At 47.2% G+C, this 60,948-nt stretch overlaps 2 protein-coding genes across 2 annotated transcripts; both read left to right on the plus strand.

The window, feature by feature from the left end:
* Positions 1-51,809: 51,809 nt before the first annotated feature.
* LOC128821830 (serine/threonine-protein kinase PAK 3-like) lies at positions 51,810-54,452 on the plus strand. The gene is made up of 5 exons (XM_054003165.1): positions 51,810-51,920; positions 52,294-52,459; positions 52,766-52,829; positions 53,537-53,585; positions 54,336-54,452. Exons 1-5 carry the CDS (start codon positions 51,852-51,854, stop codon positions 54,450-54,452), a joined length of 465 nt encoding a protein of 154 aa, XP_053859140.1. The 5' UTR covers positions 51,810-51,851.
* A 147-nt stretch (positions 54,453-54,599) lies between these two features.
* On the plus strand, positions 54,600-60,341 carry LOC128822357 (serine/threonine-protein kinase PAK 3-like). Its single transcript, XM_054004053.1, has 6 exons — positions 54,600-54,613; positions 55,077-55,194; positions 56,040-56,139; positions 56,581-56,777; positions 58,435-58,572; positions 59,946-60,341. The coding sequence occupies exons 1-6, from the start codon at positions 54,600-54,602 to the stop codon at positions 60,036-60,038; spliced, it is 660 nt and encodes a 219-aa protein (XP_053860028.1). The 3' UTR covers positions 60,039-60,341.
* The last annotated feature ends 607 nt before the right edge of the window (positions 60,342-60,948 follow it).

Below are 60,948 nucleotides of genomic sequence, written 5' to 3' on the forward strand. Positions count from 1 at the left end.
AAATAGGTGTTAACAGCTATCTGACTTTTAGGTAACTACAGTTCTTTACCACAAAAGAATGTCCTTGTACACAGGAGCACCGGCAAACATGCACAAGGAAATGAGGAGGAAGGAGGTGCCATTCCTTTAAAAAGCCCACAACAACGTGCAGAGATCAGACCTGCCTGTTTGCAGTACCCTTGAAGTCATCTCCAAAAGTCACACCCCAGGCTTAACATTTGGCTATTTCAGGTCTTTCAGAAGCTGTCCTCCTCACAATGCACTTCACTGTTTTACACCTTTAAACTGCATTTCTTCCCAAGTTTTTCAAATGTTAGTACCAGATATCGGACCCCTGGAATCCTAATTCTTATCATTCCATACTACAGTTACAAACTGTACTTCCCTGCTTAGATGAAGACATACTCCATGACCACAGAACTTGAGCTTCTACAGATTCACAAATATTTTTACATGCTACAACATATTTAGAAACGTAACAGAAAGATCTTCTGATATAGATACTCCATGAAAATACGAACTGCCAAACATTTTGGTCCAATTCAGTAGATTACAGTTGTTCTGCTAAGCAGTGTCTTAAATAAGACCTACTGAAACAAAGTTTATAGCTCATAATCAAGACCATGTAATTAAGAATTCAATTCAGAATTTACAGAAAACAATGTGATTAACAGGAGTTAGAAACTGTTTAGGCTGTCAAAATCTACAGTTCTTACAGCAGTGTCATAAGTTAGTAAATTAATTTAGATGTTAAAGAATTTTCTTTCTTTCTCCTGTATTGACAAGTAAATCTATCTTTTGGTTTCTCTGTTTTTACCAGCCATTAGATGATTTGCAGTGGATACTTGCTCCCATGCTGATCAACTGTTCTACTTGACTCAAAAAGCCTCTCCCTGAAGAAATCATCAGAGCAGTCGCACCAGTTTCACTGTGCCTATAATCAACTGAGAAGTAAAACAAAAAAATCCAGCAAACCCCGTAGAAATGTTATTTCTTCATCTAAATATAGTACAAATATTGCTTTCAAATTCCAGCCCAAAGAGAATTTGTTTCCTCACTTTATCTCTGCAGTCACTTCATGTGAATTCCACACTCTTTTAGAAACACACTTCTGTCAATACTTGAAAACAACATCATCAACTAACTAAACAACTCATTAATTCTGCTAGCCCTATCCATTTTTTCAGTAGGCATCAGAATGTAAAGGTAACAACATTTGAAACTGGAGATAAAAGCAGCCATAAAAATCAAAGTAAATTTGAGGTTGCTTTTTTCTTATGTAATAGCACATGAAACTTACCACTGACATTTTCAGTTAAAATAAGATTTAACACCTGAGCAAACAAATCAGTATCTTTATGCAACCAGATGTCAGAAAGACAGGAATCCATTTCTTTTACTATCCACGGTTCAAGGCAATTCACATCTTTTTCAGTCTGAAGATAAAAAACAATACTGAAAGATTAGTCTCTTTCAAGAGTTGTCTTCATTCTCATACATTACCCACAAAGAATTTGAATGGTAATTTTTCCCAGCAGCAACCAGAAATCCAGCACTCAGGTATCAATGCATTGATTTTGTCAGATGCAAGTACTAACACAATGGCAGTCGAGCCATTTGATCTGAGGAAAAGCTGTGTACAACCACCCTAACTGAAGAGCACACTTCAGCTACAGCAGTTCACCCCAATCAAGTAATCTTTAAAATAGGTTAATATCCCCAAAGACTCTACAGAACTACCTGTAGAAAACAGATTTTAAATGGCTAGTAATACAACACAAATATAAATGTCTCTTCCAACTAAAGAAAAAACTTACCACTTGATTAAATACTGTGTCACCACCATCATCCAACCATTTGTACTCCTCATTTGCCCTTGGAACCGATTTTTGTCTCCGAGATGTCCTTTTGTTACTGTTGCCTTGAGCTGAACACCACTCAGCAAGAGTGTACTTCTGTTTCTCTTCTAGAATGCAAAATATTCCCCAAGAAAGTTTGAGTCATCTTTATTATCCATTGTTTTCTACTAAAAAAGACAGTTCCAGCAGGTCCAAGTTTTACCTATTCAACCTCTCTTATTTAATCTAGAATGCTACTACCAGTCCAACATAAATGACATGTTTAAGGGTACCCAAAGTGCACACTGCAAACAAGGGCTATAAGAACGAGGTAAAACCCACCACTTTGGTGTTGAACCCCCCCAAGCCTCCATTATTTCAAACTACTGCATTCAAAGGGTCTTCCTTAAGTAATCACCTTCCACACAATCTCAGCCCAGATCTTTTTCCAGAAATGGAATGCTGAAGACAAGCGAGACAGTCCCTGCACATAACAACTTATTTTTCTACACAAGTGGAAGAAACATTCGAAAACACCAGTCTCTTAACTGAACTTTTCTGCCCCCAGTGATCAGAGATGAGCACTGTGATAAATATCCAGTTAGGACTGTATGTTATAGCTTTGGGGTTTGCATTTTTTTTTTTTTTTTTTTTTTTAATTTCTTTAAATAATCACTGGGATCATTACTTTCAGGTGCCAGGAAAACTTCTGAAGCAGTATCTACTTAATCAACTGAAAACCAATGATGTTTAGCTCAAGAGTGTTAACACAAAAAATACATCCATGCCTGAAGAAAGCAGTGAAAAATGTTACTAAAGGCAACAACTTGTCCATTTAGTGCAAGACTGTACAAAATCCTGCCTGCTTTAATAGCTGCACTTTAATTTGCACCCAAAGGTACAGAGCATCCTATGCTTCTTTAGTATTCATGTGGGCACAGCCCCCAGTTCTCTATAACTCTACAGCGTAATAATTAGAAAACAGATGACATTTATCAACTGAAAGAAAAAAGAATGCAACCACCAAATCAAAGTGATTTTTTTTCATTAATTGCATAAACTATTTCAGTAATGTAAAAGAGCTTAAAAATACTTGCTGTCATCTAATCACATCTCATTTAATCTCCTGACTTTGGAATTTTAACAGAAAAGAATCCTGTTAATTCTTTGTTCAATTAATCAACGATTCTCATGGCCAACCCTTACAATTAACAAGTCCACCGACCTTGCTGCTTCTCTTCTTTGTACTTCACCATCTCTTTGTTTGTATACCCAGTGCTTCGTAAAATGTCCTCCAGAAACAACTCTTTAACTTCAAAAGGCCTCCCTTGGACTAAAATAGAAAAAAATCCATAAAAGGTTATATATTCACTAGCTTCACTTACAGCATTCATTTTTTCAAAAACTATCTTCACTGGAGTTTATTTTTCTCAGAATTATACAAAACAAAACATTTCCAAAGTAAAATGCCACCTTGTTTCTCCTCAACCTCTTCAATTTTATCAAGTGTTACAGCAGGAGATGTTCATAAGACTGACAGTTATTAATTTGTTTTTAATGAGAAAAAGAGAACAGCCGTTTTTGTTTAGGGTTACAAACAAGAACTCGCCATGTAAGTCTGCCACCTGGATTTAAAATTTCATTAATTAATAAGCAATTAATACAGCTTTTTGCAAGGTTCCACACGGAGACAGTACATCTTTGCACTGAACTACTTTCTTTTGATCAGAAGTATGTGAGAAGGGAGCCTTATCTCCATGTCCTCAACTTATTCAGCAAAGCTGAGCTTTCTTTACTGAATACTTCTTGACAGATGAGACATCCCAGTGGCCTCTCCCTTCTCATAATTTATCCTGATTTCTTTTTCAACATGACTGTTTTCTAGACCTTATCTGTGGACATTAAAGGATGCTTTTTGCATGAAGAATTCAAATCTCTGCATTTTGATTTCTTGTCCCTTAAGCTGACTCAGGATCACTCCGGATTTTCCTTCAGAAGGAGCAATCCACAATTCACACACTTTTAGAAGCTGTCACAGAGGAAGCCTTCCAACACTGAGCACAAGCTCTGTGTACTACAGCAATCCACAGCTACAAAATGTTGGTTTCTGTGGTCAGGATTTTGTCAGTCATAATGCTGAAGGAGAATCAAACCTTTTACATTACATTAACAGACAAAGACTCTTCTTTTAGTTCTTAAATTCTCAAAAAAAGGAAAAAAAAACCAAAAAAAAAAGGGGGGAAACCATCTTTTCAATTGTTATTGGCCTGTTACATAACCAGCACAAGCACTGTGGTAAACTGGAGAGATTGCCATCAGAATTTCCAACACAAATTGACTGATCTGAAAGAACAGGAAGCTGCAAAAAGAGTAAACTAGAAAGCCACACAACAATCACAACTGAGGCTCTTGCTTGCAAAAAAAATTCAGAAAACATGAAAGCATGTGTAATTTCCAGATTCCTGTCTCCAATAAGTTGCAAGTCTTATTTTACTAGGCAGAAATTCAAAACTGGGAACTAAACACTTCCATCTGTAAAAAAAAAAAAACCTAGGAAAAAGAGGTTTCCTCTCACAAACATTTGTTAAAATAAACCAGTAAGCAATCCCACTTCCTAAAACTGTTGAGATTTTTTTAAAAAAGGCTGACATGCAGAGAGTCTACCTGATTGTCAAATAAAGCATTTCTCTTAAAAGCTACTTTACATTAAGTAAAGTAATGTAAGCTTAACAGCTTACATTAAACTTGGACATTATTGTTGAAAAAGTAAGAGGATTGCAAGGTGCCAGAGCAGGTCGCCCATGCAGAAAAACCTTCAAGCCAGGAGCGTGGGGAAAAAAAACACAAACCCACAAAAACCCCCCATCTCCCACACATTTATATTTTGCCTCTACTAAAGATCAGTCACATGAAGTTAAAACAGCAATAATGGTAACTTTTCTTTGCATTTGAATGTAATCTAACTGCAGGTAACTGAGTCTGAACACAAACGAAGAGAAACTGGATGCCTTTTTTGAATATTCACCTAGATGAAGGGCTACTAATTTTCTTTAAATCAAAGAATCATGTCATTCTTTTTTCATGTGAAACCCAATCTGCCTGAGCCTGTATTTCTGAACTGAACAGCTACAGTTAGCTGTGTTTCATCCAGTAACCAGTAACAACCTTCACCAAGCCTGAAGAGTGAGATTCTACTGGAATGTATTCATATGTATCACACTCATGTAGCTCCTAAGTCCTGTATCAGCATGAAGACAGCACTTCAATAACCTCTTCCTACTTCTTCAATTAACAGTGGAGGGGGGCAGGATGTACCTGCATGTACAGAACTCCCAGTGACTAAAACACTTCACTCTGAACGAGGTGCAAATAGTCAAGAAACAAGAAACCTGAATACACAAAGAACAAGGATTCCTGGAACTCTCAGTGTATTCAGCACCTGCCTTTACTCAGAATAGTTTGCTACAGTTTACTAAGATCTCTGAGTCTCAGGGCAGGTATACTCAGATTTAAGAGTTAAGATCAAGACTTACTATGTATTACTGGGCAGCTTCCAAAATACCTAATAAAGAGATTTGTATCTACAGCAGCACCAGAAAGAATTAGTTTTAAATGATGCTGGTTTTGCAGCACATCTCTCAGCTTTATTAGCAAGAAGTCGCTGAACCTATCCCTCTCATGTACTTCATCCTGCAACAAAAGGAAAAAAAAAGAGATAAAAAGCCATCATAGATTCAGGATCACAACTTCTGACAAAAACAAACTTTTCTAAAAAAATAAAATACATGATCTGGTGGCACATTACAGAGGCCTTAAAATGTGTAAGTCTAGTTTAAGTAATAGGGTTTTATTTCAAAACTATCCATAAGGGAAAAAAAAAACCACTTCAAAAAGTTTTTATCAGCACTGAGTGCGTTGCCATGCTGAAGCTGTACGCACCTTAACTTTAGAGGCTAAAGTGAATATCTGAGACCTCTCTGATTTTGTATTTGAAGCCAAATTTCAAGAAAACGCCACAAACCACAAATCCTACAAATCTTATTTTCATAAATTCTCACTTCACCACTGATGAGCATTTAAAGAAATGGATGACACCACATAATCAGAAAAAACAGACAGATTGCTTAGACAAGTCAAAGCCACACAAAGCCTATAAATTAAGGCACCTAACTGATTCATCATCTTTGTCATTCTTCTGTTTTGATTTCTATTATGAATGAAGGAAACAAGGACTCAAAATACAAGGCTTGTAGGCTGACATCAAGAATGCATAGATCATTCTCATGCCTTTTTAACTTTGATAAACAGGCAGGCACCTAAACTTATCTTTTAATCTTCAGGACTTCAATCTTGCCATAAGCATTCTAGTTCCCCTTCCTTATTAAATTCCACAATAGGAATATTAGCATACTCATAAATGAACACATCTGAATCATTTGTTAGCCATTAGACTCCACATTATCTAGAAAACTCGGGGCAAACAAATGGACTGAAAACCTGGTAATGCTAAAACAAATGATAACAGGAATTCTGAGACAATCACATTGAACCACATCCATGTAAGCCTCCCTAAGGATTTGCTGCTGACAGGGGAAGTTCAGAAAAATTTACACTTCTGTCTTTCTCCACTCCTCCTGATTCCACAAGTAATCATTGCCATGAAAATAAACTATTTTTACAGGAATAAACACAAACACGCAGAAAAACACCAAACTCCACAAAACAATCATGCTACTCTAAGGACTCAGAAAGTCTCTAAAGCTGATTCATCTTCTACCAAACAAAAACACCTAAAGTGCTCAGCAAATCTAAATAAAACAAATGAGGACCTCATTTTCCAAGGCTATACATATTGCCCCACCCCACATGAAAGACCACAGGATGCTCACCACAATAACATGGGTCACGGTGGAGAGGGTGCTGTCTCCTGCCATCAGCGTGCCAAGGAGCATGTCATTAGTGCAGAATGTTACCAGTGTCTTTGGAGAAACCCTATGGAACACATCACACAGACAGCTCAGGGGCTTTGCACCATTTAAAGGCAGCTAGCTTTCCAGGGATCAAAAATTAAAGCAGCTGCTGACCACAAGAGGAATTACACTTCTCTCCCCAAAAGACTCCTGCATACCACTTGTTTTTAACCGGTGCCTTTTCCCACACATTTCCTAACAATTTGTAGTGCTTGCGCCCCAAAACTTTGGACAACAGATTAATTGAAAGAATAAGATTCAGATTTTAATAAATAAGGAAGTAAAAGAGAAGCATGAAGAAATTCTGCATGCTCTCACTGCTCTTCTTGAACTGCTGCCTCTGTTGTGCAGGTTTTCCTCTGCTGTTCCCCACTGTCCCAGAGGCACTGCCACCATCACAGATGGGCTCAGCCTCGGCCACAGGCAGGTCTGTCTTGGCTGGCACCGGCTCTGTCACACACGGGAGAGGCTTCTGGCACCTCCTCACAGAAGCCTCCCCACAGCTCCCAAAGCCTTGCCTTGAGGACACAATACAGTACAGCTGACTATATCACAAAGTCATCTGCTTCATCCTCTGCTCCTTCAGAAGCTCAAACTACTGAAATGTTACAATTCTATACTGAGAGAAGCTGTCCCAATAAAAACAGCAATTGTCACTACTCCCTCTGGTACTGCCATCCTAAAAGAAAACCTTAAAAATTATACTTCTGTCTTACTATAAACACCTCTAAACATCTCCATTCCAGATTTTTTTTTTTTGTCCACAGCTCAAAATATTGTTATTTCTCCCTTTTAGTGTTTCTCTGCAGCAATTGTATTGATTCCTCTCAAGCTGGATTTTCTGCACTGCTTCCAGCAATTCTTCCATTTTCACCTGACTTTGCTCTTCTTCTGCCAGCATAGTACTTCCATATATTAATCACCCAGCTTATTTGTGATACATCTTCACCAGCTCTTCTAATCTCTTTATATCCTTGTGAGCTTTCGTACACACATTTGAATTCTTACTGCGGCTTTGTTGTTCAAGCGCATTCATTTTCATCAGCTGTGTGTTATCTTTGTTCACTCAAGCAACACAACCTTTTGCCATCTTCTGGTCACTCATATCCCAACTGCTGGCCCTTCCCTGAAATGTCATTTGGCTACACGGTGCAAAGATGTAAAAACCCCACACAATCCATTCATGCTCTGCTTTACAGACAAATTCATCAAGTGATACTGAAATCTCTACTTTTACTTCACTTCATGTTTTAAACACGGAAGCTGAAGAAGAGTAAATTTAGCCCAAACTAGACTAATAAATAATGCTCATCTCCATCAGTCACTTTCCAATTTTGTTGTTTTCCCTTTTATGACTCCTATCAACTCACACTACATAACATTTCTTACAGCATGCTGGTCTTCACACCTACCTTCAAAGCTTGCGGAACTTTTGGATTCACACTTGTTACAAGTAGAGAGGGGGGAAAAAAATAAAAATAAAAAAGAAAGTGTAGACTTGATCTGAAAATCAGACAAGGATTTCCATGCATACACTCCGCAGAAGAAGTCAACAGAAAATACCTGAGATTCAGTTCTACAAGACAACCTACTACATGAAACTGCAAAACACATCAAGAAAGCCATCCTTTTCCCTCTTACTTATTCCTTACCTGCAGTAACATATCCCACCTGGGAGGCTGCAACCCAAACACACTGCAGTTTACCTGTGCACAAGATTCACAAGACCAACACAAGATCAACTGGCACTCAGAAATACCATTAGTACCTGCTTTCTAACCGGATCTGGTAACCAATTGTCTGGCCAATCTTCTCTCTTCTTTCTGCTGCCACTCTTTCAGCCACAGCAACAGCTGCTAAACGTCTGGGCTGAGTACAGAACACACGACAGGCAGTTCCATTCTTGTAGCAGTCATCAAGGATAAATTGAGGGATCTGTAAAGAAGTGGTTCCAATTTACTTTTTGAGACAGTCACAGCTTTGTTAGCACAGGGAAACAATTTAACTGCATCTCAGTATTACACATTGCAAAAGACTTTTCATTAGGATTATCATGGCAAGCATACCTGAAGTAGTGGAAAATAAATTTCTACGTATAAACTCTTTAGGCTTTTTTTAAAGAAAAAACTTGCAGTGTCTCCCTCCTGCTTCAGAGAAATCTAAAATAAAACTCCGGTAGATAATCGCTCATTTTAACACAAAAAACGCTCTGGGTACTAAGAACAGAACTACCTTAGAAGAAAAAGGCCTATACAAACATCACAGCTACTTTCCCTTCAATATTTTGTATTATTTTAATGAAAAAATTGTATCTACCAGAAAATTGTGAGGAATCATTTATGCTTTTAGTACCTATCAACTGGCTTAGTGTTTCAAAAGCAAGAAAGTGAATTGGAACAAGATTTTCAATCATACAGGAAAAGAAAAGCCTTACAATAGCATCAAAATATCCCGTATCACAAATATTACACAATTGTCATAAATACTGTTCTAGTTTTTATTTAATTGAAGAAACATACTTGCGTAGTTTTTCCTGATCCAGTCTCTCCTATGATCAAAACAATTTTATTGTCCTTTATTGTTTGGACAATTTCTTCCTGTTTTTCAAGAACTGGTAGTGACTGCCTGAAGGAATCAAACTCTGATTCCCCTCTTTTCACTGGGACCTGGGGGATACCATCATTAAGTCGAAAAGTTATCTTGTTTACTTCTTTGTTTTCTGTGAAGACAAGGTAAAAGTTTATTTATGCAGATACAGAGGAAGGTCACAGAAAAACACTGCTCAAAAACTGTACTGAAAAATTAACATTGCTGACTTTTGATGCATCCCTGTGGGTAAAGTGACAAACCCATCACACATTTAGAAGTCATATTTATAGCAACATGTCCTCCTGCAGTGCTTGAAATAAATATCTTTCAAAACAGTTACTACTTTCATAGGTATTTTGAACAAAACCAGACTCTTCCAGAGCATTGCTCCAAGTCAAAAAAGCCCACAAAGAGCAAAAGGAGAAACAGAAACTAAACCAGAGAACACAGCCCGGTGTATTTTGGTGGCCCTTGTATCTGCGCCCACATTTCACACCTGCAGTTCTCCCTAGAAATACACACTTCCAGGGGTAAGCCTTGAAGCTATTCCACGCCTTTGCCTGAAATCATACTAATGCAAGCATGCTGTATCAAGAGTCCTGGCCCCCACACAGCAGTGTGATGTGTTACAAAGCAGTGCATAAGTAGCCAACAAACGGCCACATCTTCTGAGGCAGCTACTTCACATCCATCATTGCAAGTGCTACTCTCTAATTCCTTGAGAATTATTTTCCAGAAGAATGAAAAGCTTGCTGTAAAGTCAATTATACATATGTAATGTCATTCACAGATTCATATACTAAATTTCAAGCTCTGTTGTACCAAGACAAACACAGACTAAGAGATCGGGAGAACTAAAAATACATTCTTGAGATGCGGAGAAAGGCAAATATTACACTGCTCATTAACTTATCCCTTACATTCCTAAGACATTGCATTTCAGTCCTTGCATTATAGCTTCCCTCTGTTCATTAAACAATCCTATTAAACAACTGAAACAATTGGAAAGAACAGCAAAGGAAGCACTTCAAGAACAGACACCACCTATCAGAACCATGCCATTAAACAAGGCATATTGGTACAAGTGTTTTCTGTTCACTACACCCATCTCTGCACACAGAAACACACTGTAACTCTTCCACTTGTAGCTGTTAAAGCAATAATCTAGATTAAAACCTTTCTTTTTTTTAAAAAAAAACCCAACATTTTATCAGAAGTTTGTCTTTCAGTGAACTCTTCCATATTCAAGAAATCAAGAAGTCTGGACAGTAGTCTCTTAAGGACCAAATCTATTTTGTAGAGATGAAGAAATAAAAATTCAAATTCTTCACTTATCAAGGACATTAATTTCTACAAGCAGAACAGACAACTTCATTTTCTCATATGGGTGTTCTTACAGCAGCAGGGGAACACTGACTCTTCAATCCCACCTCACAGAATTTTTATGGAGCCACATTTCAAAATGTGCTTCCAAAAAGGTTTGGCTGGAACTGCCTCAAAGATTCTAAAGTAACACAACACAAGGTGGACATCACCATGTGCATGATATGACTTCCCAAGTTCCTCACAGAAGCAGTCATAAAAGACCTTAAAAGTAAGGAAAATTAATGTGTTTGCAAGAAGGTGTCTGTTAGGACACGAGAGGGGACAGAACACAAAGAGGTTTCTTTTGTCTTTGGGCTGCAGGTGGTTTTTCCAAGTGGTGGCGATGGACAAGTCCAAAGCAGAACACACGCCCAACGTACCAGATTCAACAGCACAGGCATTTCCTCGCTCTGTCCTTGGCAGGAGTTCCGTGCCTTCCTTATTTGTGACGGGAAAGCGCTGAATCAGACTCCGAACAGCGTGTTTCGTACGGAGAGCCAAGCCACAAGTCATGCCTGCGTGTGCCTCTGATACATCCTTCTTCCTTACAGTCAGGTAGCGATTGGCTCCTTTTCTGTCGGCGGGAGAAGAAAACATACTTTAGGAAAAAGGAACCTACTCTAGGTTGACTTTGATCTGTCAAGGTAGGAGATGCTATGCAAAATCTTTGGGAAAAAAAAAACAGAAATCACAGTGAGAAGCTTTTTTAATGGAGCCATTAAATCCACAAAGTATAAAAGCAAGCTGTCCCAAAAGGCATGTCACAAGCTTTTCCAAGCATGCATACAGCAACGAACACAGATGCTCATTTCTCTTTTACACTTTTTTCTCTAATACTATTCCTTGCAACACAGTTGAGTATGTTGAAAACATCAGTCAGGTTATCATTAGTCTTGAAATTCTATTGGTCTGCACCAAAAACCTGAAAATTGTACCCTGACTCACCCTTTGCTTTTAGATACCAGTCCAAGAGACTGACAGAGACGGTGAACAAATGCTCTTTCAGTACTAGTGAAGCTAGAAGGAAATTCCATCTCTAGAATGATAAATAATAATGAGAAAACAGTAACAATGCAACAGGCACTAATCTTGACAACTCAGTGTTACAGAACCACAGAATTGCTAGGATTGGAAGGGAGACCAGCCAGTGCAACCCCCTGCAGGGTCACCTGGAGCAGCTGACAGAGGAACACATCTAGGGTTTGGGATGTCTCCAGAGGGGCAAACTCAGCGCTTTCCCTGGGCAGCAGTTTCAGTGATCTGCCACTCTCAAAGGAAAGAGGTTCTCCCTCATGTTCAGGTGGAACTTCTTGTGTTTTAAGTTATGGCCACTGCTCCTTGTCCTGCCACCAGAAATTCTGCACCGCCTTCCTGGGACTCATCTTGAAGATCTTCGTATGCATTAGTGAGATCCCCTCTCGGTCTCCTCTAGGCTTAACAGGACCAACTCCCACACCTCTCCTGATAAGAGATGCTCCAGACCTCTCATCTCATCTCGGTGGTCTCTGCCGGACCCCTGCAGTGGCTCCCTGTCTCTGTGCTGGGGAGCCCAGAGCCGGACACAGCACCCCAGCCGTGCCTCACTAGGGCCGGGCAGAGGGGCAGGATCCCCTCCCTGACCCGCTGCCAGCGCCCTCCCAACAGCCGCAGGCTGCCCCCGGGCCGGGCTGTGCCGCGCACCCGCCTCGTCCCCGCTCCGGAACCGCTCCAGGGCGAGCTGCACCGCCATTTCCACCACCTCGTCCACGCCGACCTCCCTGAGGGCCTCGGCCCGGGCGCGCCCCGCGGCGCCGGCAGCCCAGTCCCCCGCAGCCCCGCCGGGCTGCCGCCGCAGAACCCGCCTGTGTCGCGACATGGCCCCGACACGGCCCCACACGGCCCCACACGGATCGGGGGCCGCAGCTGCTCGGCCCGAGGGGCGGCGCTGGCGGCGGGCGGGGCCTGCGTGGAGTCACCCACAGCCCCGTCGGCCCGAAGGGAAGGAAATTGGCTCTTTTCCCGACGGTAGGGCCAAGCCTGCCTAGTACCGAGGTATGTGTATGGCTGTGGCCAAAACGTGGCACTGGTGCCCTGTCCGGTCATAAATCACGTGCTTTAATTCATGGTATTAAACGTAGCTGTGGCGAGGGTCATCTCGGCCCTCGGCCTCCTCACTCTGTAAAGTGTTACTTGCCCTTGGTTTTGGATCGTCTTTTCCTGCTGTCCTTTGACTCCACGCTGAGGACACGAGGTAGAAACTAAACCCAATCCTCTTGGGCTTGACACAGGGCTCGGGATTGAAGGCTGCTGCTTTGGAAACATCATCGGTCAGAAGGAGAGTACTTGGAAGAAGAACAAACTACTCCTCCGTTTGAACAAACATCCTCAGTTGTAAACTGAAGTGAGCAATTAAATAAATAGAAGATAAACACTCACTGTCTGATGCAGCTGACTGAAAAACAGCTCTTAAGCGACCTCTACCAAAGCTTTTACAAGACTAACTTCAGCATAATTCTGCACTGAGAGATCACACTGGAGCGGAACAATTGATCTGTTCTAAGGTTATTTTTAAATTTTTTTTCAGTTTTCAGTTCAGCTATCTGACTGTGTATCTTCAATCAAAGTACATAATGCTAGGTCCTCATAGCTGTTCCTGTGACATTCAGTACTGCCACCGCAAAGCAGATCACAGTTATTATGGAAAATTAAACACTTCAGCTGAATAAGATGAGCATTCCTCTTATCATCCTTGGTATCAAGAGTAAAAAATGAGAGTTCATAACTAATTTGAAAGAGTCACATCAGAAATCTTTAATTATGAACCCAGATCTCTTAACAGTTTTTGCCTCTTAACAGCATCATCTTGCCTTCCTATAGACAAAAAGCTCCATGATTCTGAAAAATGATTCCTCAGGTTCAATTCTGCTCTCAGTTTGCAATCCTGTAAATACAGCAGGGCAGAGAGATAACTAACTGTTGGGTTAAGTCTCATCTACATGGCTGAGACTGGCGTCAAGCCTGAGTGCATCCTGCATAACAAATTCCTTAATACATGCCCTTCTTCTTTCACTGCTTTTTTGACTGTCCAATGCTATTAGAAGGGTGAAAAAAGAGGAGAGTGTGGTCAGGCATGCACTGCCTGCTGCAGCCCTGCTAAATACTGAGTTGCAGTCTGCACTCAGAATATGAATAAGCAAAGCATTGTGCTTACCCAGGCTCTTAGACATGGAGGTTTTATTCTTTATACGTATTCTCTTAATAAAAATCACTAGCTGTGGTTTTTCATATTAAAAATAACAATCTGTAAGGATTTAAAAATTCCGTTTTCATGATTGGCCTCAGAAATACCTTCTGGCTAATGTTGACTCAAAACAAATAACCCCTGGAATAAGAATGATTTCCTCGTATTAACGTATGTCCAAATACCCATGTATTTTTTATAAGAGGAATTAAGAAGCAGCACAGTTTTATGCAAAAATACATCTGCACGTTTAAATACAATTAGGTATTCTTATTTTACCCTCCCTAGAGGCACTTCTGCTGACTTCTTTTCAGTTTGCAGAACATTTTCTCTCTTGTAAACACTCTTATGTTCCACAAAAGATGCCAGTTCTATCAGAAAAAGAACTGCAAAGGAAGTTAGTGAAACAGTATTATCCATTCTGTACTGTGTTAGATTGTGTCAGGTTTGGCTGCAAAATAATTAGTCTTTCTGTTTTTTGTTTGTTTGGGATTTTTTAAAGATTTTAAGTGCTGTAAGACTTCTTAGCTGTTGAAATATGATGCAAGGATCACTGGTGAGCCAATTCTTCAAGACCAAGTTAATGAAAGAGCACAAGATTTATTTCTCTTTTCAGTTCCTTGATTATTAAAAAAGAAAAAAAAAAAAAAAAAAGGAATTCCAGTATGTAGGGGTTTAAGCATTATAGTAAATTTGTAAGCAGACAGCTGTTGGCTGCTGTGATCATTAATGTTGCCATGAAGTAAGTTATGTATTTATACACATTTAGGGAAGTAAGACTGATGTCTAATTCTGTTGAGAGATATTTGTTTAATAAATTAACTGCAGTGAAAATGGGCATTTCTTGCTCTACTGCACACTCCTGGATACACTGATCCATTGATAGTTCCCCAGACCTTTGGCTGCTGATGCGGGTGATTGCCTCTGCCCCATTTCTGGAACCTCTCCTATCATCTACTGACACATCATTCCTTACTTCTCTGTCTTTTCCACTTCCCTTACTTCAGTTCTTATTGATTTTTGAGACATCAAGGAAAAAGCCTTTTGATCAGTTCTGTCCTTGTAAAACAACCTCTCTCAGGTGCTCACTTGCCACAGTGCAGAACTTGGTCTTTGTCTCTACAAATCCATTTCCCACATCACTGCTGAACTGAACTGAGCCGCAACCCTTCAGTGCCCTCAAGGCATCCAGAGAGTTCAGCAACGACTCCAGGACGAAGGCTGGGAAGAGCGTGATTCCCAACAGGGTCAGATATGCCCCAGGTCTTCCCACAGCTTTCTCCACTACTCCTCACTCCTAAATTGAGAAACTCTAGTTTCCAGGGTGAGCAAATGACAGAGGACAGGAGGGAGAGTTGAATGATCCTGTGCTAGCAGATCTTTCTGTGTCTACAACATGTTATCAAGGCAGCATGAAAACTGCAGGGATCCCATGTCTTGTGAGCTTAGGAGAAGACTGAAGGCAGAAGGATTTCATCCCCGTCATTCATGTGCTTGTGTCTTTGCTGAAACGGGAACTGATGTGCTCCCTAGGGAGATTAATTTATCCAGAATGTAATTTCCTACTAGAATACTGTTTCACTGAAATATTTTGATGAAAATAAAACCTATGTTGCAGAAATTTTCTGGAGCACAGAACAGATTTACCTATCGCAGTCATCAGTAGCTTGCAGCAAAAGGTTTTGAGGTTACTTCCTAGTCACAGTCTACAAAAAGACCATTTATCTTGACATGTGCCCCCACTTTTTTTGACCAAAGTGGTATTTTGTTAACAGAAATACAGCTTCAAATAGCATACTTTGGCAAAAAAATAGTGGGACTATTCAATATCTTTGCTTACATGTATATATAAGAAATGAGGAAATGAACTTCTAACTTTCTGTATCCAAAATGTGGATCCTTATGTAAGATCCAGGAATAGGAACCTGTCTGAGTAGGAGAGCAGTTTAGGATATTTTTGGAAAAAGGGGCAAATCTGTTCTCATTTCTACTAATCATCATCATGACAAAAAAGTACACTTTTCAGAACAGTTTTACAAGGTGGTTAAGCATTTATAAAGGTGAAAAATTATTAAGAAGCTTCTCAAAAGAGGCATTAATATTCTATCTAAAAACTAATATTCTCTCTAATGTATTTTTATTCCTCGATTAAAAAAAAAATCTTTTGAATATACTGTTGTAAGAGTTTTCAAACAGCTCTACTTGCTAAGAATTCCACAGCAAAGGCTGCACAAGACTTATATTTCTAGATGGAGCTTTAAATCATAGATCTGTGATGAGAAGTGGATCTAAACAAACTAATGTGAAGAGGGTAATACACTGACTTCAGACACAAGATTTTGATGAGAATTTAACCTAGCAATTTTCTAGCTAAACCATTACTCTGTTAGCAGCAGATGCAGTTTGCTGCACACAGTGATGTTTTATATAACATTAATTTGAACTCACATTATATGTCTGTTACTTAAAATCTTCAAAATCTTAAAAATCTTTTTACAATGAAGGTTAGTAAACAAAGATAGTCTTTATCTGAAGCCAACTGAAACATGGTATAATCTCTCCTTTGACACCATCAGGCATTGCTTTTAATCATAGTGTACATAAAAATCTTCAGTCTGAATACCTAAGCAGTGGCAGCAATTAGAATACCTAACTCTCCCATCTATCTTACAGCAACATCAAAAAATATGTGTTTTGTAAGTTGCATTATAGAAAATAAATTATGTTTTTAATTTCATTTCCCTAAAAAAAAAAAAAAAAAAAAAAAAAAAAAAAAAAAAAAAAAAAGTATGTTTACATAGGAAATTACTTCTATTTAGCCCTTATATTACCTGGGCATGCTTTATATAGGCTAGGCACAGATTCAGATCTGAGCATACCTGCATCTTAGTAGCTTGGTATACGTGTGCAGAGTCACGTTATGTGAGTGCCTGGTGGCCAAGCCATCTCCACCCTGGTCCCATGTCCCAGCCTGCCCTTTGTTGTCCCAGGGAAGTGTCTGATACCCTGGGCTGATCTGGCTGCCATGGCTGGGTGGTCCTGGCTGCCAGGCCCTGCTCTGACTTCCCAGGCAGCCCCTGCAACTTCTGGCTCCCCAGCCCCTCGAGATTGTCATTGTAATACTGATACAAAAACCATGGATTGGGATCTGACCTGAGCTGCAGAGATTCAGGTGATGAGAAATTATAAGTTAAATTGTATTATAAATTCCCTACCGTGCTAGTTACAGATTGTACTATGTTGACTCTGCTTGTAGAAATCCTGTGCCATTCTAATAATAAATTCTCTTCTGTATCAATCATAACATCCTGTTAAGAAAACAAAGTTTGAATTGTACCTATGGTTTAGTGCTATCCTCACTCTGCCAATATCCCCAAGAGAACCCATCTGTGCTGGGTGACAGTGTCACTCGGATAACCCTGACATGTCTATTAACCGAGAACCTCTTGGAGCAACAGGGAACTTTTTAGCAAGTGTGTGAAAAGGGCTGGATGTAGTATTTAGGAAATTGAAAGAGATGGTATTCTGGACAGTTGGGCTCTGGATGCTGAGAAAATTCTGCATTGCACACCCTGGCTACCTTGCTCAAAGGAATATTATTAAATTAAAACTTCTGCTTGCAAATTAACTTACTGTTTTATTAGTGGGTTTTGAAAGAGATTAATTGAAAATGCTAGGGCTGAATGTTATCTAGAAGGAAGTTCTTACCTTTTTTTGGTCAGTTGATTTTGGTCATTTGGCATCTTTTTATGCAGTGACTTCAGCTGTTTTCTACTGCAAAACCACTTCTAGGTAAATTTGGAGAGGTTTACAGTGCTTTTCTTTTTCTATTGTTCAACATCTGATTTGAGGTAGACTTGACTTTCAGAGATCAGAAGAACTTAGGTGTCCTGTTGATTTGGTGAAAACTCTGAAAAGTCCGGCATCTCTGGAAATCAGGTGTCTCCTGCTCATCTTTCAGAGATGTCTGATTTTAGGTATATCAATGTTGGAGATTAAGTGCAGCTAGTAGTGCTACAGCATTGTTATTAACGTTGGCATTGACTGTCTTGTATATGCTTATTTGAATTTAGAAATCAGGGCATTATGGAAAAATTTATATTGTGCATTATAAATTATATTGAAAAACGAAAGATTTATTTAACTTGCATAAGAAGAGAAATACCCAACGGATTGACAGTTAAAGCCCCCAGTCTTAAACAGAAAATATACAAACTTTTTTAAAATTTCTTTTGAGAAATATCAAATCTATTTTGCTACTCACAGCAGTACAGAACTCTCACTCCTTGCCCTCCTTCCTTGTTCTCTTCACAACTTTCTAGGCACCACATACCCCTCACACCAGGGATGCTTCAGGCGGAATTGTACTTTCTGCTGCACAGCATAGTTTGTCTTTTAAATGTGGGGGTTTTGCCATCTGCAATTCACATTCTTTGCTTTGTTATCAGGGGAAGTCAGAAACCACTGCACCAGGTTTTCTTGGGACTGGTACAAATACAAAAAAGTTAACTACAGCTGATGCCCAGAAGGAAAAGATAGCAGGAAAAATTCAATTCAACCAAACCAAAAATTGTTCAAAATGAGCAGGGAGAAGATAAGGAATGGGTGAATTTCTGATCCAGAAAGAAAGCTAGTGTGTGCAGCATGCATCTAAGATGAGAACAAAAGATAAAGTGTTATCTAGATTAGACTAGAAGTGGGAGATTAATTTAAAAATTGTGAGAACTGGCCAACTGTGAGGCTTAGTTTAAAAATTGTGAGAACTGGCCAACTGTGAGGCTTAAGCAAATAGCATCTGAAAGGATAGGTGCAATATTTTCTGCTTTAAATGCCTTGGAAGAGTATGGAAGTGTGTTGGCTCCATACTACAGTGCCCTGGTCATCCAGCAAGAACTAATGTGAGCGATGTAATTTGGAAATCTGCAGAGACTGAGACCATATGAGACCAGTGAGTGTATGCATGCTTAACTTGCAAGCAGTTTCAGTTAATAAAATGCCAGAGGAACTCTTTACCTTGTAATGACTTACGTAATCAAGGTACAATAAATATTAACAATTAGAACTGTTGCCATCAGTTAATGTACTTTAAAGGCACTGTGCAACAAGTGTGATAACTTTGCTGGATTTATATATTCATTAATCCCTGACAGCAACAAGGAAGATCAAGATGTTTTGTGGCATGAACTGGATATCTTCAAAGACTTCATTAATAGGAAAGGAATAATACCTGATGCTATGAGGGAAACTCATATGTCCTTAATAACAAGGTCTCTTTTTTTCAAACACAGAATTTGGTTAGGAAAAAACTTAGTTCACCCAAATTAATCACGTGACATGATGGAGTAAGAAACATAATGTGTTATGTAAACTGAAATGCTGTTGTAGACTGTTTCAGAATAGCTGTTTCCAATTAGAGAGAAAACAGATTGGTGCTGGTGCTGTATCACTTCTTTTCACAGGGGACATGAGGCTATAATGAGCCAAGCAAGATCCTGCACAGCATGGCAGCAAAGACATTTCCTCACCGTGGCCTTGGCACTCCAGGGCACCCCAAAAAGGGCCGAGGAGTCCTGTGTGTAACCAGGAGGGATGACTGACATCACTGTGGGTCCCAGCATTCCCCAGTCCCTTGCTGGCCATTCAGTACACACTGGGGATGCTGGGCATGGGTGGAACATGGGGATAGGGTGCACACAATTAAAGGGGGGCCCCAAAGTGGAAGGAGTGGAAGCCAAAATTGCTGGGTGGAGACCCCCAAAACAGAGGTGCGATATCCCAAAATGGAAGGAAGAACCCACAAAATTGGAGCAACACCCCAAAAAAAACACATGAAGCTGTTCTCTCCCTCCATTGTTTACCAACAAGAACTATCTACCAACTCTAATTTCAGCAAATAATTTCAAGTGTTTTAGCTGAAAGTCATTCTGAGCAAACTTTGTAGAAGTGATCACAGAATCACAGAGTGTTCTGTGTTGGAAGGGATCCACCGAGTCCAATTCTGAAGGGAATGGCTTGCTGGCAGGGTCAGCACCAAAGACACCCACACCAACTTAAGGAAGAAGTGTCATTTCCTGTAGGGCAAAGCAGCAAAGAAGTACAGAAGGATAAGCTAAGCAATGCACCCGATTATTGCTACAAAAGATTGCCTGTAGGGATGAAGAAAGACACATCACCAGTTACCCTAATACTTGACCATTGTCCTGACACACACGTCAGCTGGGGATGCCCTGTCACACCAAAGGATTGGAGAAGCACTCCCAGTAACGGGGAATTCCTATGTGGTTCGCCCACCCTCAGGCCAGGCTGCCAACTTTGCTGTGAGAAGGCCCAGATTTTATACTGTTGAATAAACAAGCTACCATAACTTCTAGTGCGGGCACATCTGGTTTCATCCTCCTCTTGGGCAGGGCTCAGGGAGGAACCAAGGGAGTTTGCTTTGACCGTCTACCTTCAAACACAGCCAGATGGAGATGTGATAAATGAAGATGATTTGTGCTAATAATTGTAACTATATTGATATTTTAGAAAATATTTGTTAAAAAGTAATAGGGGAAAGTGATATGTCATTAGCATCACAAAACAGATGTTCGCAGATGTTCATAAGATCCAGGATAGAGTATTGAGATATTTTAGCACAAACGGCCTTGGGAAGGACAAAGTTGGGAAAACCTCCAAGAGTGGAATCGACATTGAGACAAATAAAAGTCCAGGCAACTTCTTCTTAGGCAAGAACAGCCTTGAAGACAAAGCAGTTGATATAATTCCAGATAGAGAACCCAAAACAGGAACATAATGCTTACACCATGTAACACCAAGCTCCATGTGCATGCGCAACCTGCCAGGTTATTCAGAGGACAGCCAGGAAGACCATCGGCCTTCATCCAAGAAGATCCCTGAAGAGTCCAGAAGACCCCCCAGCAACAACGGGAACATGCGCTGTGTAATATGGTGACGTAGACTTCAAGAATCAAAACTGGGAGGAGATTTACAGGAACTATTGATGAATATGTATTAGCATACAGTATAAAAGTTGTGCTTGGATTCTTTTGCCTTTTGTACGTGCGGCAGGGTGAGAGGTCCTCCCTGTCCCCCGGTTGGTTTTGCTTATGCTTTATCAGAACCACTGCCAAATTTCTCTTAGTAACTACTTCATTATATTTGACGTTATTATTATTTTATATTTTTTATACCTCCATTAAAATTGCTGCTAAAGTTTAAATCTTGCAGTTTTTTGAACTTGACATATGGCACCTCATTCATGACACCAGGAAGAGGCACGCAGGGCCGGGCTGCTGCCTCCTGCAGCTACAAGGGCCTCCTGGCAGCCTGCCTCTGCCGAGGCTCAGGCTGCTCCGGGCTCTGCTGGGGCTCTGCTGCGGCTCCAGCCCGGGCAAGGCCGGGCCCGCTCTCACCTCACAGTCGCTGACAGCTCTGCACCGCAGGAGACCTTTCAGAGCACCCTCTCTGATCTTGCTGCTTTCTCAGCTGAGCAAGGCTCTCCTCCAGCCAAAGACATTGCACTTAGGGATACAAATCCAAGTGGCAAGCGCCCAAGTGCTCTGGAGTCACAGCTGAAGGCCTGCATCAGCACAGGATGGTTTGGCTTCCCCACTCCCCCTTTGGTTTTTCCTGCAGATGCCATTGCCATTTCTGCCTCAACTAGAAGTGCCCCAGATGTGCCAAAAGGGACCAGTGGGCTGTATTCCAAAGGCAGTGTGGTCTGGAGAGGATGAATGAAGAAGAGCCTTCTCCACTTACAAACCATACCAAAGAAGCCATAAGCGTGTCTTAGCACCAATCAAAACCACCTGGCAATTCAGAAGGAAATGTTGAGTTTTCTGAAGGGGTCAGAAGGAGGGGAATCTTCCAAATGAGTTGATGCTTCAGAAACTTTATTTAATTCCAATCCTACTCTATAAACCTATACTACAAAACTACTCAACAATCCTACTCTAGAGTCCTACTCTACAATCCTACTCTAACTTGGTTATGGAGATAATATCTTGATTGTTACATTCTTGTCTTCTTCTTCTCCTTCTTCGCTGAGTTGATGAGTGGTACCAGGGTGGACGCTGGCTTGGCTGATGTCACAAATGGATGCTATCCACAGGAAAAAAAAAAAAACAACAAAGAACAGTGAACCATGACTTTCCAAGCTCAGTGCTTCACAGACTCAATCAGGATTCCTCTGGTACTTAGAAAGACCCAGAAAGAGGAGTGACGGGGACATCTGCTCCCCTGATATACTGTGCTGGACCTTGCCATCACAGGCAAACCTGGCCCAGAATCCCACTTATCCCTTTATTCTGGTTTCTCCATCTAGCTGGGATTTTTGCCCTGCCAGTGCTCTAGAAATGGTGCTTTCTGTCCCTGGGGTTTCTTCCTTTCAGGAAACTCCAATGACCCACATAGGTCCCTGTCTTTGAGAGACAGGCACCGTGCTAATTTCCACAGGGAGACAGAGCAGTGTCTACCTTTCCATGCCCTGCCCCTCCTGTGCTGGATGGCACCTTCCTTCCCAGCAGGGCCAGCCGAGTGGCGCTGGCTGCTGCAGTTCCCTCTCTGCCACACAGGCTGGCAGTAAGCCTGGGCCAGTTCCCCTCTGCCTGAGCGTGCCAGGCAGCAGATGGGGCTGGGACAAGTCCCTCTCAGCTGCCCCTGTCTGCGTGCCAGAAACCTCTAAGGGTGGGGTGGGGGGCAGAAACCAGGGCCCCTCAGAGGCTCACAGTGAGCCCCCCACAGCCCCTCCTGCCCACAGCCAAATCTCTCCAGACTGCTCTGCCAGGACTGGCTTCCTTGGGTTCCAGAAACAGCCAGAAAACAGAGCACTTGTCCTCTCAGGAAATGCAGAGAGAGGTGGAGTTATTCAGCTTTGTGAAGAACAGGCCCCAGGGAGACTTTATTGCCACTTTCCAAGACTTCAGAGTGGCTTTGAAGAAAATGGGGGACATCTTTTTTATCAGGGCCAGTTAACAATAGAATGCGGGCAAATATTTTTAAACAAAATGGGGATCAAGAGTAGGTCTAAGGAAGAACTTGTTTACTCGGAGCATGGTGCAACACCAGCACAGCTTGTCCCAAGAGCTTGTAGGTGCCCCATGCCTGCAGGTATTCCAGGTCAGGTGGGAAAGGGCTCTGAGCAACCTGATCTCTTTGAAGATGTCCCTGCTCATTGCAGGACACTTGGACCAGATGACCTTCACAGGGCCCTGCCAGCCCAGCCCAGTCTAGGATTCTTCACTGTTTTCATTTGAACAGCACCAGGAGTGGAGGTCGGGAGGAAGGAAGCTCATCTGATGCCTTGGACCTCACTGGAGGAGGAGCCCATCCCTCAGACACTCTTTCACCTGCAGCCCCTTTGCATTTTACCTGCAGGAGCTCCTTGGCTGACCAGCGCCGTGCCTCGTCTGTCTGCAGGCAGCAGCTCAGGAAGTCACGCAGGCAAGGCGAGAATCGGTTGGGCTGCCGCAGCTTTGGTGTCCCTCGTATGGCTATCAGGAGTTGAGGCTGGGGAAAAAGGAAACATAAGGCTCCAGCTGCTTCTTTCCCATCTGTAAGTGCTCTCTCAGATCCCATTGTTTAAGCTCCACTCTGCAGAAACTGCCCTGGAGAGACCCAGAGATGACTTTCCTTTACCAACCAAAAACCCAAACCCTGATGCAGCCACAGCTTTTCCAGCATTCAGCAGATCTTGCCTTGGCAGCTGATTTCATTGACTGACCTAGTTAGTGGGAACTACATCAGCAAAAGCATGTTTTGCTTCTCTGAGGATTTGCACCAGCCTGACAGGCTATTTGGAAGGGGGAGTTTGTTCTATCCATACTATTTCCAAGGATTATTACATGAAAGGAATCTTTGCAGTGCTTGTTGGTCCCTTTAGCACAGCTTCCATGAAACAAAAATCATCAAGTTTTTTTTTTTTTTTCTCCTCTTGAAAAAAATGCAGATGCAGAATCCATCTAAAATAGACTGAAATAACAATGGAAGGAGGCCTGGGAGTCTCCATGAAAATGCCCACCACAATAGTCACAGCTCTGTGCTGGTGGCACTGAAAAAGATGGTGACCAAAGAGACTTTGTTACTTTCTTCTTCAACCCAGAGGAAAAATTCCTTCGCTTTTCCCACACCCCCAGAGGTCACAAAGAGGGTTTTATCCTGTCTCTCTGCAGCTGTGCTCAGCCACTGGACATGGTGGGGAGCTGGAGTCCTCACTGTCCTTAGAACTGTGCAAGCCAGGGGTGGCCCTGCTCCTGTGGTAAAGGAACACAGCACCGGCGTCAACCGCCCACGTTGGATCCCAGCCCCGGGCACCTGGCTGCAAGCTCATCAACTTGTTAAAGTACCCAGAAACAGCCAAGAGTTTAGTGTACAATTCTAACTGCAGTTGGAGAAAAACACATCCTAAACTTATCCAGGCCACCCACACGCAAGACTGAACAATGTACGGATGATTTGAAAGCCTGAAAGTTTTGAAGACCCACAGGATTGGGAAAAGATGCTACAGTTTGGAGGAAAATTGATGTGCTGTGGTAAATGAAGGGAAAAGCAAGCAGAACTTGCTTGGGCATTGCTTTGGTGGTTTTTCCTCCTTTTTCTTTTTATTCTTTTTATTCTTTTTCTTTTTTTCTTTCTTTTTTTTTCCCTTTTCCTTTTTTTCTTTTTATTTTCTCTTCCTTTTCCTCTTCCTTTCCATTTTTCTCTTACTTTTTCTTTTTTTCTTTTCCCTTTTCTCTTCCTCTTCCTTTTCCATTTTCTTTTTTTCTTTTTTCTTTTTCTTTAAAATTGAAACTAGGAAGATTCAATCTCCATTTTGAAGGATATTTATCACACATCCAACCATTCCACTGAAAAATTCCTTTTCTTCAGAGACAGAGCTCCAACATTGTTCAAAAAGCAAGTGAAAAATGTCAGGCATGGCTGGAGGCCAAAATGGCAGGTTTCTGAACTGGTTAGGTTTCTGAACTGGTTACCTTCCTCTTCCCTTCTGATGCAACCAAATCGACAGCAGATGCTGATGTGCTGCAGGGACATTTTCAGAAGGGGACCTTGGTGGAAGTGGTGCCAGCAGATGGCAATGGGATTTTGTCCAATGGCACACTGACCATGGGACAGGTGAGAAAGACAAGCGGGATCAGTGAGTATTTGCACCTTACCGAAACAGGAGTTTCATTCCAGTAAGGAACTTCTCCTTCCGCCATTTCGATGCCCATGATTCCAAAAGACCATATGTCCACTTTGGGGCCACATGGTTGACCTGTCACCACTTCAGGCGCCATCCACCCAGAAATGCTGGCCACTGAGCTCCGTCGACTCTGCTCAGGGCTGAGCTGAACAAACAGGCCAGAGTCAGCTGGGGAGAAAAAAACAAACCATGAAAGCCAGCTCAAGTTAGGAAATCAAGCAAAAGAATTCCCCACTCTCAGTCTAAGAATGTGCTGTTGAGTCTCTTGGAGAACTGTCCACGCTCTGTTTCCTCAGGGCTTTAGACAAGGAAATATGGAATTGGCCACCTCAAAAAAAACCCTCATTTTTAGACTACCTCCAGCCTTTTATTTTTCTGAAGCTTTAGATTTGCAGCTCCCTCCCTCTGGAAGGGACACACACAGAGCAACGCCACTCTTGACTCCTTGTTCCTTGTCATACTTCTGTGCATGTTGCAACTGTGCCCACAGTTTGTGGCAGGGTTCCCTGCAATGCCACCAGCACCATTTTTGGGGAGCTGGCAGTCACTCAAAGCAGCCCCACAGCCCACATCCCTGGAATGCTGCACCTGACCAAGAATACACTGACCCAGCTTGACAGAGCCGTCGGTTCTGAGAAGGATGTTGCTGCTCTTCACATCTCGGTGGATCACGAGGTTCGAGTGAAGAAAATCCAGGCCTTGCAGGCACTGAAAGAGAAAACAGAAACAGGAGGGCAAAAATTAGTGATGTGATTTTGTCGCTGTCCAGCAGGACGGGAACAGAGAACTCCAGATCAGAAGGCAAAGAAAATGAGCTCTGATTTATTTCAAATATACCGCTCTATAGATAGAGGACATCGAGAAGACTAATTTCATTGGTCTTAGAGTAAAAACATGTCACACCATTGGTGTGCAGTGAATGATGCACAGTGGCAGAGCATATCTATAAACAATGTGAATAACAAGATAGATTAGAGAATTATTTACATTCTTTCCCAACTGTTTCCCAGGCTCTTGCCTGGTTAGAAAACCTTTCTCTTTCTCTCTGACTGAGATGAGAATATCCACATTTCCCCCTTTTTGTTTAAAGAAGGAGGCAGTGCCCGTCATCTTCCTGCGGGGCCCCTTGCAGGAAAGAGGACAAACACAGCTCCGAGGTTTATCAGTTGACAATCGAAACCCCCATCAAACATCAGCTCAGTTCAGTCAAAGAGATTTCCACTTATTCTTACATTATAACTTGCTATCAACTTAACTACTAATTTCAAGAAACCCATCACCAACTCCAAAGCATTGTTAGTCTGCGTGTTACACAGGCAGCCTAACTCGTCAACAGTCTGTTTCTGGAAACTAAACAAGTGTTCACTCTCCGCTTGTGGAGGGACCAGCTGGCTGATGGTCGATGTCTTGGTCTTCGTCTGAAGACCGTGATGGGTGGTCAGCACCATGGTCACTGTCTGAAGACCGTCTCCTGACCACCTTCTGTTTCTGCTGTCGCAGGTCAGGGCACACACACTTCGCAGGTATCCATCGTACCCCGGTACCTGTGGAGACACATGCATACCCGCGGCCCCAAGTGATGAGGTCGCACGGGCCTTCCCACTTGTTTGTGGCAAGGTCCCGCACCCAGACCTTTGCTCGGGGCAAATGCGCCTCACCCGCTGGATGCAATGAAAGAAAATGATTCAGGATAACAGGAATCTCTGAATTTTTCGGCACTGTCAAATGGTTGATTGTATATAAAGCTTTCTCCAACCTACTGTGTGGGGTCTCTCCGGGCATTCCCCCTTTTTGTTTTTCCAGAACGCGCTTTAGAGTACCATGAGCGCGTTCAACAATGGCTTGACCAGTTGGTGAATGTGGAATGCCAAACTTGTGAGAGATTCCCCACAAGCGTAAAAACTGACGCGTCTTCTGTGAGACATAGGCAGGGCCATTGTCAGTCTTCACACTTGAAGGTATTCCCAAAACTGCAAAAGCCATTCTCCAATGGGCAATCACATCACGACCCTTCTCCCCGGTGTGAGCAGATGCCCACATGGAGGAGGAGAAGGTGTCAACAGACACGTGCACATACTTGAGTCGACCAAACTCGGCAATGTGAGTGACATCCGTTTGCCAAAGCTGCAAGGCCTTTAGGCCTCTGGGGTTCACCCCCGCCGGTAAAGGCGCAGCAAACCCATGACAGTCAGCACAAGAACTGACAATGTCACGAGCTTCGGTTGACGTCAGATCGAATTGCTTCTGCAGAGTATGTGCACTTTGATGAAAGAAATCATGTGATGCCTTGGCTTGCGCAGTTCTGTCAGGCTGAGGCGCCACCCATGCCGGGTTGGCTAACCTGTCAGCCCTGGCGTTACCCTCTGTGATAAAACCTGGTAAAGTGGTGTGACTCCGAATGTGCAGGATGTAGTACGGATGAACCCGGGCCTGAATTGCGCACCACAAAGCTCTCAACAATTGAAACAAAACTGCATTGTTGACCTCTTTCAGCAGTGAGCAGTCCAACCGCTGGGTTATGTCTGCAACATAAGCAGAGTCAGTGACCAAGTTCAAAGGCATCTGAGAAAATCTCTGAAATGCCATTGCAACAGCTTTCAGTTCAACCAATTGAGCTGAACCGGACACGTGGCCTTCCAACACTTGCCATCCAGACTCATCCTTCCAGGTCACAATGGCCTTTCCCGTTTTCCCCGAACCGTCGGTAAAGACAGTGGGTCCCCGCACTGGCACTCGACTGTTTTTTGGTCTTAAGGACAGATTGGTTGTTTTCGCCAGTTGCAGTAATTTATGACTGGGCAGATGGTAAACAATTTGCCCTGGAAAATTTTGCAGCGCACTTTGCAAGGAAGCACTGTTAATGAAATACCATTCAAAAGTGCTCCGCTCCACTGGAAGAACGATCCTCGCGGGATCAGCTGCCATCAGCTGCAAAAACCGATAACGGCATTTGATTATCAACTGGGCAAATAAATCAAGCAGCAAAGATGCCGTCTTTTTCAATTGATGGGGTAAAAAGACCCATTCCAAGATGTGCAAAGGATCAGGCCATTTGTCATTCCATTGGCCAATGACACCTGTGGGATGACTGTCTGGACAGGTAATGAAAACAGTGATATCAATGGAAGGGTCTACCCTATAAACTTGACGAGCAGACAAAGCCTGTTGGACCTCCTCCAACGCTTGTCGCGCTTCAGGAGTCAATTTCCGAGGTGAATTCAAATCTGGGTCCCCCTTTAAAAGGTTGAACAGAGGGAACATCTGCTCTGTGGTCAGTCCCAAATAGGGACGTAACCAATTGACGACCCCAAGCAATTTCTGAGCATCATTCAGGGTCGTGATAGACTTTGGGAATTGCACCTCTTGATGCTGAATAGTTCGTTCAAGAATTTTGACTCCTAGGTACTTCCAAGGAGGATGGCTTTGAACCTTTTCCGGAGCCACTTGCAGTCCATATGAATGCAAGGCGGCGAACAACTGAGGCTTTACCTTCAGCAGTTCCTCCTGAGTGGGTGCCGCCACCAGGATGTCATCCATATAATGATAACAATACACGTCAGGGAACTGCTCGCGGACTCCAGGCAAGGCCTGAGCCACATACCACTGACAAATAGTCGGACTGTTCTTGCAGCCCTGTTGCAAAATTTTCCATTGATATCTCCGTACAGACTCAGCATTGTTGATGGCAGGCACGGTAAAGGCAAACTTTGGCCTGTCATCAGGATGTAACGGGATGGTAAAGAAACAATCCTTCAGATCAACAATTAAGATTTTCCAACCCGCGGGGAGCGTGGTAGGTGAGGGCATACCAGGCTGCAATGCCCCCATACTCTCCATGACTGCATTAACCTTCCGGAGGTCCTGTAACAGCCTCCACTTCCCTGACTTTTTCTTAATAACAAAAACAGGAGTGTTCCAGGGACTGGTAGAAGGTTCAATGTGTCCCTGGTGAAGCTGATCTTGAACTAAATCATGAAAGGCGACTAACTTTTCATGTGGTAGGGGCCACTGGTTCTCCCAGACAGGTCTGGTCACCAGCCACCGTAAAGGCAGCATAGGATATTCTGCGCCCTTCTGCGCAGTGGCCCCTAGCAAAAACCCGTCCCAATCCGTACCCCCCAGGCTGCCAGCACATCCCGCCCCCAAAGAGTGATTGGAGATGCAGTAACATAGGGCCGAACCTTAGCGGTCTGCCCTTCTGGATTTTTGATCAACACGGCCTGCCGACTCAGAAATGTCTGTGCCGCACCCCCCAACCCTTCAAGGGCTGCTCCCACAGAGTCCAAAGGCCACTTAGGAGGCCACACAGAAGAGGAGATGACTGTCACGTCGGCTCCGGTGTCGATCAAACCTTGCAGCTGAATCGAAGGCGGACTGGCACCTGGTAGAATCACGGAACACGTCATTTGCGGGCGGTCGGCAGAAATGACAGCAGACCAGAAGATCTGCAGTGGTCCAGTGGATCCAAAACCACCATTCCCGCGCGTCCGTTGATCTGCCCTGGGAACACATGACTGGAAAGGCACAAGTTGAGCAATGCGGGTCCCTGCCGGAATAACGACAGGGGGGGAGGGCGTGGAAACCATGGCACAAATTTGGCCCGTAAAATCAGAATCAATGACACCCGGGTGCACAAAGATTCCCAAAAGGGTAGCACTAGATCGTGCCACCAACAATGCACTCAATCCATGGCCTAAAGGCCCGAATGCATTCAGAGGAACCTTATGCACCTTACTAGAATTTAAGATGACTGCTGCTGCGGTGTGTACATCCACCCCGGCAGAGCCACGGGTGCTGGCACTGAGTTGGCTGAGACACCCTGTACTGGTGCCGTGCCCTGGGGGACCACTTGTGTCAGCGCGCAGTTCCCCTGTGCGCTCTTGCCCCCGTTTCCCGAGCCCGTCAAACGCTTACCATTAGCATGGTAAGCGGACTTGCATTTGTTTGCGAAATGGCCTGGTTTCCCACACCTGGAACACAAAAGGTTAGAGTCTGTCCCTTTCCCCACTTTTGCCCCCTGTACCTGCTTGCCCTTCTTTTTTCCCTTCTTGCGTCGACCAGTCCCAGAGGATGGCATGCCTGCCTGCAAGGTTGCTGCCAGGACAGACATCTTATGGTCCACCGTACCAACCTTGGAACAAGCTTCGACCATGTCTGTCAACGATGGGTCACCTGGCAACGCATTTATCATTTTCCTGCAGTCTTCATTTGCATTCTCCCTTGCCAAAGTCTTGCACAAGACCTGCCTTAAATTTTCATCCTCGATCTGCTTTTCCAAAGCAGCTGCAAGCCTTTCAACAAATGGCAAGAACAATTCCTTGGCTCCCTGTACTATTTTCACATATCGTTGCCTAGGAGCGGCCGTCTCCATAGTTTTCATCAATGCAGCAAAGCCCACCTTCTGGGCCTGCTCAAGGATGATGGGGTGCCAAGTAGCCTGAACATCAGGATTGGCAAAGGCATTCTGCCCCATGAGCGCATCCAGCCCCACACAGAATCCAGGGTCTGTCTGAGGGTAATACGCGTTCTCAATCGCAACCCTCTCGGCCAACCTCCTCCAGTTGTTCATAAAGACGTCAAACTGCACAGGTTGAAACAACACAGAGGCCAGATGTTTAATATCATAGGGAGCCAGCAGGTCAGTGTTTATCACTCTTAGAACCTGCATCAATGGAGCGGAGCCCAACCCATATTTTGCCACCTTATCCTGCAAATCCTGCACAACCTTCCAGGCTATCACCTCGTGCCTATCCTGCTGCCCTTAATTCGGGACTGCTTTGTGCACGGGAAGGACCTGAAGCTTAGATTGTGATGATGCCTCTTCGCCCTCATCCCTTTGTGCCACCTCCGGAGAGGCCAGAGGAACCAACTGACCAGTAGCTACGGTCTCTTTCCCCTGGAGCTGCGGGTTCAAGACCCGCCCCCCAGGTTTCCCCACCCGCTCTAGCAGATCCCAGTCACCAGCCTCCAAAGCCCGTTGTCTGACCGCCTCCCAGAAGCGGCGGGGGTTTATCGGCCGCACAGACACTCGACAGGGAGGCAGCGTCCACAGCTCTCTCTGAGACGCCTGTTCCCCCCGGCGGTGCCGACGTTCCGACATTCGGTCACGCCCCCTCGGCGGAGCGGGGCAGGAGAGATCCTCACTGTCACTGCCAGCCCCCTGGGAGGAGGGCAAGCAGGACAGCCTGCGATCCGCACGGGCAGGCGGGCTGACGGGAGGCAGTGAGGCCGGCGAAGCGGCTGTTGACCGCAAGACAGAAGAACTGGACGCAGCTTCCGAGCCCGCAGCCCCCGAGAAGGAGGGGGCAGCCGCCGGTGGCGGGGCGGGGAGCGGAGCCGCGACCGGCACCTCGGTGGATCGTCCAATCGCAGGCGGCGGCACGAAGGGATCAGCCGGAGCCCGCGACACTGCAGCTGGAGCGGCGGGCGAAAGGAGGGACAGAGGCGATGCTGTCGCCGCCACAGCGGGCGGGGCAGCGGGCGAAGCGACGAGCCCCGCGGCCGGCCGGGGTGGCGCCCTGGCAGATGGGGCGGGGGCTGATCCCTCCCCCGACACAGAAGTCCGTCCCCCAGAGGGCCGACCCGAAGACGTCATGGAGGTGCCACCCAGCACATGCTGCTGCCCGACTGGCGCCGGCACCGTGAAAGAAATCAAGTCAGCCGGTGTATCCGGCGCGCCATGGGGCAGGCCAGGAGGCAACTGCGCTCGCCCCGTCGGCAGAACCGGGCCCCCCCCAGGCGGCGGGGGGCGTGCCAGCGGGTGGGTCAAAGAGTCCATCCCCGATCCCGGCGGTGCTTGGGGGCGGGACCCAGACATCTGCGCAGGCGCCATAGTCAACAGAGGAGGAGCCGGGGGGCTGCACCCCCCGCTGCGTCACGTGCCGCGGGCCGCACCGCCCCTCCCCCCACCTGCAGTCCGGAAAGGGGGCCAGCAATGGCTGAACCAACGGAGCCGTCTGCTCCAAGCCCGGACGGGCTCCAGGCTGTCGCGGCGAAGGCGGGACAGCCCCCAACAAGCCCTGCAGTGTCGGATGTACCGAAGCCGATGGTTGCGACAAAGGCACCCCCACCTCCACCTGAAAGGTGGTCGAAGCCATCGGCACCGCGCCCACAGTAGAACGCGCTTGCGCAGTCGGCTGTGGCACAGACTGCTGCGCAATCAGCGGCCGATCTGTCGGCAAAGATCTCGGCTGAACGTAGTCACGGGGACGGGAATACTCGGGCTTAGCAGGAGTTCCCGGCGACATGTAGAGTCCGCGGGGCGTCCCATCGTCTCTCACAGACCCACTCTGCGCCGTGCCGGGCCCGGGCACCGCCCCGCCCGCCTGCCGCCCACTGATTCCCGAGACACCGCTGCATATCGAAACGGTATCTTCAGTTCCCGAGAACCCCCATTCGGAGTCACTGCTCCTGGGGGACTTACGAGGCAAGGCCCTATAAATGCATCCCCAGATCGCAAACAGAGCAGACGCTGTAGCGTCCCCCTTCCTCACTTTCTTCATGAGGCACCGGCCCAACTCATTCCAGACCTTACGATCAAAGGCGAAACTAAGGTCTGCAGGGAATCCGTGGTCCCGAGCCCAACTCAGGAGCCTGATGAAGTCATCATCCGAGACCTGGATACCCAGTTGTGGGGCCCAGCCTTGCCAAGCAGTCAAGACCACCCGTTCAGCCGTAGATGGCTGGTTCCCCATTGTTAGGAAACCCTCCCTTAGCAGACGTCCACTTCAAGAGACAGACAGTCCACTAGTTCAGGGAAAACCGTCCCACTCAGTTCTCGGCTTATAAGAGCCAACCCGCGGTCCAGACAGGACCAAGCCTTCTCCGGAAGGCACACGGTTTCAGCGTTACCTCTCTCAGGAGGCCAAAGGTGTCCGGCCAGAGCCTCCAGGCTACTGGCGTGGAGCTGCGCAGCAAAGCCCCCCCGGCAAGACGCTGTGGTTCGGGGCTTCGGCCGACGCTGCAATTCCACGAGGGGTCACCAGATGTCGCTGTCGAGCAGGACGGGAACAGAGAACTCCAGATCAGACGGCAAAGAAAATGAGCTCTGATTTATTTCAAATATACCGCTCTATATAGAGAGGACATCGAGAAGACTAATTTCATTGGTCTTAGAGTAAAAACAAGTCACACCATTGGGGTGCAGTGAATGGCGCACAGTGGCAGGGCATATCTATAAACAATGTGAATAACTAGATTAGAGAATTATTTACATTCTTTCCCAACTGTTTCCCAGGCTCTTGCCTGGTTAGAAAACCTTTCTCTTTCTCTCTGACTGAGCTGAGAATATCCACATGATTTCATTACACAAGAAAAGAAACAGCTCTAAAAGATTGCCTCTGCAGGGGAATGGCGAGTAATGGAGGAACACAGTACCATTGCGAGGAAGAGCTTGCTGCTCCACCACTTTCAGAGCAGGACCTTTCTAAGGAAAAGGCATGTCAGCTTTTGAAAAAGCAACAGCAGCTGCTGTTGTTGTAGACTGTCCCCTGCAAACCAGCCAGCATGGCTGCTGCTGCTGTGGATGTGCTTTCTCCATGCAGAGGACAAGTGAGGGGTTTTGCCAAGGAAGAAAAAGTCCCTCCCTTTGGTGTGAAGTGGATCACTTTGGGGTGGGAGGCTGCATGACAAAGGTTTTGTTGCTGGCCTCAGCACAGACTTGGAAGTATCACAACAGTCACCTTCCTGAAGCAAAGAGCATTTTGGCTGCACTACTGTCCTTTTCAGTTAAGGACTGAGAGAAATGAGTCTCTCTTTTTTCTTTGCTGATCATTTCAAATGCTGCCACAAGCACATTTGCTTCTACAGGCAAGGAATGCAGTGCAGACAGGCTCGAGGCAAATGTTTAGAGAGGCAAGGTGGAGAACAGCAAATACAAATACACAAGAGAGAATGACAATACAACAGCAGAAGGTAAGAGTACAGGAACAGAGTACAATGAGTGCAGGGTCACTGGCAGGCATTTCACTTGAGATGCTTTTGCTTGCCCATAGCATACCAGCAACACAGAAACAAAGCTTGGCACATGAAATCACTCCAGGTCGGAGCCCTGTTTCCCAGACAGTCCTGCCCAAGCCCTGGGCAGCACAGGTGGGATTGCTGACCTCCCGACTGATGGCTGCCATCTCGTCTTCAGACAGGTGGGTCTCGCTGATGACATCGCTCAGAGTGCCTCCGTCCATGTACTCCATGGCCAGCCAGAGCTGCCCATCCACAAGGTAGCTGAAAGAAGGAAACAAGGGGTGGAGATGAACGTGCTTGTTTGAAAACAACAACATTGCTGTTAGAAAACCACAAGGGTTGTTTCCGGGTGCCTTTGTGACAAGGACAGAATAAAAGGAATAGACATTCCCTCTCAGCTGTGCCTTGTTTGCAATCTGTGCCGTCTCAAGGAGAAAGGTACAGCTGTGAAAAAGGAGATGTCTTAGATGGCCAGCAAGTGAAAAGTGCGGTTTAGTAACAGCCTAGATAAAAAACCTGTCACACGTGCTATTTCTGGAAATAAACACCTTATCTTCCTGGCATGCACAGCAATGGAAAAGGGACATGAATCCAAGGGAAATCCTCTCTAGGATGGTTTATCAGAACTTAAAAGGTGCTGAAAAAATTTGAAAAACTCAAGCCTCAAAACAATGTGGAGGCATTGAAGTTATAGGGTATGGAATTAGTCAGATAGGGCTGATCCAGGTTTTTGAAAAATTTTCAAACTGCATTTGCCAGGGTTGTTTAATGCAGACAAAATGCACTCTCTTCCCATCCACTGGAGAGAAGTAGAGAAATAATAATTAACCAATAATTACCAGGTCTATTTTCTGCCAGTGACCAAAGTGGGTTTTTAACTTTGCATGCTTGCAGTATGTAAACAAACATCGCTGGGATAAAACAACAACCACTCACCTCTTTAAATAATTCACAATGTTTGGGTGCTTATTCATTTTCATGACCATGAGTTCATGAAAGGTTACTTCCTTCCTGATCAGTCCTTGAAGATTTATTTTCTTTATGGCCACCTAAAATGACATTGAAAATCAATAACATTAAAAGCTGGTGGCATGAGAACAACTTCTCATATGGAGTGAGTGCTTTTGGAATAACACTGCCAAACTGTGCCAAACTGCCTTGTGATTAGACATCGGAATGGGAACAGAGTTCCAACAGCCCATTTCTCTGCTCCTTGGGGCCAGTTACAGGACATGTGGCCACTGACATTTTGCCTTGACCATTTGGTAACAGTGATTTCTCAACTATCACCCACAAAGCTCTGAGCACACTCCCTGCTGCTTTGTCTGGGATTCAGAAGAAGTAATCCATGCCTTAATACTCTGTGGATACATCTTGGGCTATGGGCAGGGCTGAGGGCTTTTAGGGATGCCGTGCAGATCTCTCCCTACATGCAGTTCCCCAGTGCAGCACTGCAGGTTGCTAAGGAACTACCAGTAACTTTCAGATGCATTTGCTGGCAGCCAGAAGTGAGAATTCTGAAGCTGTAGCTCCAAAGAGCAGTGAGATGCTCAAAGGCACCACCTCTGTTTTAGCAATGGGGAGCGAGTGAGCGCGTCCTTCTCTGAAAGGAACCACTGCCCTCTGTGCCTTCCTTCTGTCAGCTGAGAAGGACAAAGACTGTCCCAGCTGCAATTTGCACACTGGCACCAGTCTGTGCTTCTTGTGCCCTTTCAGCACAGCTCTATGCAAAGCTCCAGCCCCAGCTTACCAAAACACAGGGGAGAGCCTTTGAGTGCAGCAGAGTCTGTGGCAGCTGTTGACATTTACCTGTCCTCCTGTGGCATTGTTGAGTGCTCTACAAACATCTCCAAAAGTCCTAGAAACAAAATAGTAGCAAAGAAAGGAGAAGCCATTTAGATCTTGCAGTGAAAGCCAGCCCACAGAGATCTCTGCTGTAAATGCCTAAGACCTGCAGGACACTGGAAGCATGGACATGTCTTTGGCAATGCCTTCTGACCACACTTACAAATTCTGATCAGCACTGACAATCTAACCGCAGCGTCTGAATATGTTTGCAGCTTGTCTGACTTCACACGTGATGGATATTCCACCAGCAGGACACCTGGTGCATAGTTTTGTAAAAATAACATTGGTTGGACTCATGCACTGCCAATATTTTCCAGTTCAATATATTTTATAATGGGATTTTCCATCTTCACCATTCTCCCTGAGGGAAACAAAATGCAAGATGCTCACTTTAAAGCAGAGATCCCAGCTTCCAGGAGATACAAAAGGCAGCCCCACTGTCTGGAGCTCTGAGCCCTTTGTGGTCAGCTGGCTGACAACAAGAACAATAATAGGAACATGAACAACAACAAGAAGACAGGCAGCTCCGCAGCACAAGTGGCTGGCACAGAGACTGATTTTCTAGAGTCCTTTGAAGAGAGAAAGCTCTTGAGAGCAGATACACAGGGAAGTACAGGGAGATACATTCAGAGAAGACAGATACCAGAAGAGAACAGCTACTAAGGCAAGTAAGTTTGTCATCTAAAAACATTAAGGAGAGCTTGAAATAAGGGAGCCTTTCTTTTCTTGGGAACAAACACTGTGAGATTCAACAAAAGGTTTCCTACTTGCTAAGATGAAATGCACCTTGATATCTAGAATCCATTCCTCTGAACAGATGCCAAGTTCAGAACAGGAGGAATATTGCCAAGTGTTCCCATCTTCTCCACCTTGCAGCAGTTTGCCAGAAGAATGCATCTGTGTTTGTAAACCAGAGCAGCTCATGCTCTAACCAATCCCAATGGGGCTTTCAGGACCAGGACCCTCACTCTTTATGAGCAGGGTGAGTTCAAAGATGCCCTTGCCTGTACCCCACGTGAAGAACCACACTGCTTCTCTTCACCCTGACAGCAGGCATCAGTCACTCCCATTGGACTCGCCCTCTCGGCACCACACACGTCCCCATCTTCCCAACTCGGCACGGCAGGCAAGGGCAGAGAGGACAGCAGTGCTCCTCAGGTGCCAGTGTGACACAGACAGCTGCCCAGAGGAGATGCTGACCCTCTCGTGGGCCCAGGCCATGCGACGCAGAAGCCGGCCCAGACAAGGGGCTGCTGGCTCAGGCAGCTCCGCGCTGCAGCGGCTGGGCGGCGTCGGGACTCTCCCGGCTAAGGAAGGCTCCAGCCTCTGCAGTCCCACCAGCCCTCAGGGCCAGGGCAGCTACCACAACAAGGCTGGCAAAGCCCAAACATGAGCACTGACAGGCACTGATGGGAAGAAGCCAGAGCGAGCCTTTTTGTCCCAAGACGTGATGGCAGACACAGCATCAACTAGGCTCTGTTCTCAACCCTACCAGGTCTTATCTGAGAGCACAGCACTGGCAGCTGTTACGGGCAAGAAGCAGAATAAATGCCATGTGCTGCAGAATCACAAAGGGCTTGATGTCTTCTCCTAGAGACTGATCTGAGCAGGGGTTGTGACAACGGCTAGGACTCAAGCAGTCGCAGCCTTCTGCTGATCCAGGAGCAATCCCTGCTTCTGCCTTTGGCACAGAGAGAAGCCCAGGCAAGCTCCAGCCAGTCCAAGCTGCCCTCAGAGGTAGCAGGAACACCCAGAGCGCTCTCTCGCTGCCTCAGAGCACTGCCAGCACTTCCTGCAGGGAGTCCTAAATGTCCCTGTGACACCAAACTGAGGAGGACCATCTGGTACAGCTGTGCTGACACGTGCACACGACACTGTCCCTCAGGTAAGAAAGGCACCAGACGTACTCTGTTGCTCCAGGGAGGCATCGTCGATCTCCTGTTGCTGAGCAGCAGCTGGGTCAGCGCGGGAGGTGAACCAAGTGCCCCGGCTCCACTTCTCCAGCTGGGGAGCAAAGGCTCCTTGGGACGGCGCCGCTGCTGCTGCAGCAGGTTCAGTGACAGAGCCTGTGTAAATCTGAGACAAGAAACGAGTTTGTGTCAGGAAGGTGGCTGGCAGAGAGTGCCCAGAGATCCCTTTTCAAATGCAAGCCCTTAGGAAGCTGCTGTCAGCCACATGCAGAGCTCTTCAACTGGACTGGTTTGGATGTCCACTTGTGAAACCACACGGTCAAAACCAAAGGCTGGTTTTACTCGAGTTCATAGCCAGTTTCATGTTCTGAAGGATGACTGCAGCAACGACCACTCCACTTCCTCCCAAGGACTCCTTCCCCCCTTCTAGGCCTGCAGATGCCTTGCACTCCTCGTTCTAACATTCTTCCTCCTTCCGAGGAATTCTCTTTTCCTGCACCATCCTCGGGATGTGCTTATCTTCGGAAATACCCCTGTTCCTAAGAGACTTAGAATTTTATTCCGACCAAATATCAGGACATTTCCTAAGAAGATGTGGCTGTACAATTAGAACGACAATTTAAAATTGTGGGTGCTGTATTTGAAGTCAAAGGGGCAACTTTGTGGTGGGGGAGCTGCGTGGGCCCAAAGGACCCAGGGGTGCCGGTCAAGAGCAGCTGAAGGTGGGCCAGCGCGTGGCCAGGGAGCCAGGAAGGCCAAAGGTGTCCTGGCCTGTGTCAGCAAGAGTGGGGCAGCAGGAGCGGGGCAGGGAGCGTCCCCCTGGGCTGGGCAGCGCTGCGGCCACAGCTGGGAGTGCTGTGCCCAGTTGTGGGCCCCTGTGAGCAGAAAGTCCTTGAGGGGCTGGAGCGTGTGCAGAGGAGGACACGGGAGCTGGGGAAGGCTGTGGAGCGCAAGGCCAAAGAGGAGGTGCTGAGGGAGCTTTAGCCTGGACAACGGGAGGCTCGTCAGGGCCCTTCAGGCACACTTCCATAGATCCATAGAGGACAGCGCTCACCCCAAGGCCTGCTTCCCTGCCTAACATCCCCACTCTGCATCCAAGTGCTTTAGCCACCTGAGGAGGTGACACTTCCAATTTGTGGTTTCTTGGCTTGCTAGGAGGAGAAGCCCTGTAGTAAATGTTCTGCTCCGGGGACTCCCTGGGTTCCCAGCCAGTCCGGGGAGTGATCCTCAACTGACCGGTCCGTAGGGAGGGGTAGGTGAAACCCGGATAACTCCACCAGACAAAGACGAGACGTCTCCCGAGCAGTAGGATCCGAGAGGTTTATTGTCAGGAGAAAGAAGGAGCGGGAGGAGAAGGCAAGGAACAGCAACACTCTCGGAGGGTAACTGGCTCCGGGAGCCCAGAACAAAGGCGGGACCGAGAATATAAGGGCAGAGGGTTAGGAGCGGCTAGGGTACAAATCAACCAATGGGTAACGGGTAGAGGGGAGGAGACGGGATGGGGTGACATACAATGAACCAATCGGGATACAGGAGAGGAGTGGCATTCCAACAGGGTCCAATGGGGTTAACAGAACAGAGGAACTTTCTAGAACCGGGGAGTGTGTTAACCTTTGACGGGCAGCTTCAACTGGGGAGGGGAGCAACAGGCGATTGACAATTTCTCTATACCGAGGCCGCCTCACAAGGGAGAGCGGGGACCCCTCCCACAACTCCCCCTTTTTGGTTTATTAAAAAAACATTTCCCATTGTTCTAGATAACAATTTCTTAAAGATGGTTAAAGCAACAGAAATTAAGAAAATTATAATCAAAACCCAAACTAAACCTTTAACAATCGGAATGGCCCACCCAGGAACACCCCACTGGGAGAAGATCTTGTTCACAGCGTCCTCAGCCCCAGTTTCAGTCTTTAAGTCCTTTACCAACCCCTGGATCCGCTGGATGCTGGCTTGGATGGATGTGCTCCTCGATGACAAATTGAAACAGCACATCCCCTCAAAGTCCTCGCAACTGTGGCCATGGGCGAGCAGCAGAAAGTCGATGGCCGCTCTATTTTGTAAGGTGGCATGCCTGGTGGTCTCTTCTTCCGCCAAGAGATCTGATAAGGCGGCAGAGGTAGCATTGGCCTGCTTACTCACCCAACACCCTAAGTGAGAAATCTCACCGAGAGCCTTTGCTGCCGCATAGCACGGTAGAAAGATGGATGCGGCGACCCTCTTTCCTTTGCCCCAATCATAAATTTCTGAGTCGCAATTTGGGTCGAATTTCCCATAGGATCTTTTTTGGCGTGCCGATTGACTTCCCCTTTTCCAATCAAGAATTTGTGTCTTGTTGGGGGTTAGGGTAGTAAGCCTGCCAAGGCTACAGGGACCCCCTTTGATCTTAGAGGGGATCCCCGCCCACACCCTGTCCCCACAGATCAAAAACACACCCCAAGGGAGCTCCTTAGGTTATGGGTAGGACTTGGACAGTACCGGGCTCGTATAGTTGCACCACTCATTAATATATTTTTTATCAGTTGGTGTGACCTCTTTGATGTTATGCTCTATTTTTCCTTGAGGGGCCTTAGTATAAAACCTAATGCAAAAGTGAGCCCTCGTGGACCCCAGTAGGTCCAATTCCTGGGGTTCCTGTGGTGCCTGCGGTAGTGTCCTTATCCAACTCCCCCAGGAGTCCGCCGAGTTGGGTTTCATAGCTGTGAGTGGAAAATCGTTTTCCGACAGGGGGACTCCCACCAGGCATGTAGACAACGGGTTGTCTACGCCTCCCAGGGCCATGCAGTGTTGTTCCTGCCCGATGGACTTTGCCAGCGTGACCCAGACGTTCTCTTTGGGCTGTGGTACGATCCAGCTTCCTGCCAGGTGGAGCCACACAATGGTGAAGAGTGCTGCTGCAGGAAGCCGGTCACTGCGGGGTGTTCTGGCTGCTGTGACTGCCATTCTGGGTGGCCCAAAGTCTAATAAATAGATAGATAAAGGAAATGAGGATAGTGACCCCTTTGAATCCCCATCCTCCCCCGTGTAAATCAAAATAGTAACAAAACAGGAAAACAAAATCGGGTCAGGTATGAGGGAAGAAGGGGTGAGGAAAGTGGTAGGACGGGAAAGGGTGAGGGATGGTAGGGGATGGGGTCAGAGAGTAAACAGTCCAAGCCAGCGGGAAGTGTCTGTTAGTTATTAGGGTCCTGACGGCGGTGCTGACTGGTCTGGTCTTCTTCCTCTTCCTTCGACTCCACGCGACGGTGGTTTCTGATGGAGCTGGCGTCTCGGGGGAGTGTTCCGGGGGTTGGCTTTCTGTAGGGATGTCCTCCCGGTACGGTTTGATGAATTTCCCTGGGATCCACCTGGGGCCCTGTTCTGTTGAAACACATCCATACCCTCTCCCCCACGTTATTAGAGGGTATGGACCTTTGATAACTTTGGACTCAGGGTCTTTCACAAGCACAGGAGGTCTCTCCTTCAACTGCGCCCTGGTGTTCTTATGGAAATGGCGCAGGATCGGGGGGTTTGGCTCGCGGTCCGAACAGTTCATGAAATTGAGAACGTACAGGGCCTTGCACAACCTCTCTACAGGGCTCGTGGTGATGGCCAAATCGTTTTGTTGTTCTAATAATTTCTTAATCTCCTGGTGTTTTCGTTCCACGATTGACTGCCCTGTAGGGTTGTGTGGAATTCCGGTAACATGGTCAATGTCCCATAGTTGCACAAATTCCATGAACGGTTTGGACACAAACCCTGGTCTGTTATCAGTTTTGATGGTTTTTGGGACACCCAGAGTGTAGAAAGCCATATACAGATGTTTGATAATGTCTTTGGTTTTTTCCCCCGTATGTGTGGAAGCGAACACTGCCCCCGAGAATGTGTCCACCGACACGTGGATATATTTGAGCCGCCCGAAAGAAGGAAAGTGAGTGATATCTGTCTGCCAGATGTCCAATGCCACCAGTCCCCGGGGGTTAACCCCCGTCGCTACTGATGGTAATGCGTGGGACTGGCAGTTGGGGCAGGTGGCTAAGATGGCTCGCGCCTGCTCCTTAGAGATCTTAAATTGGCGGCATAGCGCTGGAGCATTCTGATGGTAAAAGGCGTGGCTCATCTTAGCCTGCATATGAACATCTGGCAGGGCGGGTGCCAAAGCTGCTGGGTTCGCGGTGTTAGCTAACATGGCCAGAGTGTCCGCTCTCCGGTTGCCCTCGGTGATATCTCCCGGCAGGTCTGTGTGTGACCTAACATGCAAAATATGATAAGGTTGCTCTCGGTGGGAGATCAGCCAAATTAGTTCTGAGAGCAAGCTATAGAGCATTTTGTTTTGAATTTCTTTGAGCAGGGCATGTTCGGCCCGCTCTGCTATCCTGACTACATATGCCGAATCAGTTACCAGATTGAAAGGTTGTTGGAATTTTTTGAAGGCTCTCACAACCGCTGCAAGTTCAGCGATTTGGGGGCAACCCTGAACTATTTGGACGTCAGATTCCCACTTCTGACTGTCCGGGTCCTTCCAAGTGATTACTGATTTGTGGGATCTTCCCGACCCATCAGTGAACACCGTGAGAGCGCCTTTTAGTGGTGTTTTGCTCTTGAAAATTTTTGGAGCCAGATATAAAGTGTCTTTAAATAATTTGTGCTTGGGATAGTGTATAAGAATTTGACTGGGGTAGCTGTCAAGTGATATTTGTAAGTATTCATTTGTTTGTAGAAGAAAGTCCAATTGGTCCAGATTTAGAGGTAGATAAATGCATGTTGGGTCACACCCTGTGAGGGTCCGGAGGCGCTGGCGGGCCTTAATAATCAGTTTTGACATTAACTCTGGAAAGGTGGTGACTGTCTTTGCAGGCTGGTGGGGGAGGAACAGCCACTCGATAACGAGGAGTGGGTCCCTCTGGCTGTCGTCCCACTGGAATAATAGGGCGTGTAAGTTTGGGGACTTACCCAGGATGGCACACTGGATTGGGAGGGACCGCACGACCCGATGTGCCTGGCGGGACTTGATAGCAGCTGCGACTCTCTCCAAGGCCTCACGGGCATCCGGTGTGAGATGGCGTGGGGATGCCAGGTCGCCGTCACCTTTCAGCAGGTGGAAGAGTGGCGACAGCTCCTCTGTGGTGAGTCCCAGGAGAGGTCGGATCCAGGTGATGGTACCGCAAAGCTGCTGCAAATCCCGCAGGGTCCGTGGGTCGTCCTTGATGATAAGAGACTGGGGCGCGACGGTCCTTCCCGTGATCAAGAAGCCCAGGTATTTCCAGGGGGACGACAGCTGGATCTTGCCCTCCGCGATCTGAAAGCCCGCATCCTTAACAGCTTTGATTGTCTTGTCCAAGGCTGCTTGTAGGTAGGTGGTACTGGCAGTGCAAATTAAAATGTCATCCATATAATGTAAAATAATGGCTTCGGGAAAGAGGCGCCGAATTGGGGAAAGGACCTGTGCCACAAAGGTCTGGCAGAGCACCGGGGAATTTTTCATTCCCTGGGGCAGAGTGGTCCATTGGTATCGTTTGTACGGCTCGCCTCGGTTGATAGAGGGAACCGAGAATGCGAACCTGGGAGCATCTCCGGGGTATAACGGGATGTTGAAAAAGCAATCCTTGATATCAAGGATTGCGAGCTGCCAATCCCGGGGCAGCATAGAGGGAGAGGGAAGGCCCGGTTGCAAGGGGCCCATGTCCTCAATAACATCGTTAACCCTGCGTAGGTCTTGGAGCAGGCGCCACCCGTCCTTGCCGGGTTTTTTAATAACAAAGACAGGCGTGTTCCAGGGGCTGGTGGAAGGTATTAAATGCCCCAAGTGCACCTGCTCCTCTACTAGTTCATTGAGCGCCTTAAGCTTTTCTATTGGCAAGGGCCACTGGTCCACCCACACCGGTGTATCAGTTTTCCAATTAAGTGGTGGGGAGGTGCGCTCCGCAGTGGCCCAGACTAAAAATCCCACACAGGGCTAGGGATGTCGAGACGGGCACCCCATTGGGACAAAACGTCCCTGCCTAATAATTTGATGTTGGATGGGACTACAAAAGGCCGAATTGTGGCAATCTGGCCCTCCGGCCCCTCTACACACACGAGGTGCTTACTGCGTCGGGAATTGACAGCTCCTCCCACGCCGGAGATTGTGCCACAAGGGGACACCAACTCCCAGTCACGCGGCCACTCTGCCTGAGGGACGATGGTAACGTCCGCACCGGTGTCTGCCATCAGGTCCATGGAGATGTTTTTCCCCTGAAAAATAAATGAGGTTTTAATAATGGGTCTCTGTTTAGTGACATTCTGTATTAAAAAGGCAGAAGGGTCCTGTTGAAATGGAAAGTCCGGTGAAAGATCGTGGTCGTCTTCTTCTTGGTGGCTATGAAGAATGTAGCACAGGGCTAAAGGAGACCCTTTTGGCAGAGAGAACGGAGGGTGATGGCAAACCACGGAGACGTTGAGCTCCGCCCCCGGCTCGAAGTAGACGACCTCCGGGATGACAGTGAGGTCGTCCGGCGTGCTGATGGAGTCCCCGATGAACAGCACTGTGACAGGGTGGTCGCAGTATGGTGGCGGCAGGAATCCTACCGGGACACGGACCAAGTCCTCATCCGGAAACATGATGTGGATGGAACTCCGGAGGACTTGGCGGCGGGCGCTGTTCAGTTGTTTAGTCCGTCTGAGGAGCCGGAGCCCGTCCTCCTGGCTGCGGATGTCCGGAGAAACGTGCCGTTGGGGCAGTGGTTCTCCGGGAGCGATGGCAGCGCAGGACGCTGGGACGGGCCATTTGTTGTCGTAGCGCGGCCCCTCAGCGCGCTCCGCCTCCCGTTTCCCGGCCGATGATAACGGGGATTCCGGTAAGGTGGTCTCGGGGAGGGGTTGTAATGAGGGTAGGACCTCTCTAGCGGCCAGTGTGGGCAATTGGCTTGTATGTGGCCCAGCTGGCCGCAGCCGAAGCAACGCGTATTCATGAGGTCCACCATCACCTCCCCCACACCTCTGCTCACCGCAAATGCCACAGTCTGTTCCATCGACGCGGCTTTCGTGCACGCCTCGACCATCTTGGCGATGGTCGGCTCCGGATCCTGGGGGAGAGCTCGCAGGATCTTCTTTGTCTCCGGGTTGGCGTTGGTCAAGGCCATCTTGCGCAGCAGTTCTTCTCGGGCCTCGACGTTCTCGATCTGCCGGTCTATAGCCTCCTTTAGCCTGTCTATAAACTTAATAAAAGTCTCATCAGGGCCCTGGAGGATGGATGTAAAGTTCTGGAGGGGGATGGTTCCGTCGGGGATTTTTAGTAGGGCCTCCTTCCCGGCTTCCCGGATGTCAGCTAGCAAGTTGTCGGGAAGGAGGATCTGATCTTCCAGTTTACTAAATTCCCCTTCCCCTGCCAGTGCCTCCAGGCCCTCGGCGCCATCTCCCAGCACCTCCTTAAGGTCATATTTTGTCAAAATAGGTTTTATTAACTTTTCCCAATGGATCTCCCACAGAAGAAATTCTGTGGGAGACAGCAGAGCCTTCGCTATATAGTGAAGGTCATGCTGTACTAGGCTATGTCCAGTGAAAGTAAGGTCCAGTACGTTTTTGAAAAAAGGGGAATTTCTCCCGTAGTCTTTAGCTGCCTTCCTCAACTCCTTCACCTCCGCATATGGCAGTTGTTCCCACCGCGGTTCCTTCCCCCTCTTAAGCCTGACCGGTGCCGCGATTGGGCCTAGATCCCTGGCGAGATCTAGGTCCCCATCCCTGATAGCCTTGGCCCTTATCCGGGCCCAGCCCTCCCCCGGCTTGGTTGTTGGCCGGGGGTCGTCACTGTCCTCATCCTCTTCCAAGGATGAGGCAGGACGGGCTAGGGCCCGAAGCCTCTCCCTTGCCGGTGGGTCCTGGTTATGGGAGACCCTGCAGGCCAAGATGACCTGCTTCCGGCAAGGCCTACTTCCGGTTCCGGTAGCATGGGAACCGGAAGTGGCAGGAGAGGGGGCGTGGCCTGACCCACCCACTGGGGCGTGGCCTTCCGGCAGGCCTGTCCCACCCACCAGGGGCCCGCCCAGGGGTGTGGCTAGGGAGGCAGGATGGGAGGGTCCCGACGTCACCGAAATCGACGCAGTTAGGGAGGCGGGACCCGACGCAGGGGCGGCAACCGATGAAGGGGGCGGAGATGGTAAAGTGGCGGGAACCGGAGGGGTTGAGGAGGAGGAGGCGCCATTTTGTGTTCCAGGGCGATCGGCCACGAGGCCGCCGCCATTTTGAGGTGGTGTTAAAACAGAACTGGAACTGGGAGTAAAACTGGGGTTGGGGACATGAGGATCAAGGGAATGGATAGGGCTCGTGCTGGGGTGGCCAGTCCCAGCACAAGAGAAGGACAGAGTGGAACGGGAGGCAGCAGGGAGACGGTAGCAGCCCTGTGCCTTATTTTGGCAGGATCTATCTCCCGTTCCACCCTTAGGGGAAATGGGGTTAGGAGCGAGGGGGGCGGAATAAGGGGTAGGAAAACTGGGGCCTGAACTTTCCCCTTTTTGTTTAACTAAATTAAAAATAACATCATAAATAGGAAAAAATCTCCCGACCCAAAAATTCCCAGAAACTTGTAGATCATAAATATAACACCCAACTTTTCCCCAGAATGAAATGGAAAGGACGTCCTCAGTAGAGGCATCTGGAAAATGATCAAAAATAAAATTAACAAAAGATTTAAGGACCCGCTTATTAAAAGAAACATTCCCCAACCGAAGGGTAGCTTTAACTTGGGAATAAAAGTCTCGTCTTGCAGGGGAGAGGCGGTTACCCATCTCCTCGCTGCAGAAGAGAATCCCCACCAGAGCAAAGGAAAAAGGAAAAGAGAAGAGCCTGCGTCGGCTGCTCTCCTCGAGCAGCTGCACTCACCAAACCACAATGCGGCGAAAGGAAAAGCTGAGGTGGGGTGGTGGAGCTCTGCTGGTGTCGTGGAATCCGGGGCTTCCCTTGAAGCTGCAGGGTCGGATGTCCACGACTTGTCAGCAGGTCCAGGAGATAGGAGTCTTCTTAGAACAGAAGAACAGCTACTCCTGGGATTGGCGGCGAACGGTGCTGTAGTCCCGCAGCGCAGGGTCACAGATCCTCACGCGGCAGGAGACGCTCGCCAGAGACCGGGGCAGCGATCACCGTGTTCGAGGCACCAATTGTAGTAAAAGTTCTGCTCCGGGGACTTCCTGGGTTCCCAGCCAGTCCGGGGAGTGATCCACGGCTGACCGGTCTGCAGGGAGGGGTAGGTGAAACCCGGATAACTCCACCAGACAAAGACGAGACGTCTCCCGAGCAGTAGGATCCGAGAGGTTTATTGTCAGGAGAAAGAAGGAGCGGGAGGAGAAGGCAAGGAACAGCAACACTCTCAGAGGGTAACTGGCTCCGGGAGCCCAGAACAAAGGCGGGACCGAGAATATAAGGGCAGAGGGTTAGGAGTGGCTAGGGTACAAATCAACCAATGGGTAACGGGTAGAGGGGAGGAGACGGGATGGGGTGACATACAATGAACCAATCGGGATACAGGAGAGGAGTGGCATTCCAACAGGGTCCAATGGGGTTAACAGAACAGAGGAACTTTCTAGAACCGGGGAGTGTGTTAACCTTTGACGGGCAGCTTCAACTGGGGAGGGGAGCAACAGGCGACTGACAATTTCTCTATACCGAGGCCGCCTCCCAAGGGAGAGCGGGGACCCCTCCCACAAAGCCCTGCTCATTTTCTCTCTTCCCAGCAAGCAAAGATGCTTCTGCACAAGCTTTCCTGCCCTTTTCCTGCACCGAATGGGATTCTGATCCACTTTTACTTTTCCATGTCTGCCGCAGCACTAGCAAAGGCCTTGCTGGCTATTTCCTACTTTTCCATTTCACAGCTTTCAAGAGCTAAAAGCTCCCTTGTGCAGAGGCACTGTGCCTTGCAGATAGCAGCCAGGGAGGACTATCAAATTCCTAGGCAAACAGAGTTCTCTTGAATTAGCCCATTTTAATCTGGTCGGAGTGACTTAGAATGCCATTGCTAAGAATGCTGATGATTTCTCCTTCGAGGAGGTGGTTGTAGATGCGAGGAGAAAGGAGGTTCTAAACCATAGGTAACGGCCTGTCCCTCATGTTTCTCTCTTGCCACAGATGACAGAAGCAGCAGCTGTCTCCGCCCCGGCTCCCTCTGCTCCTGAGGAAGAAGCCAAAGAGGAGCAAAAGGAGCAAGACGACCACGAGCCTGCAGCTGTGGTCACAGCAGAGCCTGATGCTTCCAAGGGAGTAAGTGCCAGTTGTGGGTGGTGCTGTCTTTAGTGCAAGGCAGAGCTGCAAGTTTCTGAGAAGCCAGCATTTGCTGTTGCTGGCTGAGGATGCTGAGTGCTGGAATCCCGCAGGACGCGGCCATTTCCTGCAGGCAGGGACAGCTAGAAATTGGCCCTTGGCCTGTCACCTTGAGGCACCCAAGAGCTGGGGGCTGCGGCTCAGCTTCTGCCTGCTTGGCTCAGTGAAGCTCTGTCTCTGGGCTTCTGCAGGGCCGTGGCCAAGGGCACAGGTGCTAGTGCTGGAGGTCACAGGGCTTTCTTTAGTTGTTTTCCCTTTGTGCAAAGGTGTGTTTGGCTTGTGGAAGTGTTCTGCAGTTTTCTGCAGCAGTCCTTCACTTGTACAGTCTCTTTTGGCTTTTGATAAGCTGCAAGGAGATGATTGCATTGTCCATGAAGCTGAGGCAGGCCATTCTTGTGGGGTGAGGCCAAAGGAAGCAAGTGCCTTGTAGGGAAGGCTTCTTGTCAGGCAAAAAGCAGAAGGGGCGAGTTTCTGTGGTTGCGTTTTGGATGAAGCCTGCAGCTTTGGAAATGGCATTAGTGCCTCGGGTGGGGGTGAAGCTGCAAGTCCTTGACTGCTGTCTTGTGTTGCTGAGAAGAGGAAGGACATCTTGGAATTGTGGCTGCTGTATTTGACGTCAAAGGGGCAAGTTTGTGGTGGGGGAGCTGCGTGGGCCCAAAGGACCCAGGGGTGCCGGTCAAGAGCAGCTGAAGTTGGGCCAGCGCGTGGCCAGGGAGCCAAGAAGGCCAAGGGCGTCCTGGCCTGTGTCAGCAAGAGTGGGGCAGCAGGAGCAGGGCAGTGAGCGTCCCCCTGGGCTGGGCAGCGCTGCGGCCACAGCTGGGAGTGCTGTGCCCAGTTGTGGGCCCCTGTGAAGCAGAAAGTCCTTGAGGGGCTGGAGCGTGTGCAGAGGAGGACACGGGAGCTGGGGAAGGCTGTGGAGCGCAAGGCCAAAGAGGAGGTGCTGAGGGAGCTTTAGCCTGGACAACGGGAGGCTCGTCAGGGCCCTTCAGGCACACTTCCATAGATCCATAGAGGACAGTGCTCACCACAAATGCTATTTCTTCTGCAAATATCCTCTCACAGCATCCAAGTGCTTTTGACACTTTATTTGTTGACTCTTTCATCTTGTGGTTTCTTCCTTTGTTAGGAGGAGATTTCCTGTTCAGTTTCTCACTTTTCAGCAGGGCAAGGCTATTTTCCTCCATCTTTTCTGCCCTTTTCCATCCCTTGTCAAGATTCTGCTAGGTTTTTCTTATGTAAGGTGACATTTCTGGAGGATGCAGTATTTTTGCATGAGAACACATTGTTTGGGGCAGTGAGCTTGGTGCAGAAGGAGCTGTTCTGCTGCCAGGCCAGTCATAGGGCCTTGCACTTTGCGTTCATATTGACAGTACCTCTGCTTTTTTGCAGCCCAGGGAATCAGTAAATGTGGTGTTTTGGAATTGAGCAGGAAATCAATGCTCTTGCATTCCAGCTGGTCCTCAGAGATCAGAGGAGCTGGAAGGGGCTGGGCTTTATTTCTGATTACAGCCCCTTTAGCACTCTCGGTGTCATCAAGTCCAAGAGAAGCACTTGGCTGAGCACAGATGCTGCAAGAGTGCCATTCCCAGTGCAATGCTCTGGATCTGATTGCATTCCATAAGGACCTAAATGCTCCAGATTCCCCGGGAGTGTGGTTTATTGAAGCAACAGGAGAGCAATCTCAGGATTGCTGCTGATCAGGGCAATGGCTACCAAGTGTGTGTAGCAACAGAAATGATAGGAAAGAGAGATTATAAGAGTGAGTTCTATCTTTCTCTCTATCTGTATCTATCTATCTATCTATCTATCTATCTATCTATCTGTCATTTGCATAATTGTATCTTCTTGGCTCTGGTCCAAAGCAGTTGGAGGTGCAAAGTTCACCTAAAGCATCCCTTTCAGGAGAGGATTAGAGACACGTTCTGTTGACCGATTCTGAGCAGGCAGAGCTGTTTCCCCCACCAGATATGGTGGTTTTTTTCCCCTCAGAGCTGTTTTCCTCCTCTAGCCTCTTCTTCCTGAAGCCCCCAGTTAATTCTTTAATTTTCTGCCTGTCCCAGAGAGGTGGAAGAATTCCATGTTTTAGGTGGTGAAGAGAACATGAACTCCAGAAGTGTCTCTCATAAAGGGTGAGCTCACCCAGGAAGCCACCTGCAGAGGCAGGATGGAGCTGTGGGACTGGGCTGGGTGTCAGTCACTACTGAAAGACAAACAGGACATGGCAGGAGCAGAGGGAGGCCCTCACCAGACCCCTGAGAAATGCCACACCTTCCCTGTCAGCTGCCTGAGAGGCTGTTGGAGCTTCAGCCCCAGATGGCCCCTGATTGTAGTGCCAGGGTCACTTTGGAATCTGTGCCTCCCCACGGGCAGAGAATGACCCAGGAGAGCAGCAGCACAGTGCTCGGGGAACGTGTGAGCCCATCAGTCCTTGAGTCTTAGCCCACAAATGTCCTATGGAAAGTTGAAACCCATCTTCTCTTGCTTTCTGTGCAGATCCTTCCAGAGAAAGAGCAGGAGCAGATTGCCTTATCAGAGATGCCATGCCAGGCTCAGGGAGAGCTGAGAGCCCGAGAGCAGGAAGAGCAGCTCAGGCAGCAGGTGGAAGAGCCACAGGAGAATGGCCAGGTAAGCCTGACTCGCCAGGTGTCAGAGGGAAAGGGCAGGAAGAGGGGCATAAAACAGAGCTCTTGGGACTGAGGAGGCCAGGAGTCCCAGAGGCACTGAAAGCACAGAGCCTTGGAATCTGCAGGGATCAGCACTGGGACAAGAGGGTTCCATTGGAAGCAGGTGTGGGTAGGGAAGCAGAAAGAAGTGGCTGAATAAATGTGATTTTGAGGCTGCAAGAGGAAAAAGCTGAGCCTTATGGCAGCTCCCAGTCACTTGCTCTGCATTTGTGTGTACAGAATATCAAGGCAGAGCCACAAGCAGAGCTGCCCGAAGCTCAGAGTGCCATCAGAGAAGTGAAGAAGAGGAACCAGGAAGACACGAGAAGAATTCAAGAGGAGATGAATCTCCATCAGCAGAGGGGCGATCAACAAAACCAGGTGAGTGAAAGAGTGGCAGCCACTCCACTCATGAAAGATCCTCTCTCTTGTATTTTAGAGAAATTGAAGGAACAGCTGGACACAGACTTTCAGAAAGCTCACGCTAAGATCAAGGCAAGGGAGAAGAGGCAGGAGGAAGAAATGAAAATCATCAGAGAAAAACTTAATCCCCTCCCTCAGGCTCTACAAAAGCAAGTGAGTGAAAGAGGGATAGCCACGGCAGTCACCAAACTGGTGGTTTCTGCCCTTCTGGCCTTCCCAGTGCAGAGCAGCAGGGAGCGGGGTGATGCCTCTGAGTGCCATCCTGCTCTAGTGTGTATCACAGTCACTCAGAAGGACATTTCCTGGTGTGCTGAATCTCAGCTGCTGCCCTGGACAGTGGGACTTGTCCTTTGGCCTTTTGGCCAGCAGTCATCCAAATTGATTCCTGCTGGCCTGTTCCTGCTCTCCTTGTTTCTTGAGGTGTTTTTACAGGGGAATATGGTGACCCAGATGGAGGATTGAAACAAGCTGTCTGTCTCCCTTGTAAATCTGTTCTTTCCTCACAGTCAGTGACTCTTGACTGACAGGGACAAGCTGTAGTCTCTGACTGCTTTGTTCTGTTTGACTCGAGGTGCAAGTGTTGACGTCTCACCGGGCAGCCGGCAAAGACTTCCGGCAAATGAGTGGCACTGAAGAGCCCCGAGGCTGGCGTGAGGCACAGGAACTGTCCCCACCAAAGGTGCTACAGGTTGGGCATGACCTGAAGATGGTGCAGGAAAAGAAGACACAGTGGGGGGAGGCCGAACACTTGAACAAGGAGCTGCAAGTGTGTCTGAAGCCCTTGGAGGGGGAAAAGAATCCTTGAGAGGAAGTAGAATGGTCATTGTGGCAGTGATCCTTCAGAAAATCCATGAAAATGGACCATGAATCTGGCCATCCACTCGAGTAGAACTAGCCTTTGGTTTTGACCCATCCAGTCTGAGAAGTGGACATCAGAAAAAACCCACTTAAGAGCCCTGCATGTTGCTGACAGCACCTTCCTAAGGGCTTGCATTTGAAATGGAATCTCAGGCTAATCTCTGCCAGCCACCTTTCTGACATAAACTCATTTCTTGTCCCAGATCTACAAGGGCTTTGTCACCAAACCTGCTGCAGCAGCAGCATGGTCTAAAGGAGCCTTTGCTCCCCAACCTGAGAAGTGGAGCCGGGGCGGTTTGTTCATCTCCAGTGCTGACCCAGCTGCTGCTCAGCAACAGGAGATCAAGGATGACTCCCTGGAGCTACGGAGTACGTCTGCTGTATTTCTTGTCTGAGGGACAGTCTATTGTGTGCAGGTGTCAGCATAGCTGTACCAAATGCTTTTCCTGAGTTTGGTGTCCCAGGGACATTTAGAGACATTTCCCCACAGGAACTGCTGTAGAAAAGCAGTCTCTGTGCTGGCCACCTGTGCTGCAGAGCTGTCTGCCTGGTTGTTGTTGTTACCCAGCCGAACACAAAGGGTTCAAAGCTCCAGGCTCTGGGTCTGCCTTTTGAATCTCCTGGAAGCTGGGATCTCTGCTTTAAAGTGAGCATCTTGCATTTTGTTTCCCTCAGGGAAAATAGTGAACATGGAAAATCCTGTGATGAAATACACGGAACTGGAATATATTGGCAGAGGGTGAGTCCAACCACAGTCACTTCTACATAACCATGGGCCAGGCGTTTTTCTGGTGGAATATCTATGCAGTGTGAAGTCAGAACAGCTGCAAACAGACATCTATCCCCATGTTCAGACACTGGGGATAGATTGTCCCATCTCTCAGTGCTGCTCCGAATTTGTGAGTGTGCCCAGAAGGCATTGGCAGAGACACCTCCATGCTGCCAAGTTCCTGCCTGCAGCAAGGAACAGGACCTGGAAGATCTCCTTGTCTCTCAAGTGTGGGACAGTTCTGTGTTAATTTCCTGAGCATTTTTGTATATCTCCAAATCATACAGCCACACTAATAAAAGGGGAAGAAACGTGCTTGCCTGAAAGAGACACCTACTCCCTGATAGCTGTCAGATAACAGTTCTCAGGAACATTTCTTTCCAAAAGATTGCTGAAGGAAATACTCCATGGTCAGGATAAAAACTGCACAGTTTAGAACCTGAAACCCAAGGTGAAAGAAGGAGATCTCCTTAGGAGCTGAGGCAGTAAACGGCAACACTTCAGGGACAGGCCCAGTGCCCATGCACTTCAGAGGAAAATGCATCATCTGCCTTTGGGCAGAGCCCGCCTGCATCCGGCAGGTTTTAGGCATTTGCAGCAGAGATCTCCTCTGTGGACTGGCTTTCACTGCAAGATCTAAATGTCTTCTCCTTTCTTTGCTGCTTTTTTGTTTCTAGGACTTTTGGAGATGTTTGCAGAGCACTTGACAATGCCACAGGAGAACAGGTAAATGTCAACATCTCCCGCAGGTCCTCTGGTGTGAGCAGCTGTGGCTGGAGCTTTGAGTAGAGCTGTGCTGAAAAGGCACAAGAAGCACAGACTGCTACCAGCCTGCAAAATACATTTGGGACAGTCTTTGTCCTTCTCAGCTGCCAGAAGGAAGGCAAGGAGGGCAGCAGTTCCTTTCAGAGAAGGATGTGCTCATTCGCTCTCCATTGCTAAAACAAAGGTGGTGCCTTTGAGCATCTCACTGCTCTTTGGGGCTACGGCTTCAGAGTCCTGAATTCTCACTTCTGCTTGCCAGCAAATGCATCTGAAAGTTACTGGTAGTTCCTTAGCCACCTGCAGTGCTGCACTGGAGAACTGCACGTAGGGAGAGATCTGCACGGCGTCCCTAAAAGCCCTAAGTCCTGCCCATAGCCCAAGATGTATCCACAGAGTATTAGGGCATGGATTACTTCTTCTGAATCCCAGACAAAGCAGCAGGGAGTGTGCTCAGAGCTTTGTGGGTGATAGCTGAGACACCACAGTTACCAAGTGGACAAGGCAAAACCTCAGTGGCCACGTGTCCTGTAAGTGGCCTCCAAGGGAGCAGAGAAATGGGCTGTTGCAATGTCAGTTCCTAATTACTGCAATGCCCAATCACAAGGCAGTTTGGCACAGCTTGGCTGTGGCGTTGCAAAATCACTCGCTCCATGTGCCTTGTGGTCTTGTGCCACCAACTTCTCAAGTTACTCATTTTCAATGTCATTTTAGGTGGCCATAAAGAAAATAAATCTCCAAGAACTGAGGAAGAAGGAACTAAAAGTCAATGAACTCATGCTCATGAAGCCAAATAAGAATCCCAACCTGGTCAACTATTTAGACAGGTGAGTTGTTGTGAATGTTTGTTTACATATTGCAAACATGCAAGGTAAAATTCCACTTTGTTCACTGGCAGAAAATAGAGCTGTAATTATTGGTTAAATATTACTGCTCTGCTCATCTCCAGTGGATGGGAAGAGAGTGCATCTTGTCTGCATGAGTCTTCCCTGGTACACAGAGTTTGAAAATGATTCAAAAACCTGCATCTGTCATATCTTACTAAATCAATAGCCTGTAAGTTCACAGCCACCACATTGTTTTGGGGCTTGATTTTTTTCAAGAGTCCTCTTACGTCCAGATAAACTAACATGGATTTCCCTTGGATTGTGTCCCCTCTTTTCCATTACTTTGCATGCCAGGAAGACTAGGTGCTTATTTCCAGAAACATGCAGTTTGACAGGTTTTTGATCTGTTCCTAACCTGCAGTTTTTACTTGCTGGCAATTGAAGACATCTCCTTTTTTCACAGCTGTGCCTTTCTTCTTGAGACAGATTGCAAACAATGCACAGCCTAGAGGGAATGTCTATTCCTTTCATTCTGTCCTAGTCACAAAGGGACTTGGAAACAAGAATCAATCAAGAAAACAACCTAGCCATGCATGTCTATCTCCATGCTCTTGTTTCCTTCTTTCAGCTACCGTGTGGATGGGCAGCGCTGGCTGGTCATGGAGTACATGGACGGAGGCACTCTGAGCGATGTCATCAGCGAGACCTACCTGTCTGAAGACGAGATGGCAGCCATCAGTCGGGAGGTCAGCAATCCCACCTGTGCTGCCCAGGGCTTGGGCAGGATTGTCTGGGAAACAGGGCTCCGACCTGGAGTGATTTCATGTGCCAAGCTTTGTTTCTGTGTTGCTGGTATGCTATGGGCAAGTAAAAGCCTCTCAAGTGAAATGCCTGCCAGTGCCCCTGCACTCACAGTACTCAGTTCTTGTACTCATATCTCCTGCTGTTGTATTCTCGCTCTGTCTCTTGTATTTGTATTTGCTATTCTCCACCTTGCCTCCCTAAACTTTTATCTCCAGCCTGTCTGCACTGCATTCCTTGCCTGTAAAAGCAATGGTGCTGGTGGCAGCATTTGAAATGATCAGCAAAGAAAAAAGACTCATTTCTCTCAGTCCTCAACTGAAAAGGACACTAGTGCAGCCAAAATGCTCTTTGCTTCAGGAAGGTGACTGTTGTGATACTTCCAAGTCTGTGCTGAGGCCAGCAACAAAACCTTTGTCATGCAGCCTCCCACCCCAAAGTGATCCACTTCACACCAAAGGGAGGGACTTTCTCTTCCTTGGCAAAACCCCTCACTTGTCCTCTGCATGGAGAAAGCACATCCACAGCAGCAGCAGCCATGCTGGCTGGTTTGCAGGGGACAGTCTACAACAACAGCAGCTGCTGTTGCTCTTTCAAAAGCTGACATGCCTTTCCTTAGAAAGGTCCTGCTCTGCAAGTGGTGGAGCAGCAAGCTCTTCCTCACAATCTCACTCTGTTCTGCCATTACTTGCCATTCCCCTGCAGAGGCAATCTGTAGAGCTGTTTCCTTTCTTGTGTAATGAAATCACATCGCTAATTTTTGCCTTCCTGTTTCTGTTTTCTCTCTCAGTGCCTGCAAGGCCTGGATTTTCTTCACTCGAACCATGTGATCCACCGAGATGTGAAGAGCAGCAACATCCTTCTCAGAACCGACGGCTCTGTCAAGCTGGGTCAGTGTATTCTTGGTCAGGTGCAGCATTCCAGGGACGTGGGCTGTGGGGCTGCTTTGAGTGACTGCCAGCTCCCCAAAAATGGTGCTGGTGGCAGTGCAGGGAACCCTGCCACAAACTGTGGGCACAGTTGCAACATGCACAGAAGTATGACAAGGAACAAGGACTCAAGAGTGGCGTTGCTCTGTGTGTGTCCCTTCCAGAGGGAGGGAGCTACAATGTAAAGCTTCAGAAAAATAAAAGGCTGGAGGTAGTCTAAAAAATGAGGCTTTTTTTTTGAAGTGGCCAATTCCATATTTCCTTGTCTAAAGCCCTGAGGAAACAGAGCGTGGACAGTTCTCCAAGAGACTCAACAGCACATTCTTAGACTGAGAGTGGGGAATTCTTTTGCTTGATTTCCTAACTTGAGCTGGCTTTCATGGTTTGTTGTTTTCTCCACAGCTGACTCTGGCCTCTTTGTTCAGCTCACCCCTGAGCAGAGTCGACGGAGCTCAGTGGCCAGCATTTCTGGGTGGATGGCGCCTGAAGTGGTGACAGGTCAACCATGTGGCCCCAAAGTGGACATATGGTCTCTTGGAATCGTGGGCATCGAAATGGCAGAAGGAGAAGTTCCTTACTGGAATGAAACTCCTGTTTCGGTAAGGTGCAAATACTCACTGATCCTGCTTGTCTTTCTCACCTGTCCCATGGTCAGTGTGCCATTGGACAAAATCCCATTGCCATCTGCTGGCACCACTTCCACCAAGGTCCCCTTCTGAAAATGTCCCTGCAGCACATCAGCATCTGCTGTCGATTTGGTTGCATCAGAAGGGAAGAGGAAGGTAACCAGTTCAGAAACCTAACCAGTTCAGAAACCTGCCATTTTGGCCTCCAGCCATGCCTGACATTTTTCACTTGCTTTTTGAACAATGTTGGAGCTCTGTCTCTGAAGAAAAGGCATTTTTCAGTGGAATGGTTGGATGTGTGATAAATATCCTTCAAAATGGAGATTGAATCTTCCTAGTTTCAATTTTAGAGAAAAAGAAAAAAGAGAAAAAGTAAATGGAAAAGGAAGAGGAAGAGAAAAGGGAAAAGAAAAAAAGAAAAAGTAAGAGAAAAATGGAAAGGAAGAGGAAAAGGAAGAGAAAATAAAAAGAAAAAAAGGAAAAGGAAAAGGGAAAAAAGACAGAAAAAAAAGGAAAAGAAAAAGAAAAAAGAATAAAAAGAAAAAGGAGAAAAAACCACCAAAGCAATGCCCAAGCAAGTTCTGCTTGCTTTTCCTTTCATTTACCACAGCACATCAATTTTCTTCCAAACTGTAGCATCTTTTCCCAATCCTGTGGGTCTTCAAAACTTTCAGGCTTTCAAATCATCTGTACATTGTTCAGTCTTGCGTGTGGGTGGCCTGGATAAGTTTAGGATGTGTTTTTCTCCGACTGCAGTTAGAATTGTACACTAAACTCTTGGCTGTTTCTGGGTACTTTAACAAGTTGATGAGCTTGCAGCCAGGTGCCCGGGGCTGGGATCCAATGTGGGCGGTTGACGCCGGTGCTGTGTTCCTTTACCACAGGAGCAGGGCCACCCCTGGCTTGCACAATTCTAAGGACAGTGAGGACTCCAGCTCCCCACCATGTCCAGTGGCTGAGCTCAGCTGCAGAGAGACAGGATAAAACCCTCTTTGTGACCTCTGGGGGTGTGGGAAAAGTAAAGGAAATTTTCCTCTGGGATGAAGAAGAAAGTAACAAAGTCTCTTTGGTCACCATCTATTTCAGTGCCACCAGCACAGAGCTGTGACTATTGTGGTGGGCATTTTCATGGAGACTCCCAGGCCTCCTTCCATTGTTATTTCAGTCTATTTTAGATGGATTCTGCATCTGCATTTTTTTCAAGAGGAGAAAAAAAAAAAAAAACAACTCGATGATTTTTGTTTCATGGAAGCTGTGCTAAAGGAACCAACAAGCACTGCAAAGATTCCTTTCATGTAATAATCCTTGGAAATAGTATGGATAGAACAAACTCCCCCTTCCAAATAGCCTGTCAGCCTGGTGTGAATTCTCAGAGAAGCAAAACGTGCTTTTGCTGATGTAGTTCCCACTAACTAGGTCAGTCAATGAAATCAGCTGCCAAGGCAAGATCTGCTGAATGCTGGAAAAGCTGTGTCTGCATCGGGGTTTGGGTTTTTGGTTGGTAAAGGAAAGTCATCTCTGGGTCTCTCCAGGGCAGTTTCTGCAGAGTGGAGCTTAAACAATGGGATCTGAGAGAGCACTTACAGATGGGAAAGAAGCAGCTGGAGCCTTATGTTTCCTTTTTCCCCAGCCTCAACTCCTGATAGCCATACGAGGGACACCAAAGCTGCGGCAGCCCAACCGGTTCTCGTCTTCCCTGCGTAACTTCCTGAGGCACTGCCTGCGGACAGACGCGGCACGGCGCTGGTCTGCCAAGGAGCTCCTGCAGGTAAAATGCAAAGGGGCTGCAGGTGAAAGAGTGTCTGAGGGATGGGCTCCTGCTCCACTGAAGTGCAAGGCATCAGATGAGCCTCCTTCCTCCCAACCTCCACTCCTGATGTTGTTCAAATGAAAACAGTGAGGAATTCTAGTCTGGGCTAGGCTGGGCTGGCAGGGCCCTGTGAAGGTCATCTGGTCCAAGTGTCCTGCAAAGAGCAGGGAGAGATCAGGTTGTTCAGAGCCCCTTCCCACTTGACCTGGACTGTTTGCCCTATCCCTACCCAGGATGGGGCACCTACCAGCTCTAAGGACAACCTGTGCCAGTGTGGCACCATGCTCCAAGTAAACAAGTTCTTCCTTAGATCTAATCTGACTCAATTCCCATTTTATATTATAAATATTATCCCATGTCCTATTGCAACGGAGCCTGTTAAAAAAGGTATTTCCTACTTCCTGAGAATCCCCTTTGAAGTACTGGAAGTCAGCAATGAAGTCTCCGTGGGGCCAGTTCTCCTCCAGGCTGAATAGCTCCAGGTCTCTCAGCCTGTCCTCAGAGGAGAGGTGCTCTGTCCTCTGTTTCTGTCACCCTGTTTTGTAATTTGGTGGGGTGCTCCTTTTTATCTAATGGCAAAAGAACTGAAGTAGAGCAATGCAGGGTACACAGTCATGAAATGGTGGTGGAGGAACCCAAGGAAGCCAGTCCTGGCAGAGCAGTCTGGAGAGATTTGGCTGTGGGCAGGAGAGGCTGTGTGGGGGCTCACTGTGAGCCTCTGAGGGGCCCTGGTTTGTGCCCCCCACCCCACCCTTAGAGGTTTCTGGCACGCAGACAGGGGCAGCTGAGAGGGACTTGTCCCAGCCCCATCTGCTGCCTGGCACGCTCAGGCAGAGGGGAACTGGCCCAGGCTTACTGCCAGGCTGTGTGGCAGAGAGGGAACTGCAGCAGCCAGCGCCACTCGGCTGGCCCTGCTGGGAAGGAAGGTGCCATCCAGCACAGGAGGGGCAGGGCATGGAAAGGTAGACACTGCTCTGTCTCCCTGTGGAAATTAGCACGGTGCCTGTCTCTCAAAGACAGGGACCTATGTGGGTCATTGGAGTTTCCTGAAAGGAAGAAACCCCAGGGACAGAAAGCACCATTTCTAGAGCACGGGCAGGGCAAAAATCCCAGCTAGATGGAGAAACCAGAATAAAGGGATAAGTGGGATTCTGGGCCAGGTTTGCCTGTGATGGCAAGGTTCTGCACAGGATGACAGGGGAGCAGATGTCCCCGTCACTCCTCTTTCTGGGTCTTTCTAAGTACCAGAGGAATCCTGATTGAGTCTGTGAAGCACTGAGCTTGGAAAGTCATGGTTCACTGTTCTTTTTTTTTTTTTTTCCTGTGGACAGCATCCATTTGTAACATCAGCCAAGCCAGCGTCCACCCTGGTACCACTCATCAACTCAGTGAAGAAGGAGAAGAAGAAGAAGACAAGAATCTAACAGTCAAGATATTTTTGCCATAACCAAGTTAGAGTAGGATTGTAGAGTAGGACTCTAAAGTAGGATTATTGAGTTGTTTTGTAGTATAGGTTTATAGAGTAGGATTGGAATTAAATAAAGTTTCTGAAGCATCAACTCATTTGGAAGATTCCCCTCCTTCTGACCCCTTCAGAAAACTCAACATTTCCTTCTGAATTGCCAGGTGTTTTTTATTGGTGCTAAGACACGCTTATGGCTTCTTTGGTATGGTTTGTAAGTGGAGAAGGCTCTTCTTCATTCATCCTCTCCAGACCACACTGCCTTTGGAATACGGCCCACTGGTCCCTTTTGGCACATCTGGGGCACTTCTAGTTGAGGCAGAAACGGCAATGGCATCTGCAGGAAAAACCAAAGGGGGAGTGGGGAAGCCAAACCATCCTGTGCTGATGCAGGCCTTCAGCTGTGACTCGAGAACATTTGGGCGCTTGCCACTTGGATTTGTATCCCTAAGTGCAATGTCTTTGGCTGGAGGAGAGCCTTGCTCAGCTGAGAAAGCAGCAAGATCAGAGGGGGTGCTAGATGAAGACAACACAATAAAGAGATGAATGGGATTCTGGGCCAGGTTTGCCTGTGATGGCAAGGTCCTGCACATAAAACATAGAGGTGCAGATGGTCCCATTGGTCCTCTTTCTGCATCTTTCTAGGAGCCAGAGGAATCCTCTGAAATACTGAGCTTGGAAAGTCACGGTTCATTGGTTTTTGTTGTTTTTTTTTCTTTGGGCAGCATCCATTTGTAACACTTGCTGAGCCTGCGTCCTGCCTGGTGCCACTGATTGTTTCAGTGAAGATGAGGAAGGAGACAAGAATGTGATAATCACATCAGGACCATTACCATTGACTTAGAGTAGGATTGTGGGTTAGGGTTAGGGTT

Source organism: Vidua macroura, chromosome Z (assembly GCF_024509145.1).
Source record: "Vidua macroura isolate BioBank_ID:100142 chromosome Z, ASM2450914v1, whole genome shotgun sequence".
In the NCBI taxonomy this organism is placed as follows: Eukaryota; Metazoa; Chordata; class Aves; order Passeriformes; family Viduidae; genus Vidua; species Vidua macroura.

Bases quoted from the DNA above. Each gene is read 5' to 3' on its own strand.
- LOC128821830 (XM_054003165.1), top strand. From the start codon at position 51,852: ATGAGTGGCACTGAAGAGCCCCGAGGCTGGCGTGAGGCACAGGAACTG. The intron at 52,460-52,765 runs GTACGTCTGCTG...TGTTTCCCTCAG, and splicing joins TGACTCCCTGGAGCTACGGA to GGAAAATAGTGAACATGGAA. The intron at 52,830-53,536 runs GTGAGTCCAACC...TTTTGTTTCTAG, and splicing joins CTGGAATATATTGGCAGAGG to GACTTTTGGAGATGTTTGCA.
- LOC128822357 (XM_054004053.1), top strand. The intron at 56,140-56,580 runs GTCAGTGTATTC...TTTTCTCCACAG, and splicing joins CGACGGCTCTGTCAAGCTGG to CTGACTCTGGCCTCTTTGTT. The intron at 58,573-59,945 runs GTAAAATGCAAA...TCCTGTGGACAG, and splicing joins CTGCCAAGGAGCTCCTGCAG to CATCCATTTGTAACATCAGC.